This window comes from Panulirus ornatus, chromosome 20, assembly GCF_036320965.1.
Source record: "Panulirus ornatus isolate Po-2019 chromosome 20, ASM3632096v1, whole genome shotgun sequence".
In the NCBI taxonomy this organism is placed as follows: Eukaryota; Metazoa; Arthropoda; class Malacostraca; order Decapoda; family Palinuridae; genus Panulirus; species Panulirus ornatus.
In genome coordinates, this window is record NC_092243.1 from 73,193,946 (window position 1) to 73,266,034 (window position 72,089).

General features: G+C 43.4%; 1 protein-coding gene across 4 annotated transcripts; it reads right to left on the minus strand.

The window, feature by feature from the left end:
- Positions 1-17,058: 17,058 nt before the first annotated feature.
- On the minus strand, positions 17,059-57,597 carry LOC139756136 (uncharacterized). 4 transcript variants are annotated; one of them, XM_071675245.1, is made up of 5 exons: positions 57,129-57,597; positions 49,141-49,438; positions 35,651-35,936; positions 27,422-27,541; positions 17,059-17,302 (listed from the first exon to the last, which is right to left on the minus strand). In XM_071675245.1, exons 1-5 carry the CDS (start codon positions 57,493-57,495, stop codon positions 17,285-17,287), a joined length of 1,089 nt encoding a protein of 362 aa, XP_071531346.1. In that variant the 5' UTR covers positions 57,496-57,597; the 3' UTR covers positions 17,059-17,284. The 4 variants fall into 4 exon arrangements, with proteins under 4 accessions (XP_071531346.1, XP_071531347.1, XP_071531344.1 ...); XM_071675246.1 differs by having other exon boundaries at positions 27,422-27,538; positions 57,129-57,596; XM_071675243.1 differs by having other exon boundaries at positions 35,642-35,936; positions 57,129-57,595.
- Between the last annotated feature and the right edge of the window lie 14,492 nt (positions 57,598-72,089).

Here is a 72,089-nt window from a genome sequence, read left to right on the forward strand (position 1 = left end):
AATAACAATTTCTGCGTTACATCACTGCAGTCGTCAACAACAACAACAACAACAACAACAACAACAACACACTGCTGCAATAACCAAAATAACCACAGGAATATCCATCAACACACCACAGCAATAACCACAACCCCACTACCCACTGCATGATGACTGCTATTACTACCTAACCAATAATGCGAGGTTGTAGAAATAATAATAATAATAATAATAATAATAATAATAATAATAATAATAATAATAATAATAATAATAAATATATGAATAATAGAATACATAAATAATAAATAATGATATATATATAAATAAATAATAATAATAATAATTATAATATAATAATAATAATAATTATAATATAATAATAATAATAATAAGAATAATAATAATATTAATAAATAATAACAAATACATGAATGAATAATGATAATGAATATATAAATAAATAATAATAGTAACTATATAATAATAATAATAATAATAATAATAATAATCATAATAATAATAATAATAATAATAATAATAATAACGCTGTCTCAATGCTTAATTGCACCTCATATGTCTTAGCTGGACAGTAACGTGTGGAGTTTCTGGGACCCCTTGGGGCCAAAACTGACCTCAGGGGCCCCCGAGAGGAACGGGCCCTGAAATCGTTTAAGGAAACTCAGATCCCCTCATTCTCAGAGCCCCCTGAACTACCAGATGCTCCAGTTATTCCAAAAGAAAGTTGGATCTATATTCCATTGCCCCCAAGGCTATCCAGTTCTGTGAGATATGGAAATATTTTTCTTATTGTCAGGGTCCCCCTAACTACCAAACTTTGGGGTCATATATATATATATATATATATATATATATATATATATATATATATATATATATATATATATATATATATATATATATATTTTTATACTATTCGCTATTTCCCGCGATAGCGAGGTAGCGTTAAGAACAGAGGACTGGGCCTTTGAGGGAATATCCTCACCTGGACCTCTTCTCTGTTCCTTCAGCCCAATGACACCACGTCGCCCCCCGTATATCACATCGACCTAATTCAATACCATACAACCAGCAGTTGAAAGAATACCATAAAAATATATATACCAGAAAAAGATAGGCGTAATAGAAACAAAAAAAGATCACAATTCCCTCACAACATATCCAAAAGCTATTCACAACCAGTTTACGATCACAAGGACCCAAACCAGGTACGTCACCATCAACACACAACCATTACGATTGTCCACACCCCCCTCCCCACCATGAAACATGGGGGTCCCCCCCCAACTATAAAGGAGGGGGAGGGAAGATACACCCACCTCACCTCCCCTTATCCTCGTCCAGGCCTCATAAAAACCACCACGCTTCTACGCCCTTAAAGTGTTCTTCAAACCCTTTAAGAGACGCCCCACACACTCACAACATGTCCACACTCTTAACAACCAGCCATCCCGAACTACCACGTGTGTACAACGGTCAGGAAATGAACTATATAACACCCCTGCAGCACAACCCACTGGCGAGAGAACAGAGAACAGTGTGAGAGAACAAATGCAAGATGCAGAAGAATGGTTCTATGCAGTCCATGGCTGAACACAGAGCCACTACTGGGACCACTGAAGATTACGACTGCAGTGCGGTCGTACGACCACTTGCGTAGGTCGGCACGACCCCTCCCTACAAGCACGAATGTACGACCCATTCATCACGAAGGTACGACCTCCCTGAGCATGATGGTACGACCCTTAAAGCACCACGACGGTACGACCAATTTGATCACGAAGGTACGATCCCCTTTGAGCATAACGGTACGACCCTTGAAGCACGACGGTACGACCCTTGAGCATGACGGTACGACTCTTGAGTATATAACGACCCCGTGACCTTCCATCCAACCGTTACGGGTCAGGGTCACAAGCCAAAGCCCAAACGTACCTAAGGGTCGTACGTAGGTGTTCAAGAGGTCGTACCGTCGTGCTCAAGGGGTCGTCCCGTCGCGTGGCACGACCACTCCGATCACAGTGCAACATCGGACCACGACCTTCAATCATATTCCCTAGCGAGTGAGCGGGTGAGTGAGTGAGTGAGTGAGTGAGTGCGTGCGAACACATGCGTCTCTGAGTGCGTGTTAGCAGTGCCATACTTTGCGTGCATGCGTGCGTTAGTTTGGTTACATCCACATCCGCGCGTACGCAACCTCCTCGCATACAATCACTCGCGTGCGCGTATATGTTAAGGGGGTGGGGTTGGGGAGGAGGTTTTGCGTGCGTGCGTGCGTGCGTGCAGTTGCCTACATGCGTGCGCCGTCTGTGCGTTCGTACGCAGCCGTGTGACGTCTAGATGCGTGCGCATACGTAATGAAGGAGGGTGGGCCCCTCCCGGGTGGGCCCCTCCCACCCTACCTTACCCCCCTAGTCTAACCATTAACATCAACACGACGAAACTAACATTTCTATGAGAGCTGCTAACCAAGAACACTTCAATCATTTAACATCTGGTCCTCCAAATTAACAAGTGGGCCTCCAATTTAACATCTTCACTCCAAATCCAAAGACTAGAACTTACATTTAACATCAGAACTCCCCCCCCCACCATCTCAATCTAACACCTGAACCTGCAAATTAACATGTTCAAATGAAGCCTTAATTTTGTCAACTGAATATCCAATCTAATATGTGAGCCTCCAATTTAACATTTGACCCTCCAATCTAACATGTGCACCTCCAAACTAACATTTGACTCTCCACTTTAATATCTGAGCCTCCAATGTAACATTTGACCCCTCAACCTAATATCTTAACCTCCAATCTAACATGTGATCCGCCAAAATAACGTCAGGTCCTCCAATCTAACAAAAACGTCCAATGTAACAAGTGGACCTCCAATTCAACATCTGAGCCTCCAATCTTACACTAGATCCTCCAATATAGCTGTGAACCTCCAGTGTAACCACAGAACAACAGAACCACTACAATATTAACATCTGATTCGACAATCTACCCAACCAATGAGCCTCCAAAATAACACCTGTACCTCCATTAAAAAAAATTAACCTCTAATTTAACATATAATCCTCCAAGCTAACAAACCCGAGATGAATATCTTATCTAACGTACCTCCAAACTAACAACTACACCGCTATACTAACATGTTGAACTTCGTTTCACAACAACCAACACCTCCAAATTAACATACGAACATCTAGTCCACGACTCCAACTATTATCTGACCACAACTGCAAAACAGCTACTGAAACACCATTCGTCACCTCACAAACTCCAAATTAACGAGAGAATTTAACATCTCAGAACTAAACCACCAAACTAACATCTGAACCTCCTTCCTAACAACACTAAACCACCAACCAAACAACCAAGTCAACAACTGTAGCAAATATTTTAACCACACCTACAAAATAACTCCATGCTCACTCCTCAAACTCCAAATTAACAGGACATCTTTCTAAAAGGCTCCTAACACCGATATGGGTAAATATATTAATCATTCCACCACCACAAACCCATCATCTTCCAGTCATACCAGTGTCGTGTACGACCATATATACCCTGATACGTTATGTTGTGTCGCGTACGACCATATATACCCTGATACGTTATGTTATGTTGTGTCGCGTACGACCCACATACCCCTGATATGTTATGTTGTGTCGCGTACGACCTACATACCCCTGATACGTTGTGTCGCGTACGACCCACATACCCCTGATACGTTATGTTGTGTCGCGTACGACCCACATACCCCTGATACGTTATGTTGTGTCGTGTAAGAACCACATACCCAGGAACTTCATGTAGTGTCGTGTACGACCACATGCCCCTGAAACGCTGTGTCGTGTACGACCACATGTCCCTGAAAAGCTGTGTCGTGTACGACCAGATACCCTTGAAACGCAGTACTGTGTACGACTATATACCCCTTGAAATGTAATGTTGTATCCTGTACGACCACATACCCCCCCTGATATGCAATGTTTCACGTACGACCACCCACCCTGAAATGTCATGTAGGGTCGTACATGATCATATATTTCTGAAACAATGTAATGTCGTATTCGGCCACATGCTCCAGGAACGTCATGTTGTGTCGTGTACGACCACATTACCCTGGAATTTCATGTAGTGTCGTGTACAACCACACCCCTGGAGCTTCATGTAGTATCGTGTACGACCACACCCCTGGAGCTTCATGTAGTATCGTGTACGACCATATATACCTCAGAAACTTCATGTAGTATCGTGTACGACCATTTATACCTCAGGAACTTCATGTAGTGTCGTGTACGACCACATACCCCTGGAACTTCATGTAGTGTCCTGTACGACCACATACCCTAGAAACCTCATGTACTGTCGCGTACAACCACATGTCCCAGGAACCTCATGTAGTGTCGTGTACGACCACATACCCCTGGAACTTCATTTTGTGTCGTGTACGACCACATGCCCCTGGAACTTCATGTTGTGTCGTGTACGACCACATACCCCTGGAACTTCATGTTGTGTCGTGTACGACCACATGCCCCTGGAACTTCATGTTGTGTCGTGTACGACCACATACCCCTGGAACTTCATGGAGTGTCATATTGTCCAGTACGACCTGATACCCTTGAAGTTTTGGCCTATAAAACCTCGTATCAGCTTCATAAAACTGACCAGTACTTTCTAACTTTTTCATTCCACACATTTCGTACAAGTCTTCAGTGTGGAGTAGTTCACGATCCTTCGTCCATTCTACACAACTAGGAATTTAAACTTGTGTACAGAACCGTCCAAATTTAATGGACACCTCAAAACAGAATATTCCTTGGTTATCTTTACGTTCAAAAGCCATTTCTTACACCACTGTCTTCACTATCAATGTCTTTATACTGAACAGCAATGTATATCAATGTCTTTATACTGAACAGCAATGTATATCAATGTCTTTATACTGAACAGCAATGTATAATCAATGACCTTATACTGAACAGCAATGTATAATCAATGTCCTTATACTGAACAGCAATGTATAATCAATGACCTTCTACTGAACAGCAATGTATAATCAATGACCTTATACTGAACAGCAATGTATAATCAATGACCTTCTACTGAACAGCAATGTATAATCAATGACCTTCTACTGAACAGCAATGTATAATCAATGACCTTCTACTGAACAGCAATGTATAATCAATGACCTTATACTGAACAGCAATGTATAATCAATGTCTTTATACTGAACAGCAATGTATAATCAATGACCTTATACTGAACAGCAATGTATAATCAATGACCTTATACTGAACAGCAATGTATAATCAATGACCTTATACTGAACAGCAATGTATAATCAATGACCTTATACTGAACAGCAATGTATAATTCCCTAACATCACTATGTCCTTATATCCAGAAGACCTTCTCAGGGACCAGTACCTCTCGTGAGGCACCCTAACACGGGCCACCTGGTCTTCTAATCAACACACAACCACAGCTGGCTAACCCCAGCACAGACCTCCTGACGTCCCTCACTATATAGGTAGTTATGGACCCATGCCACGTAACAACGTAAGTTACTGAGAGGTGTTATGACACACACACACGTGTGTGTGTGTGTGTGTGTGTGTGTGTGTGTGTGTGTGTGTGTAAGTGCTGTCCTCGCTGTTCACACCATTATGTATTGTACTCTGTTCCTACAGACGGGACTCTGTGCTTCATAGCCCCCCCCCCCTTGAGCACGACGGTACGATCCCTGGGAACTCGACGGTACGACCCTTGAGCACGACGGTACTTTCGGCCCTTAAGGCTTAGGTCAAAGACCAGGATCATCATATTATCCAAGGGTCGTACAACCGTGCTCAAGAAATCGTACCATCGTACTCAAGAAATCGTACCGTCGCATTCAAGGATCGTAGCGTCGTGCTCAAGGGGGAAGGGGCTGGGGGTGTGTGTGTGTGTTTTAACCACAGGTTCCCATCGCTAGATGGGTCAAAAAAAACAAATTAAATCTCACAAAAGAATGCTTTAAGCCATCCGAAGCAATATGGTTGTAAAAGCCGACGAATACAGAAGCCAATGACGTACCTCACAGCCAGGACAACAGCATGCTACACACACACACACACACACACACACACACACACACTGCTTCACGATGCCTTAAACATTATCTACAGCGTCCAACTGACAGCCAGCCAATACTCAAGCCTGCTACTACATGGCAACCCAGTACCAGTCTTCAAGCCAGCGAGCTACGGCCTGCGCACACTGCGCCCCAGATGCGCAATGAAGCGCACCGTTCGTCGTGCGCAGTATGCGACAAACCCCAAGACTAAAAAAAATAAAAGCAGGCAGACAAGATGTGAGGCGAGCGTTCTATCAAGGTGGCGATAAAAGAAGAGGAGGAAGGGAGGGTGGGTTTTGATGGGGGCACGAGTGTGTGTGTGTGTGTGTGGGGAGGAAGTGTGGGGTGAAGACCGACACACCCACACCCACAAGACACACCCGGCAGGGCGTCATGCAAGGCGGTGAAGGAGGGAAGGAGGAGGAAGGGAAGGAGGGAAGAAGGAAAGGGAAGGGAAGGGAAGAAGGGAAGGGAAGGAGGGAAAGGAGGGAGGGAGGGGCGTCGTCGTCTCCTTACCTTGGGTTTGCACTCGCGTAACTCTAGGGACTTGGGTCGGTCGTCCCCCTCGGAATCGTCGGACGACTCCGCCGCCACCAGCCTGGTGGTGATCTTGGCGTACGCCGACGACGCCCTCGGCCGCCTAGGCAACGTCTGGGCGTTGCGGTCCCGCAGGTTCTCGTTGCGGTCCCGCAGGTTCTCGTTCCTGTGGTCCCGGATGTTGTCCTGACGGTGGAGGTGGTGGTGCTGGAGGAGGTTCTCGTTGTAGTAGTGATGTTGTTGTTGTTGTTGTTGGTGATGGTGGTGATGAGGGGGATGGTGCTGGTGGTGGGGTTGGTGATGGTGGTGGTGGTGGTCCTTCTTGTCTCGGTCTCTGTGGTCTCGCAGGGTCTGGTACCTCTCCTTCAGGTTCTCGTAGCGGTGGATCGTGTTCTCGTAGACGTGCGCGTCCTTGAGCTTGGAGGTGCGCCGGCTTTTGATGGGCTTGAAGGATATGGTACTGTACATCTGGCGGAGGAGGAGGAGGAGGAGGAGCACGGTGACGGTACAGCTCGTGAGAGAGGAGGAAGAGAGATGAGATAGAGAAAGAGCATGAGGAAAAAAAAAGCCTTGGGGGGGGGAGTGGGGCATAAATATATGGGGGGAGGCCCGACCCACACACATCGAGGTGTTCGCATGTGTGGACCAGACTCGACAGGTGTGAGGAGCTTATGTACACTGCCTCTGTACTATGAGGCTGTAATGTCCTCAGCCTCATGCTGTCATCTCAGTAGTGAAGCAATGGAGGGAGGGAGGGAGGGAGGGGGGAAAAATCATGAAGAGCTTAAGCTGGGTCTGAGAAAGCTAATCTATCAAGCCAGATAACTCTACCAGTGTGGGTACTTCCCACTCTGCTGAGGGAGGGTGAGGGAGGAGGAGTTCATGTTATGACATTAGGATCCTTTCCTGTTTCTCTCCTTAATCTTTTTTTTTTTTTGGTCACCAACACCAATGCTCTAAGCTCAGGTAACACAGTCCAACCTCGTTTTATGGAGAGGCACCGCCGCGTCATCCTACACCGACGGTCCGACGGCGCGCGTCGCTGTCGCACCGTCAGTCTTCAAAACCTAAAATTTTTTACTGGCTGGAATCAGACCATTACTCGCTCAGTCCCTCACCAGTACAGCCACATCCCCTCTGGTGCACAAACCACGTCACGTACCTCACCCTGAGTTGCTCATACCACCTCCCACACACGCCCCTCCTACCGCCACTGTACCTCTGGGAAGGCCAAAACTCCTTCGCTACATGTCTGCAAGAATGTATTCGTCCTTACACATATCCATCTCCGCACACATTCACACAGACGAATACACACGAAGCTTAACCTCTCCGATCCTCTCATCATTTCCATCCACACTCCTCTAGTTCCACGGTGTTCTGTCTACCTCCTCAACACATACCTCCATGCAAAGCTCCAAAATCATACGACGCTCCTTCGTTAGTTCTTGGAGACACCGTTGCCCAGCGTCAGCCCCGGTCATTCCAGACGTACTGCAAACTCTCCCTGTGGGATGGTACCGTCCCAAGCACCTTGGGTAACCTGGAGAACATGCAGACCACCGCGAACCAAGCGAGATGGTCCGTCCCGTCGGCCTCACAGACCAGCAGGACCCACCTGACTTGCCTCTGGTCATGGAGGCTTACACAGACAACTGACTCTAGTGTGTGTGTGTGTGAGAGAGAGAGAGGGAGACGTCTATCATTGTCTCTCCCACACAGTGTGGGTTTCCTACCAGTCATGCACATCTCCACTCACCTGCACACTCCACTCTGTATCAGGTGATCAATGAATCAGTCTCCGCTGGTCTTATCTCGAGAGACCTTAGTAGGACGGTGGCATTCACACCCTTCTCATCAAACCTCCTACTTCCCCTTCACTTCTTCTCTGGAAAACCTACAGTATCGGCTGATGGATCGCCACTCGCTATTCTCTCGTCAATTCTGCAGTACCTCTGGGCTCTTCATATCCTCCCTCACCGTTTGTGTCACATACCATCTACCCTGAACCCCCCAACCACTGCATACCACACAAACTCGTCTGGGAATAACTCTCTCTCTCTCTCTCTCTCTCTCTCTCTCTCTCTCTCTCTCTCTCTCTCTCTCTCTCTCATGCCACCCACGCCTCCTTTGTACAAACATCACATCTCTGTCCTGTTCTACTCTCACAGCCCAGTACAAGAGAGATAGCAGCAATCAACCTATAATATTCTGCGTCACGCGGTAAGACGCGAAACCTCAGCTATCTTTGGCCAACAGGAAGTTTATAACCCACCAACATCTTATCTTCCGTGATAGCCGAACTCTTTTATCAACCCCCCCAGGATTACCGACCTTGGAGACCATATGTAATCAACGGCATCACCGGCAATGAACTTATCTCTCAACATCTGTGCTGTACCCCAGGAACCTACTACCCAAGACGAGGCATTCCTCTCTATCTGCAATCCACCCTCTTCAAGCCTCACAGACAGTACCACAATCTCGACACATCCTCATTCACTCCCATCACAACCCCACCCACCCATTCCCTCGTCTCTCACTCGCCTAAACAACTACTGAGCTCTCTCTACAACACGCCATATCAGGCAGTCTGGACAGAGGGGTGCGGTTATATTCTGTGCTGGCGAAGGTGTTGTGTGTGTGTGTGTGTGTGTGAACAGGCTAAACCCCCACGCGCGTGGGCCGACCATATCGGAGACTGGACTTCGTGCAAACCTGTTGTGGACCTAGCGTGCGTTCAACAACACCAAGTTTACACTGGCGGGGGGTGGTCGTCGGTCGTCGTCGGCCAAAACACTCACCCTGTTGGAGTGGGCGAGGGTCGTGCTGTGCAGGGAGGGCCTCGTGGTCGGCTCGTAATCCGAGTCCGAGCTGTCGTGGGCGTGGGTGTAGCTCGAGGATGGGGGTCGTGGGCGGCCGTGATGCTGCTGCTGCTGTTGTTGTTGTTGTTGTTGTTGTTGGCTGTCTACGTTCTCATAGTCAGACTGGAGAGAGAGGAGGTAGGCAGGTCGGGAGGAGGAGGAGAGGAGGAGGGAGGTGTGTGGTTAGTACCTCCAAAATTCGACCTGATCATCATTACCGTGGGAGGGAGGGAAGGGGGGACATACACACCTGCTTGAGGCCACACCGCCAGTGTGTGTGTGTGTGCCGTCGTCAGCGGATGGAAACACAGTCCCGTTAAGAGAACTTCCTGTCCCTGCTACTGAGTGTAGCGCAGCCTTAAGAGCTGCAGAAACCCCTAGATAAGGGGCCCTTGGGGGGTGTTGTCAATAATATACATATACACATGTATATATACATACATATACACATGTATATACATACATATACACATGTATATATCATGTAAAATCACCCTAGGGCCTCATGGTCAGAAAGAGCCCTGGTGTTACCGAGGACCTCCTTGCAAAGGCTGCGCTACCTCAAGTGGCAGGATAGTGTGGACTCCTTTTGGACTGTGTTCTTTGACCAGACTGTACTCTCAAAAAATGCAGCCTCGCTAAAGTGACTATTTCACTTGCGGTGTAACCTCACTTAGGGGTAGACCAGCTGTGTGTGTGTGTGTGTGTGTGTGTGTGTGTGTGTGTGTGTGTGTGTGTGTGTGTGTGTGTGAGGCAGGTGGGCGAGTACAATGCTTTCTGTGGTGTTGTATTCTCTGTACACAGAGTCTGTTGTGTGGTGGTCTCTGTAGTGGCAGAGTACGTATATATCATGTATGGTGTATGTGATGTGTGAGGGGGGGTCTGCTACTGGTGTGAGAAAGCCATGCAGGGTGTGCAGGCCTTGTGGAAAGGTTTTACGAATAATGACATGATAAGAAACACTGGTAATAAGACATATATGACAAAAGATATGCAATGAAAATTGACCCAAGACAGAAAATAATGATCAGATCTGATAATTTAATGAAAAAAGAGATAAAATTTGATATCAACCAATGGCACATATATATATATATATATATATATATATATATATATATATATATATATATATATATATATATATATATATTGTATCTCCCCTGATGATGTGATTATTACACGAAAGTGCACTTGGGAACTTACCGTGTTTCATTTCCCTGTGAACTCATAGGATATATATATATATATATATATATATATATATATATATATATATATATATATATATATATATATGATCGAGCTGCATGAGACACACACAAAACATGAAGATTTTATGTCAGTCTTCCAAACATCAGAGCAACACGTAACAACACTCATGGCACAACCTCGTGCGAGATCTACAGCCACTCAAAAGCTAATTCAAGATCCCTCCAGAGAACGTCATAAAAATGCCATACGTAATATCCCCAAGAGGATAGGAAGAGAAGTAGATAAGGCCAGGAAGTGCAGCAGTAGAGATAACAGGACAGTAGATGATGATGATAAGAAGAGGATGGAGAACACACACACACACACACACACACACACACACACACACACACACACACACACACACACACACATCGACACACACACACACACACACACACACACACACACACACACATGGACACATCATCACACCTTTGACCTACGGTCCCACTCAGTGGACCTCCACGACTTCCTAACTTATGACTTGCCTATATAAAAAAATTTCTTCCGGCATATTAATCCTGCAAGGTATTTTTTTCGACCCGTTTTCCGTCCAGCGTGTTGCCGGAGGGAGTGGAGAATGGGGGGGGAGAGAGAGAGAGAGAGAGAGAGAGAGAGAGAGAGAGAGAGAGAGAGAGAGAGAGAGAGAGAGAGAGACTTTGCTTTGCCAGACTACCTCGCTTGGACCTTGGGGTCTGTGTGGTCTGTCTATCTATGTCTAACAGAACTCAACGTAAACCTAAAAAATAGATTTGAGACTTATACATTCTATGCAACACTTGTCTGAACGTACATCAAGTAATAATGATTTTAAGAATTACATCAAGTAATAATAATAATAATAATAATAATAATATTAATAATAATAATAATAATAATAATAATGGTAATAATAATAATAATAATAATAATAATAATAATAATAATAATAATAATAAAAATAATGATGATAATAATTTCAATAACAATAATAATAATAATAATGATAATAATAATATTAATAATAACAATCATAAAAATAATAATAATAATAATGATAATGATAATAATAATAATAGTGTTAACTACCATCTGACAGTTCCACTGGGCTGATAGTGACGTCTGTCCCATTACACAGACAACCCCCCCCCCCCCCTGGGTTAACTAGCCTCGTTAAGTTATCAATCTGGTGGTTAGGCCTATGACGGCTGTGGTGCTTTACCCCCCAATCGAAATGGGTACCCATTCCTCCACCAACCTAAGGAGAGAGATGAACAGCAGGGCGAGCTGTGAGCCGTTTGGCCCGCGCCGGGGATCGAACCCGGTCCCACTAGATTATTAGTTAGCAACGGTAACTACACCTCCATCAGCACCAAACAGCAGATGGGAGAGCAATGACTGATGACCCGTTACTACGTCATTGAACCAGTGACCCCGGCCACGTCACCCACCCCTGTAATCCCACACTGTGCAAAACATGAACGTGTTCACAATCTGACAGTAACAAGTATCATGAATGGGAAGAGTATAAAGCAATTCTAAAATGAGGCTAAGATACGAGCCCAGTTATATATATATTCCTTTCATACCATAGGGAAATGAAACACGATAAGTTCCCAAGTGCACTTTCGTGTAATGGTCACATCATCAGGGGGTGATACAAGAAATAGAACAGTCCGTTGATATACAACGAAGAGACGTAGCTAGGACGCCATTTGATAAGGAAGTGACTACCCGAATGGAGGTCGGGTGCGTTCTAGTCTTGGCAACATGCGTACCATAAAATCTATCATGTGGACAGGAAAGGGAACTGTTTACAAATTTTATCAACAAGAATGTTAACCAATTTGTACAGATCTTACAATTCTTTGTGTATTTAATAAGATTCAATGATATTTTTGTGGTACAAGAGGTGAAGTTAATAACTGAGATGGCATTACTCAAGGCAATACAATTATCATAATTTTCAACATGATTAAACAAGGAATTTGATTCCTGTCCTGTTCTTATACTATATATATATATATATATATATATATATATATATATATATATATATATATACATATATATATATATATATATATATATATATATATATATATATATATGTTGCTAAAGTCTAACAGAAAGATCATTACCAGTCTGCCTTACATAAAAATTATCAAGATTTTTACATGGTACTTTACAAACGCACCCTGCGGAGCTTTCTGGCGAGTTTCTGATTGAGGTACTCTTTCAGATATTGTTGCTGCTGAGGGTAACATTTACATTAATGGATTTAGGCATCATAGGAAGTAAGATAAAATCATTACAAGAAGGGAGAACTAAAAGGTTCTTGGTGTCAAGGGGAGGTTTGAGTATATATAAGATGATTTCTTTGCCAACTTCAGAGATTTTTCAGTGGAAGACCTACGATACTTTAATTTGGATCCAATAGAATATGTATTCTCAAACTCATCATCAATAAACTCTGGACCGCAAATACGTAATGCCCTATGGAACATAGACTGGAATGATGATAATATAACTGTCATGTTGAGATGAGTAATAATGGATATATGAGCATACATTGGTAGTTTTTTTTATATGCTAAACTTTAATTTGTTTCCATCCCTATGGATCATGCAATCTAAAAATGGTAACATACCATTATTTTCAATTTCTAAAGTTGATTGAAGGTATAAGTAAAGGAAGAAATGTTTGTATACTTTCACTTTACATGAGAAAGACAGACAACAGAAGGACTGATTGGCCCAAAACTTGTGTATATTATATATATATATATATATATATATATATATATATATATATATATATATATATATATATATATATATATATATATATAAATTCCAATGACAAGAAAATGCAATTTCGCTCAGCAATTTTTTAAGCTATCACCGACTTCCCCGTTGCTGCACATTAGCCTTCTTGTGTCACCGTTACCGCTGTTGCTTATACTGTATTTCTGGCATTTTCCTCATCGTAAACCTGATTCTATAAAATATCTGTCAACGACTTTTGAAGTTATTCATAGTCTTAGCATTCACTACGTCAGACGGTAACTTATTCCAGTGCTCAACATACCTTTTGGAAAATCAGTTTTTTTTTCCCCCCCATGTCCGTACTACATCTCTTAGCTTCCAGTTTTATTTCATTTGTCCTGGTAACCGTATTTTCTTGTAATTCGAAAAGATGCTTGTGCTTCATCGAAATTGTTCAAAACACTTGGATTAAGCCGTCGCGAAGTCTACGTCTTTAAAGAAGAGATCCAATCGTTTTAGCCTATCTTCGTATGCTAGATTTCTAAGGGATGGGAATCAATTTTGTCGCGCGTCTTTGTACTTGCTCTAATTTTTCCCTTCTTTTTCTATAGCTCGGGGACCAAAGCTGGACTGCATATACAAGGTGCGGTCTTCGGGGACCAAAACTGGACTGCATATTCAAGGTGAGAAATGTTTCAGGTGTTTTATAATCTATGTTCCTGACTATGAAATCTAACATTTGGTTGCAATTTTTACTTGTTGCTTAACACTGTTTAGTGTTTTTCAGATTTGTTGATAATGACAACTCCAAGGTCCTTTTCTTCATTTACTTTAGAGTGTTTCCGAAGAGTTTTAGTCGTGTCGCATATTCTTGTCTCCAAGGTGCATAACTTTATACTTGTCTACATTAAACCTCATTTGCCATCTGTCCGACCACTCTGCAAGTTAAGATCTCTTTGAATCATTTCACAGTCCCGCCTGTTTACAGCTCTACCTCCTAGTTAAATATCGTCAGTAAACTTGGAGATCTTAGATATGAGACCGAGTTTTATGTCATTAATGTATATTATGAACAGAATTGGGTCTAGGACTGACCCCTGTAGCACACCACTCATCACGTCGAGCTAATGTGAGGCTTCGCCGGTCAATACTACACGCAGCTTTCTTACGGTAAGCCAGTAAGAAAGTTCTTCACAGAGTTCTTCTCCGATTCCGTGTGCTTTATGCAAGTCTCTTGTGAGGTACTTTATCGAAAGCCTTTTGGAAATCTAAAAATGCTACATCAGACGGGAATTTTTCGTCCCAATTCTGATAGCATTAAAGATTCCAGCAAATTCGACAGGCAGGATCTTCTATTGCGGAAACCATGTTCGTTGTCCGATATAATTTTGTTCTAGAAACGCGACAATTTTATCTCGTATTATTTTTTCCATCGTTTTACCTAACACTGACGTAAGGCTAATAATTGGGCACACTTTTTGTCTTTTTTCATATATATATATATATATATATATATATAGAGAGAGAGAGAGAGAGAGAGAGAGAGAGAGAGAGAGAGAGAGAGAGAGAGAGAGAGAGAGGAGTAACATTTGCTAGTTTCCAGTCAGTTGGCACCTGACCATCCGATAGAGATTTGTTGAATATTTTTTGTTATGCGTTATACCAGCTGTTCCCTAACCTTTAAAAATCTTGGAGCTAAGTTATCTGGGCCGTTGGATTTGTTAGGGTTTATTTGGTCAAGGTATCTAAGTAGTTCAAAGCTCTTTATTTCTCTCTAACCTCCAACTCTTCTTCATTAGATCCTTGAAACACTTTCATTGGTTGTGGTATTCGAGATGTTTCTTTAATTGTGAATAAGGAGTTAAAAGAATCATTTAGTAGTTAGTGTGTCATGTTCGTTTTGCAATGGTCCAATTCCTTCTTTTACTGTTCTCCTTTGTCTTATACATTTGAAGAATTGGTTTGGATTATTCTTAACTTTGAAGGAAATTCTTTTTCTTCCTCGAGTTAACTCTGTCTTATGACCTTCTTGCACTCTCTTTGGATTTTGATTAATTCCAGGTGATTTTCATCGGTTCCCATTAATTTGAATTTCTTGTGTTTTCTTTTTTTGGCAAATTAGTCCTTCTATTCTCCTATTCATCCATGATGGTTTTGAAATATTGCTAGTTCTCTTCGTAATTCGTGGAATTTGTATATTTTCAATATTGCGGGTGTTTTTTTAAAATCATTCTACATTTCCTCTACTGTGTAAACTTCAATAAGTTTTGTCCAACTGGTACTACGAATTTCGTGCCTGATGTCTTCAAAATTAGTGGGCAGTGGGTAAGATATCAAATTCTAATATAAAGAACAAGCTTAATGATATCAATGTTGATTTTGATTTCAAAATGGTTAGCTTTGACGTCTCATCCCTCTTCTCAAAAGTTCCAGTTGATGACCTCCTAGAATTCTTAATTGAAGTCTTGGACGATATTCATTCATCTGTTTCAAAAGTCTGTTTTTATTGGATTGATGAAATTGTGTAGAAAAGACAGTGTATTTCAATCTAATGCTCAGAAATTTGATAAGGTAATGGGTAACCCTCTTTCACCTGTATTAATTAAGTAATATTAACACAAAACTTTTTGAAACAAAGTTACTAAAGGATATCTTACCCTCAAATGCAATTTGGTTTAGGTATGGAGATGATGTTCTTTGAGTTTGGCCAACAAATGAAAATTGACATTTCTCCCTTTACTTAACAATTTAGTACTTTTCATCAACTTTATTGTAGAAACTGAAAATAATGGTGTGTTATCACTTTTAGATTGCATGATCCATAGGGATGGAAACATGTCTAAGTTTAGCATATACAGAAAACCTACCAATGTATGCTCATATATCCATTATTAATCAACTCAACATGACAAGAGTTGAATTATCATCATTCCAGTCTATGTTCCTAAGGGCATTACGTATGTGCAGTCCAGAGTTTACTGATGATGAGTCTGAGAAGATATATTCAACTGGATTCAAGTTAAAGTATGCTAGATTTTCCATTGACAATTCCTTTATGATGGCAAATAAATCATTTTATAGAGTTAAACCCAAACCTCCCCTTGACAACATGAACCATTTAGTTCTTCCTTTTAGTAATAATTTTACTTTACTTCTCAAGTTACTTTAATCTTTTAATGTAACTTCAGCAACAACAATACTATAAAGAATATCCTAATCAGGAACTCACCAGAAAGTTCCGTAGGGTGTGTTTATAAAGTACCATGTAAAAATTTTAATAAGTTTTATGTTGAGCAGACTGGTATGGGTCTTTCTGTTAGACTTAAGCAACATAAATATAGTATACCATCAGGAGAAAAATCAAATGCCTTGTTTAATCATGTTAAAAACTATGATCATTGTACTGACTGGAGTAATGCCATCTCAGTTATTAACTCTTAACTCTTGTACCACGAGTTTATCACTGAATCGTTCATCATTAAATACACAAAGAATTGTAACATTAATATTAGTGAAGGTCTATACAAATTGGATAGCTTTATTGTTGATAAAATTTGTAAACAGTTCCCCTGCTTGACCACATGATAGAATTTATGGTACGCATGTTGCCAGACTTGAACGCACCCGACCTCCATTCGGGTAGTCGCTTGTTTACCAAATGGCGTCTCTTCGTTGTATTTCAACTGACTGTTATATTTCTTGTATCTCCCACTGATGATGTGATCATTACACGAAAGTGCACTTAGGAACTTATCGTGTTTCATATCCCTGTGGCAAGAAAATAATTTAGTTGATCACGCGATCAATTGTGATCTCTTCCATATATATATATATATATATATATATATATATATATATATATATATATATATATATATATATATATATATATGAGAGAGAGAGAGAGAGAGAGAGAGAGAGAGAGAGAGAGAGGGGAGAAAAGACAAGTTAGTATTTTGAATGATCGTTAAATCTGTTCCAAGATGCTGTGGCAGATACTGGGCGTCTTGGAAGATCAGTTATGCGAAGTGAAAGAGTAATGGAGAGTTATTTGATGAAAAGAGAAGAGAAGGTGAAAGCCTGGCATAAGATGAAATGCGGCAAAGCGACGGGAGTGGATGGGATTGCAGTTGAAATTCTTAAGAAAGAGGGTGATTTATGTTGCTGACTGTTCATGTATCTGAAGACAGCTTAAGATAGAGTTAACACAGATTCTCTGTAGAAGGTGCGACGAATATATGGTGCGGATGGATAGCTTCTAAAAGTAGTGATGAGTGTTTATCACGAGAGTAAGATGTGTGTGCGAGTGAGAAGAGGGGAGGGTAAGTGGTTCAACTCTTCCAGCCATACCATGCGGATTACCACACCTCTCTAGTACCCAATGATACGTTACTCGATCAACCCTCCTTATACCTCACACCACATTTTCTCCTAAAAATTTTCAGTTCCAACACATTCACCATCCTCAGTACTTTCTCATCTGGAGCCCACGCCTCGCATCCAATCAACACCTTTCCACAATCCTCAATGCCCACTGGAACTTAGCCCGCCCCTCCCTCACCCACCCTGACTCACTTCAGCTTCCACGAATTTGGAGAAAGCATTTAATACAGTTGATAGAGATGCCCTGTGGAAGGTGTTACGAATATATGGTGTGAGACGAGTTTCTAGAAGCAGTGAAGAGTTTTTTTTTTTTTCATGAGAATACTGCGAGTTGTGTTGCGACTACGAAGAGAGGAGGTTGAGTGATTCCAAGTGAAGGTAGGTCTACGACAAGGGTGATTAATGTCACCATGGCTGTTTAATCTCTTTATGGACCGAGTGGTGAGGGAGGTGAATGCAAGGGGCTTGGAGAGATGAGCTAGTATGCAGTATGTTGGGGTGGTGAGGGCTGGGAGGTGAGTCAGAAATAGTTTGTTGATGACGAGGTGCTAGTGGCAGGGTCGAGAGAGAAACTGATGAAGTTGGTGTCCGAGTTTGAGTGAGTGTGTGAATAGAAAGCGTTGAGAGTAAATGTGAATAAAAGCAAGAGGTTGTTAGGCTTACTAAGCAGCGGTAAGAGACAAATCAGTTGGATATGAGTTTGACTAGAGAGAACATGGAGGAAGTGAGTGTTTTACATAGATGCGAATGGACATGGATAAAAAATAGAACCATATATATATATATATATATATATATATATATATATATATATATATATATATATATATATATAAACAGAATTTGTACAGAATTATTCTCAAAAAGGACCATCACAGTACATGACATCGTGTTTCAACAAGCAAAACAAACATGCTCAGCTTAATACTGCACAAAGCATAATGAGGAAACAAGAAAAATATATACATATAACAATTCATATCAGCTACAACACATGCACTGTCAACACATGTAGATAATATAACAACAAGATATATGAAGAACAGTTTTGGGAACAGGGAAAATATAACAAGAGAAATGATACGATTACAAAATGACAACACTGACAGGAGAATGATAAAAGAGGATACTGGAGATTAAATCAGATCTGTTATCATCATGAGATAAGAGAAGATAAGGTGATGCTGCTAACTTTACGAGAGGAGGACGAGTAAAACAGTACACTGAACATCTACGACCAGAAGGGCACTACGAGACGCTACGTCACGATGCTACGATGATGTCTGTTAACTGCAAGTGGAAAGAACAAATTTCAAAGGGATACATACGGTGTCCAAATTCTCATAATCGGACTGCATGCAAAGGAAGAGAGAGAGAGCCTGGGGTCATCCAGAGGTCAAATTAGGTCAAGTCGCGTAGCCAGACTCACGCACACACGCGCGCGCGGCTCCTCACGCATGTCATTCGTTCACTATCCAGCAATACATTTGGAGCCTCGCTTCTTAGTGACACTACAGACATATATAATTTCCTCTGCAATCTCTCAGCCAGTGACCTCAAATTAATCCTGTGACCTAACTCGATCTAAACAGGCAGGCACTCATTCCTGAGACTAGTGTATAACCTTATGTGACCTTGGCTAATGAGCCTTGAGGTCACTGGCAAGGATCCTGGAGGAGGTACGTCATAACCTCGACCCAACTACACGACGGAAGGTACACCTCCGCCTCCAGACTTCGACCAGTCAGTCACAGACCTTCTACAGAGTCTTCCAGGTACCCACCGCAAAGCCTCGCCTCCCACGCCTACGCCTTCAGTATCCACTGGTGTGAGGGATCGGCAGATAGAAAAAGCGTGTTGTAGCCCCCCGCATGAGCGAGGCAGTGAAGCAAATTATGAGCTCGCAGATCCTGGGGGCGCACCCTGCGTCTGCTGGTCACGTCCAGCCGTGCGAAACCTGGTCCATCAAGCTCTGGCGGGGAAGAACTCTGTACAAGATGCTTTTCTCCTCCCAAAGGCCTCCTTCGGCGACAGCCTCAAGTTACCCTGGCGACCGATTCCTCCAGCGAAGAAGAACTGCTACAGTGCGGCGCCTCGCCGTAGCCCACACCCTGGCCTGCGTCTCTTCCACGAACCTTACAAACGCCACGCGCCTGCCTTCCAAACTGTGGAACTTCCTCAACAAGTTCTCTCTCTCTCTCTCTCTCTCTCTCTCTCTCTCTCTCTCTCTCTCTCTCTCTCTCTCTCTCTCTCTCTCCCTCCCTCATGCCCCACCAACAGCAGCAAAGCCACGAACCTTCGGCAGCTCCTATTCCCTCCTGCTGGTGCGCAACCTCCGGGGACACACCCCCTTAACAAACCACCTCTGTAGATGCACCACGAGAGACCACCTCCCCCCCAGGAAAAGATCCACCACTCCTCTTCCTTCCTCACCAAACGCCATGGAACACCTACCTCTCCGGAGCCACATTCATCAGCACATCATCCCACCTCACCTTCGCAAGTGCCGCGCCCCTTGCCGTAGCTCGCCCTGAGGTACACGTTACCCTCCACTTATCAATAAAGCACTGCGCATTTCACCAGTGTTTCCTGACTCCTCCTCCTCCTCCTCTGTCTTAGTCCACGTCCGCCGCTACAGAGAACACGGGCACTGATACCTATGCTCACCCGCTCTACCGATTCTATCATTATCCTTTCTAAGGACAAACACTTCTCATGGTCACACCTTCGATGCCAATCAGTCACGAGTACCCTATACTCTAATCGACCTAACTCATCATAACCCAACCTGGAGTGGGCAAGATAGTCACCTTAACCCAACCTATTAAACTATCACAGACCTAAACTTGCCACGAGCAATCTTAGCATACCTAAGATCTAGGTCCAACCAAGACTTAACACACAATGACCATAAGTGATCTAAGTCACAATAGATGAACCGGTTCTAACCCTACCTACCAGCGCTAAACTTCACCTTGAAATGCACACGGGTCAAACTTGTAATAAAATCTACAAGACTCAAACTGTCCCAACAAACTATGATTAATAAGTGGTTAGCAAACTAGCAAACATACAAAACTATCATATCTCATCATATATATATATATATATATATATATATATATATATATATATATATATATATATATATATATATATATATATCCCCCCTCTAATCCTTCGCCAGCAGCAAGTAACTCTAAGGGACAAATGACAGATTAGCTTCAAACACATAAGCCAGCCGAAGCAAAGGTCGAAAAGCCAATACCTTACCGTTACTGCATAGACAAAAACAAAAGCAATGTATGCAAATATATGCAAAGCTGAGCCAACAAGCCTTCATACTTCATCGCCTTCGCTGAAACAAGCTCTTAAATCATGCAATGATGTCTCCTTCATCACATCAAGATATATATATATATATATATCAAGGTTATTAACCAATTCTTGCGTCTTTACCATCAAACTCTACTAAAATTCCACGGGAATATATCTCACTACGGACCGATACCAACACAATAACACCACGGACGCCCGTGGTGTGTGTTGTAGCGCTGGTTAGCGTTGCTGACCGTGACGCATTCACGGGCCCGGGGGCGGGGAGCGCCCAGGGTCGAGCGCATGGGGTTCGAATCCTGGTTGGCAGCAGTCGGTCCACAGTCAACCCAGCTGTTCATCTACCCCCTAGGGGTTGGTCGATGAAATGGGTACCTGGCTCAGCTACAGAAGAAAAAAAAGAGGAGGAAGCTAGGTTTTGATGATGACTGGGGTAAACTACTGGAGCGTCTGCGTCTGTGATGAGTGCGTATTGCACACGCCTGCACTCCACGGTGTGAACTGGAACGCCACACTCCTCAGTGGGGGATGCCACTGGTATAAATACCAGTCGACCTCTGGAACCCAGTTCCTTACATGGCCTCTACCCTGTACATCACCAACGCCACCTGACGACGCTGCAAAAACTAGTTCAAGCCGGAACTGAAGGACATCTGGGAGCCTGGTACACAGCACCGTGGTCGCCACAGGATTCCCTTCTGTTTGTGCTAACTGTACGGCCGACCAACGTGAAGTTCTTTCCTGGATTTTACAAAGTACTAGAGGAGTCGGGGCCTCCCGGCTACCAAGTGTTCTCTCCTGTGTAGAGCTGGGAGATCGGCGGAATGGCATTGTTCAATGGTATAACAACTCGCACCTGTCATTATTCCTCTTTTTATAGCCTGTTTTGCAGGCACGGTCTTCCCGCTGAACAAAAACATATATATTCCAGAAAATACATCGTCTCAAAAGCCAGCAATTCTTATTCTCCACCGGGAATGGGTGAATTACTGGCGACTGTGTGTGGGAGATCGTCACTGCGTGTCTGCCAAATTCCTCGGTGTGTCTGTTGGCAGGAGACAAAGACGATGTGGCTCTTAAGGCAATATGGCACGTCTGGGGAGCTTAGGTTCTTCAAGCACGACACGGTGCGATCCTCGAGCACGACGGTACGACCCTTGAGCTCAAGGATCGTACCGTCGTGCCCGAGGATCGCACCGTCGTGCTCAAGGGTTGTACCGTCGTGCTCAAGGGTCGTACCTTCGTGTTCCAAGGATCGTACCGTCGTGCTCAGGGACCGTACCGTCGTGCTCAAGGGTCGTACCGTCGTGCTCAAGGACCGCACCGTCGTGCGCAAAGGGTCAGTGACCCCGTTAATAGAGGCGCACTTCATCTCACGACTGCGCACATGAACAGATGATAAAAAACAAAAAATCTCACGAAACTTTGGTACTAACTGTGTACAGTGATAGGAACATGACTGTACACAGACGGACCCCACCACACTCATGGTTCATCCACTGGATGTGAGGGTCACATGACGGTGTACACACACACACCCACACACACACACTGCCATTACCAGATCACTTATCTTCACATGCGTTAACATGGATAATGAGAATATGACATAAGATACCCGTAAAATATAAGTGAATTTATAAACCTCAAGTCTGATTATGTGGTCGATCAGGATAATATAAAGAAGAGAGATGTGGCCAGACTCCATTGAAAAGATACCTAACTGAGGGAACTACACATCACAATCTCAATGGTAACTTAAATTGGTAAATATATGGACTTAAGGGACCAGGGACCACGACGCTGGGAAGGAGGCTTTCGTGAACTCTACAATGGAAAGGGGTAGGACCCTGGCTACCTCAAGCCCCAACCACAGAGGGAAGGTGGGTTACGAAGGAGGGAAGGGAACTGGTTCAGTGGAAGATGTTCATACGAACGAAGGAACTCCCGTGAAATGCTGATGATGATATAAAGTGGAATTCCAGCCGGCCATCATCCACAAGGTATAAGAGAAACACGGAACCACTACGGTAGGAAAAGACAAAGGGGATCAGACAGACTTTAAAAATACGAATGTGATGGAAAAGACAAGGAGGAGGGGAAGGAGGTGGGGTTAATCTCAGAGTTTTCCATGTATTCATCACGAGCAGATTTTCAATTCAATGACAGCCAATCAGACTCGAGGGAGACAGAGGGAAGCGTCATACAGGATGACGTAAAGGATAACCCAGGAAATGGACAACTTTTGAAACTGTCTCCACAGAGTAATAACCAAGACCCATCACCAAAGACAGGGAATGGGAAGGACGTCTTTGAAAACAATTAAAAAGGCGATGAATAAAAAAATCATACATATATAAATATATATATATATATATATATATATATATATATATATATATATATATATATATATATATATAGATAGATAGATAGATAGATAGATAGATAGATAGATAGATATATAGATAGATAGATAGATAGAGAGAGAGAGAGAGAGAGAGAGAGAGAGAGAGAGAGAGAGAGAGAGAGACTGGGAGGATAGTTTGCATGAGGAGTGCCACAGTTGTGAGACAGTGAATGTGGACACCTTGCAGAAGTGCAAAGAATTGTGAGACTGCACAGACAGATGAAGGGATGGGGGGGGGGGGGGGCCCACTACGAGTGTACGACTCCCCCCCCCCCCCCCATACGGTAGATGGTGTCTCATACGACAATCGGCGTATTCCACCAACTGCACAAACCACACGACCCTCGCCCGTCATACCACAACGCTGCCAGCTGTACCAATCACATTAACGTTAGTGTGACAACTGAGAGATACGACAAAATACAAAATACAAAAAAACAAAAGCTAAATCCTTCTACATCCTGTCCTTTCCATCTTAACGCTAGATACAATCACACACTGACGCTCGAATTGTTATGGTGGAAGACGACAGACGAATGACACCGACGCATCGCACAAGCGAAGAAAACAACACATACCCACCCACCTACCCACCTACCCACCTACCCCACTGCCACAACCTCCCCCACCTTCACCCCCACTACTCCTCATTTCCGAGTAAGGTTGGGGGTGGGGTGGGGGGGGTGTAGAGAGGTATATAAACAACCCCGATGGGGTCGCCACTGGGTGATGTGTAAACTGTAAACAAACCCACAGGACGCCACACCTGGTAAACTCCCCCAAATCACCACACCTGGTAAACTCCCCAAGCATCACTGATACACCTGGTAAACTCTCCAAAATAACTCCCTCTAGTAAACTTATGACAAAGTCTCCACCTGGTATCCCTGTATACACAACCCATAACCTGACCTCGTCTCACCAAACCTAGGGCAGCAGAACCACTCACCCCCCCCCCCCCCATCACCATGGCAGTACACACACACACACACACACACACACACACACCAACCCACAGGTTAAACAAGGACTAAGGTAAGGGTAAGGTATTCAGGTGTACAACAGTCAAGGAAGTTGTAAACCCTTACCTACAACCCCACTCGTAAACAGATCATCATCTCCCAATACAACACGGCTCAGGAGTTATTCCTAACAACCATAACAACTCTTCGACAATAACAAGAGACACCAGAGTTGGCAACGCTGAGTCGACACATCTACGTTTTCTATTCCCCTTCATCCCAGTTTTCTTTCCCCCATACCATACTGCGTAGATTATCCTAATACACGAAACGAATGATGACCGGTAATGATGTAGGGTTGTTAATACGTATGAAAGAGGCTATTATAGTCTGGAGATAACGAGTAAAGATCAATTTCTTAATACCTCACAACAGTGTGGAGTCTCCAGCTACGAACTGGTAAATGTAAATAATAATAATAATAATAATAATAATAATAATAATAATAATAATAACAATATTAATAATAAGACACCTCACCCAGTTCTGTGGGCGGTGGAAGGGGAGGAGGGAGGGGTAGGGGAAAGGGAAAGGGGGGTCTCGTTTTCTATTCAAAAGGGGGGTCTCGTTTTCTATTCGAGGATAAACATCTGAAAACGTTAATACTTTTATAACCCGGTGTAGATCGAGTCGCTCGCTAAGCCACCTCTCCCGTAATTCTCCACCATATAAACTTTTTTTCTACTAATGTGTATACATCAGCCATGATGGGGCGACCGCTTCCTTTCGACTTGAATCCACAACCCTCCCTCCCTTCCCCATTTTCTCTAGCCACCGTGCCGGGGATGTGGTAACATGTTAACTCTAAGTTAAAAACAAGAACAACAAAAAGTATCACATAGGTTTAGTGACCTTGGAAGCGGGTGGATCACTGCTGCAAAAAAACAAAAAAAAAATAGCGTACCACCACAACGGGTCTCTCTCTCTCTCTCTCTCTCTCTCTCTCTCTCTCTCTCTCTCTCTCTCTATCAAACGACATGTGTGCGAGTCCTCTCTCTCTCTCTCTCTCTCTCTCTCTCTCTCTCTCTCTCTATCAAACGACATGTGTGCGAGTCCTCTCTCTCTCTCTCTCTCTCTCTCTCTCTCTCTCTCTCTCTCTCTCTCTATCAAACTACATGTGTGCGAGTCCTCTCTCTCTCTCTCTCTCTCTCTCTCTCTCTCTCTCTCTCTCTCTCTCTCTATCTATCTATCTATCTATCAAACGACATATGTGTGCGAGTCCTCTCTCTCTCTCTCTCTCTCTCTCTCTCTCTCTCTCTCTCTCTATCTATCTATCTATCAAACGACATATGTGTGCGAGTCCTCTCTCTCTCTCTCTCTCTCTCTCTCTCTCTCTCTCTCTCTCTCTCTATCTATCTATCTATCTATCTATCTATCTATATCTATCTATCTCAAAAGGCATATATGTGTACGAGCCGCCCCCCCTCTCTCTCTCAAACGACATATACGCATGTGTACGAGTCCTCCTTTCTCTTCTACGATTTGGACACCCTCTTAACACCCCCCCCCCCAACACTACGAACAATGATCCTTACAGCACCACAAGACCCGTACACACACACACACACACACACACACACACACACACACACACACACACACACACACACACACATACACACACACACACACACACACATATATATATATATATATATATATATATATATATATATATATATATATATATATATATATACAAAAAAAAAAACAAGGGCACATTTCTACAAGAGAACCCTGGCGTTACCCAGGATCATTTCTAAAGGTTGCGCTACTTCCAGTAGCAGGGAAATTTTGACTCCTTTGGAGCGAGAAGTTCTTTAACGCGATAAAGCCTTGCTGAAGGTGACTTTACACTTTACCTGGAGGAAGTGGAATCCGTTAACACACACACAAACACACACACACACACACACACACACACACACACACAGACACACACACACACACACACAGAGTGTGGGCGCGTGTGTGTAGAGGCGCCCGTAAAGCTACGGTTAGCACTAATAAGGTTATTACGGTCAAGCTGATGTAGGTAAGTAGGTAGGTAAGCAGGTAGGTAGGTAGGTAGGTAGGTAAATAAGATGATAAGCAGGTAAGCAGAAAATAGGTAAGTAGGTAGGTTGGTAGGTAGGTAGGTAGGTAGGTAGGTAGGTAGGTAGGTAGGTAAGGTAGGTATGGTAGGTAGGTAGGTAGGTAGGTAGGTAGGTAGGTAAGGTAGGTAAGGTAGGTATGGTAGGTAGGTAGGTAGGTAGGTAGGTAGGTAGGTAAGGTAGGTATGGTAGGTAGGTAGGTAGGTAGGTAGGTAGGTAGGTAGGTAGGTAGGTAAGGTAAGGTAGGTATGGTAGGTAGGTAAGTAGGTAGGCAGATAAATAGGTAGGTATGTAGATAAGCAGGTAGGTAGGTAGGTAAGTAGGTAGGTAGGTAGGTATGCAGGTAGTTAGGTAGGTGGGTATGAAGGTAGGTTGGTAAGTAAGGAAGTAGGTAAGCAGGTAAGTAGGGAGTTAGGTAGGTGTGAGGGTATGGAGGTAGGCAAGTAGGCAGGTGGGTAGATAAGTAGGTAGGTAGGTAGGTGGGTATGGAGGTAGGTAGGTAAGTAGGTATGGTGGTAGGTAGGTAGGTAGGTATGGTGGTAGGTAGGTAGGTGGGTATGGAGGTAAGTAAGTAGGTAGGTAGGTAAGTAGGTATGTAGGCAGGCAGGTAGTTAGGTAATTAGGTAAGTAAGTAGTTCCTCACCTGGTCCTGACCCTTGAAGTAGATGGTTTCGTAGGCTGGGGCCTCCTGCTCCCCAGGGTCCGGCGTGGGCGACGGCGGGCACATGGACCGGCGGGGCGGCTTGGGCGGCGGCAGTGGCTGCTGGGCGGTGGGCGGCAGGCACCGGGGGACGGCGACCACCGCACGCCAGGCCAGCGGGCAGCGGCACGGGGAGCAGGTGGGCGGGAGGGGTGGGTTCGTGTGAGTGAGTGGGTGAGGGAGGGAGGGAGGGAGAGAGTGTTCGTGTAAGATATTGGGAGAGAGAGAGAGAGAGAGAGAGAGAGAGAGAGAGAGAGAGAGAGAGAGAGAGAGAGAGAGAGAGGAGGGTTGAATCGTTAGTATAATATATATATATATATAAACAGGAGGACATGAACGCCATTAAACCAAGTAACATATATACACTATCGTCAATCAATCATAAAGATATATCATCAAAAATCATCATCATTAACAACAAAAACAGGAAGAGAACTTAATTAGCAACAAGAGAATTATATACACACATTATTGACGAAGTTTAAAAACATCAACAACATCATTACAGTATCAGTGTACTTACAACATTACATGTAATACAGCAAAACTTGTGCAGAACATAAAATACACATTTGTGCCACACTAAAAATGATAAATGTTTATACAAAGCAACACAGTAGGGTAGGGAGGTGTGTGTGGGGGGGAGGGGAGGGGCTCAGTACCTGCCATGACTGACCTACTCCTCCTCCTACTTCTACTCCTACTCCTCCTTCTTCTACTACTCCTTCAGGAGGCTTCAGCTAGAACCATACCTAACTACTGACCACTTCAGCAACGAGACGAACCTTCCTCGCTCAGCCCTAATGCCTGCATCAGAAACATGGCGTCTGTGATCTCTACGACACACACACACACACACACACACACACACACACACACACATACACACACACACACACACACACACACACACACACACATACACACACACACACACACACACACAAACCAACACAGGAAAACGAATCGCGTGCCAGCCTCCAGCAGTGGATGAAGGACCTGAGTTTCCTCAGATACACGTACACTTAGATAAGTGTCCAAACGTCCCATAAGTGCCTGTTTTTTTTTAAAGTAGATTACTACATATAAGTAAGGCACTGTGTACAAGTAGACTACAGTGTACACGCTTCAGCTTATAACTTGAAGTACACTGAAAGCAGAGGCGACAACATCAAACATACATATCATAGTCTTTGAGAAACCACAACTGAACCAAAAAATCTGTTGAGCAACGTTGTTAACACTACCCATAACAACGTACATCTGTACTCTACAAGACATCGACTGTACAGACGTACACCCTCTGTTGTACAAGGTTGTTAAGACTACCTACATCAACGTACATCTGTACTCTACAAGACACCGACTGTACAGACGAACACCCTCTGTTGTACAACGTTGTTAACGCTATCCATAACAACGTACATCTGTACTCTTCAAGACATCAACTGTACAGACGAACACCCTCTGTTGTACAACGTTGTTAACGCTATCCATAACAACGTACATCTGTACTCTACAAGTCATCGAGTGTACAGACGAACACCCCGCACATCACATCCGGCCCTACAAGGGATGGTGTTGGACCCCACCTGGCAGAGGCTGTGGGTCGAACCGCGTTTCCGTCCTGACGCAAATATGGTCAATGACAGACATAAAAAGTCAAGCGCGTTAGGGAAAAAAAAAAAAGAAGAAAACAGAAAAATCTACCAGCAATATTCCAGGAGGAACTGACCTAAGTCTTGAAAACTCTCGCTTGAATTAAGTTCGTGTGTGTATGACGCCATATATGCGAGGCAGATGAGTGGAATGTGAGGAAAGGAAGGTACAAATATGGTCCACAGTCTACCTTCTGAGGGTCTTACCTGTGTGTGTGTGTGTGTGTGTGTGTGTGAAAGCATCTATATACATATCCTTGAAACATAGACTCAACCACCTACACCATGTAGAGTAATGGCGAACGAAGCTAACTAGGAATGCGGCAAAAAGAAAAAGATAAGTTCACTGGGTCATACAAAATGATGACATCTAGAACTTGGGAAGATATACAGAACTTGAGGAGATATAAGAGTAGTAATTTAAAAAACAAAATCGTTTAAATGGAATAATGCCTTCAAGACTAACCTAGCAGGTTCCAAGACGAAAGGTAAGGAAGACTTTTTAAAGTGGCACCAGGAACACAAAGAGAAGTGGGGGTGGTGACTTATGACAGCAAGGAAATGCTGATGTGGGTGGAGTACAGGTGTACAAACAGGTGTCAAGTCTAACCAAAGGGTTGCTGGGGGCTAGAGCGAAGACGGTGCTTTTTTTTCTTTCTTTTTTTTAAACACCCGAAGCAAGGCGACCAGAGCGAACGTCAGTGGAAACTTGTTTTTTGGAAGAGGAAGAAAAACGGAGGTGAAGCTGAAGGATTAGCGTCCGAATCATAGGATTGGTATAGCCGATTGAAAACTCCAATCATGAGATTGTCAAATTTGCAGGAATATTATACACACACACACACACACACACACACACACACACACACACACACACACACACACACACACGAACACGAGAAAAAGACAAACGAGTGAGCCAATACACAATGTGTCAAAATCGTATTCAAATTGAGTTGCCAGATGGGTATGACAGTCGCCAGAAGTAAATATAAACAATCCACAGTTCCATGATCATCTCCCCTGACGACCAACTAACTCTTCTTCTTCTTCTACACTGCCTCTATATACTCTGATCAACACACATTACAATACCAGTCAAATATAAGGAAAATAATAAAATACTCTGTGAATAAAATGAAACGAGAAAAAAAAATAATAGAGTACTCTGTGAATAAAATGAAACGAGAGAAAAAAAAAGCCGAACTAAATAGGTTACATATTTCGGAATACTTTCATGAGAAGCTAAATATTACATATACACACAGGGGACGGAGGTTCCATATAGTTTCCATGCAAACATATAAGGGAGAGAAAAAAAAAAATATGTATACATAACAACAACAACTCCAACTTTCCAACTGTCAGAATATTACAAAAAAAAAAAAAAAATATGTGAAAGCATATTATATAAACTATATGACCAACGACGAGCGGTGATTCTACCAGCGTACTGAAGCTGTAACAAAACACGACCCCAACAGCATGCGTGGGGGGAAAAAAAAGCACAGAGGAAATATTTGTTTTAGTTACCCCTTCCGTAAATAAAAATTTTAGCTGCCCCTTACAAAAAAAAAAATGTTCACCCAATGGCGTCCGAGCTACGTCTCTTCGATGTATATCGTCAACTGACTGTTATATTTCTCTCTTGTGTCTCCCCTGATGATGTGATTATTACACGAAAGTGCACCTGGGAACTTATCTTGTTTCATTTTCCCCGTGGACTCATAGGGTGGGGGAGGGGGCGAAAGTTCTGGGAGCGTTGAAAAATGTGTGGAAGACGAGAACATAATCTCGGAGAGCAAAACTGGGTATGTTTGAAGGAATAGTGATTCCAACAATGGTATATGGTTGCGAGGTGTGGGCTATGGATATGGTTGTGCGGAGGAGGTTGGATGTGTTGGAAATATGATGTTTGAGGAAAATATGTGGTGTGAGGTGGTTTGATCGAGTAAGTAATGAAAGGGGAAGAGAGATGTGTGGTAATAAAAAGAGTGTGGTTGAGAGAGCAGAAGGTGTATTGAAATGGTTTGGTTACATGGAGAGAATGAGTGAGGAAAGGTTGACAAAGAGGATATATGTGTTAGAGGTGGAGGGAACGAGGAGAATTGGGAGACCAAATAAGGAGGTGGAAGGATGGAGTGGAAAAGATTTTTAGCGATTGAACCAGGTCATGTGAAGCGTCTGGGGTAAACCACGGAAAGTTTTGTAGGGCCTGGATGTGGAAAAGGAGCTGTGGTTTCGGTGCATTATACATGACAGCTATATATATATATATATATATATATATATATATATATATATATATATATATATATATATATATATATATTCTTCAGTTACCCCCCTAGTAATTTTCCAAAAGAAGGAACAGAGAAGGGGGCCAAGTGAAGATATTCCCTCTAAGGCTCAGCCTTCTGTTCTTAACGCTACCTCGCTAACGTGGGCAATGGCGAATATGTATGAAAGGAAAAGATATACTTGTTTACACCCGTGTCAGTAAGCGGGACCCTAAAACACACACAACTTGTTTTCCCAAGACAGCAATAAACATCGTCACATCAGCTGCTGCTGCTGTTGCTCCAAACATCACATCAGCTGCTGCTGCTGCTCTAAACATCATCACATCAGCTGCTGTTGCTGCTGCTCCAAACATCCGCTCAATACCGGATGATGAACAGGAGGGGGGGGGGGGGGGGTATTCAGCCCACAACACCACCACAGGTATTCACTACACACACACACACACACACTACATCCACTTAACATGGCCTGACGCTGGCCAAACGGAGGTACCAAATGACATGGGAGGAATGAACATGGGGGAAGGTAGGTTTACTGCTCACAAAACCACTTTGCTCACGATGCTAACAAATTTTATAAAGCTCATAAATCATAAGTAGCAGAATGCACTCCGCTGGTCAGAGCCGCATAACCTCCGCTTCGAAAGAAAACGGTGCCTGTGTGTCCCACTCTCGCTATACAGCTAAAACCTATTTCATATATAACCCTTTCCCATTTTCTTCATCTGGTTTCGAAGCCTACAACAGTCAAGTCTATCCAAAACCATGTGTCTGATGAGCTAAGATATGGTATAATAGATTCCAACCAAGAGATGCGATCCAACCGTGTAAATGTACAAAGAATAAGAGAAAATATTAGGGTTAACTACACCATCCCCCAAGTCTTTCCCATCGCGAAACACATCCCCGTCAAAGGCTTTCATCACAGCTCAGATCATCAGTCCAACAGTAAAATGATGAAAGAAAAAAAAAACAAGAGAGACATCGGGGAACATCGTGAACAAAACGATCATTAACAACTAAATAATCGAGGTCCTTAATAACGTAATATTAATGGTCATTATCAACCCAGACTGTATAATTGTAGCCACAAGTCTTTATCACTAACATTCAACTCCATCCTCACATACATCCCACGAACCATAAATGCAATAAGGGCGAGTATAGACTTATAATGATCCAGGCCAAGTCATGCTGTACACACAATTACTCGACCTGGTAATTACAACTGCAACCCTGGCAGCCGTAATGACCCCTGGCGATCCATAACGACGCAAGTCCAAACAACCTTAAGTAATTAACCTCCGAACGCCTTATCACCAGGTAGGGGGGGGGGGTTTCTGTGTATAATAACCTTATAGCGGGGGGAGTTCGTGTATAATAACCCCCCCTACGCACTAATGACCCCATCCTCTGTGATGATCCTCTGCGTGTAAAACGAGTCGTGCATATATATATATATATATATATATATATATATATATATATATATATATATATATATATATATATATATATCCTGGCTTTAATGACCTTCAGTTGTTGACGGCCTTCATCAACAAACAACAACAAAAACAAAAACAATAACAACAACAAGTCTGTATAATCAACCTTTCATAATCGCAACACAATTTTCTTTGTTAATCGGCCCACGCAGAACCCAACAACGGGTTGTGCATGAAAAGCGCAAGCACACACACACACACACACACACACACACACACACTGCTAGATGCAAGAACCAGACAGAGACGTCTACATTACCATACGTGTCTATGGCAGACGACCAACATAAAAAAACACACGCAATCCACCACTATGGCACCAGTGGATACAACGCTAAACACACTGTACCCCACTGTGAACACGTGCACACGAAGAACCACTGCACAACACTAAAATACCAGAACACTATCGTCAAACACACTGAACAACTGTGCTTAACACATGATACGCAACACTACACACGAAACACAACTCTACCACACCTTACACTTGGGGGGAAAACTCAGTGTGTACAATAGCAAATGCTCACGTCACCACTACAGAACCAGGATCCCCCACTGCAATATCAAAAGCCACACTGCAGGCGTCATACGCACACGAGAGGAACAGTGCACCGCGGAACCGCCCGTAAACACCATCCACAAACATGGTGTTACCACTCCTCCCAACACACGTGGGGAGCAACACAACACACAGCAACACGCGTGGGGGGGCGGGGGGGACGCCATGAATATGACAGCAACACACAACGGGGGTGGAGAGAGGGACGCCAACACTGACGACAATACACGTGAATGAGTTACAGGGACGAGCGACGGACGGGGAGGCTGGGAAATACTACTGCATGACAGAACCTGGACTCTCAGATGCGGTCGTGGTCGGACGAAATGGCTCACATGGAAATCGAATCTGAGGGAGGTATACAGTCATGAAGATGTGGCGGAGTACACACACACACACACACACACACACACACACACACACACACACACGGAGGCCAGAAGGAGGGTGGCGTCTCGTAGGATATATATATATATATATATATATATATATATATATATATATATATATATATATATATATATATATATATATATATATATATTGGGAGACTCGGACCCTGATAGGGACGTGGGTGGTGTTGACCACGCACCACGCCCAACGCAGCCACCAGTCCAGTAATGTGCGAAGGGTCGTGGATGGAGGTGACGTGTATTGTGATCAGCGTCCACATCGCCTTCGTCAAGTTATATGTGATGTTCAGGAAGACGTGTACACACACACACACACACACACACACACGACGTGCGTTTGTCCCAGAGCAACTGAGAACCGCTGCAGGCGGTCCAGTGGAATGTAACGAGAATGACATCAAAATGGAATGAACTGTGAAGAAAGGTAGGGGAATCCTTCAGTCTCTCTCCACTGTGGAAGACGCAAGATGGAACATGATAGAGTCAGCGTGTATTCCTCAGTGGACATGACGACGTCAACACAACACCAGTCTCCCGTACTTAAGGAGAGTACGATATAATATAACGTGGAGCACCACCATAGACACCTACAGACACAGGGGCACCAGCACAGACACCTACAGACACGGGGGCACCAGCACAGAAACCTACAGACACGGGGGCACCAGCACAGACACCTACAGACACGGGGGCACCAGCACAGAAACCTACAGACACGGGGGCACCAGCACAGACACCTACAGACAAGGGGGCACCACCACAGCAACATGTATGAGGGCACCGCCACCACAGACAGCTACACACAAGGGGTGTACCACAGGTTGCCATACAAGCCAACTCTTAACACCAGGCGACGGAGGGCGCGGCTGGGGTGACCATGGCCAGGCGGTGTGATCCCAGCACCCAGGTGTGTGTGTGTGTGTGTGTGTGTGTGTGTGTGTGTGGAGGACACAGCTGGCGAAGGTGAGCGGGGGGGCACACACACACACACGGGGGAAGTGATGACGCACCACAACAAGCGTTGTCACGACGGGGGGGGGGGGGGCGGCCAGCAGCACGGCGAGACAGACGGGTCATGATAAGGCTATCAAGGTCACTTCGAGTGAAGCAACGGACGCCCTACCTTAACTGTCTCAGGAGCAGGGTGGTGAGGGAGGGAGGGTGGGAGACACACACACACACACACACAGACACACACGTCTCCATCACCACCATCAAGGCGTCCACACAGGATTGACTGGATGCCGCTGCAGCTGGCTTAAACCATCTTGGTCTGGACAGCCACACAAACCCAACAAAATATGAATAAATCTTTGGACAATCACCCGTGTGTGTGTGTGTGTGTGTGTGTGTGTGTGTGTGTGTGTGGCTGGGTGGGTGGGGGTGTGTATGTGTTCTTAAACGCAAACGTGTGACGTATGGGACATCACTGAAGCCCTACAGTACAGGAAGCAGGGACTACTTGGCACTACCCGGGTCCTACACAAGTGACAAGGCTCTATAAGGGTGTCGCTGTGCTTGCTTAGGGGAGGGAGGGAAGGGGAGTGCGTCGCCTGGGGGAGCTTGAAGGGTGGGAGGGTAAGGGGGAAGTGTCTGCGCTGCCTGGTGGAGGAGACTGGGGACTTTAAAACTGGTGCCTGGTGAACTGCTGGCCACAACTACTGCTGGGGTCGGTGTAGGTGAAGGGGTTGTGGTGCGGTGGCGTCATGCACTGCTACTCACTTCTACTACCTTACTGCCGGAGGCGTCCGAGCCGGGAGGAGGAGGGGCGCCGCCCCCGCCGACGACTACACCACCGCCGCCGCCGCCGCGCCTGGCGACGGTGGCACTGCTGGACGACGTGCTGCCGGGGCTCGTGGCTACTGGGGCTGGTGGTGGGGGTGGCTGCTGCTGCAGGAGTTCGTCCGATGAAGGCCGGAGGTGCCGCGAGTCCCTGGACGTCCTGAGGGAGGCGGTGGAGCTGCGGCAGGAGCGGGGCGGAGGGGGGATGTCGTACACTCCATCGTCGTCGCCACACCTGGAACGACCGGAGAGGTCTGGTCAAGAGACAACGTTACACGCTACGTTACGTGGAGCATAGCCCGAGGGACGAGCACTGTCCTCGCACCACTCATCGCACACATCCTCGTCGACACGCCTGAAATGCCATGTAAAACCACTCGACTTCCCTCCTCCTCCTCCTCCTCTCCTACTACAAGAAGATGGGTGTCCCTTCATGTAATGACAACCTCATCGCTCTACCAGACATGAGAAAAAAAAAACTTCCTACTGTAAAAAAATGTAAAAATATGTCTCAAGTAAAAAATATCTACAATGAAATCTTTCCTGATCAATACAATACCATACGTATATCACACACACAAAAAAAAAACACTGAAAAACGTGATAACTGTGAAGCGATACCCAATCAAAATGGATCCATGATCAATAATACACACATTTGAAAGAAAGAAATGGCCCAATATGAAAAAGTTGATTTCAAATCCTTGGTCTACTCACGCTCAGCCTACAGTGAACATATTCCACTGCACATGAGAACCCCAGGTGCGAAAAAAGGCGCTGTAAATGCTCCTCCACTAAGAAAAAAAAAAGCCCCACTGGAAAAAAAAGCACTCACGAAACTCCCACTCTGAAAGCAACGCGACCACTGCGATTAATGTCTCACGAAAAAGTGCCCCACCACCCCACCCCGCACCCTCCTTCCCCACTGCCCGCTAAACCAAGATAAATAATAATAATAATGATAATAAAATAGCTTCATTATTTCCATTATTTCCATAATGGCCATCAGCACCACGACACAATACGAGACAATCCCGTTGCTAAGCAGCGGGGGTCTCAAGTGGCGGCGTACTGCCACCCACTTTATTTATAACCACCACAGCCGCACCACCACACATCCTCCTCCTACCACCACCCCAGCAGTAGGGGAACATGATCATGGGTCTCTCATTACACTCACGACGCTACACAAATAGAAGTAGCCGCCAGCGACACATGAAGGGAGAGGGAGGAGGAGGAGGAGGGAGACGCGACAGACGCCGCCGAAGCCGCCCAAGCATGTCCTCACCCACGAGCGATACTGGTAAACAAGGAGTTAACATCCACATTTTCTTTTTGCCACTGAATCTGTGGATTCATCGACTTCCCCAACTGAAGGATAGTAGCTGTAATCATCATGATACGAATAAATCTGTGTGGAGACTTGTTAAACTTTCGCTGGGAGTGTGAGGTTAGGCGGCGACGGTCTGCGAAATACGTTCGTTTTAATTTGTTGTTGTTGTTTGGTTCCAATAATATTCCGAGGCTGAAAATCAGAGTCAGACAGATGCAGTCTTTTACAATGCAAACTGGATAGTATTATTTTTTCTTAACCACGTTGTTTTTCTGTGTATATTTTCTGATTACTGCACTGGTAAACATCGGTATTCACTCTGGCACTGGTGTCTGACATTTTCTTGCGGGCAAAATAAGCGGAAAATGAGGCTTACGTAGGAATTCTGTTGGGTTAGCTCACGTCAAGGTAGGGTGTTATTTGCAGCGTATTCGTTTGCGAGGCCTCGTTCCTACCGACTGTGGAAAAAGCAGTGAGTGTTCCTTGTATGTTCTTCATATTTTATCGCCCATGTTCGTCTCGGAGGATCGCTACAGTGCGTTTATATAGGGAAACTGTAAATTTCGTTATCAAGCGTATGTCACGACACAAACGTGTGTATGTGTGTGTGTGTGTGTGTGTGAGATATGATACCACGTGACATTAATGTGATCACCAGTGGAAAAATAGGAGCTACATCGTATTCCATCGCCTATGTCGGGTTAGTAAAACAAAAAATCTTTAAACATGACGGCACGCGTCGCTCTCCACCTGTACGACAACTGTGTAAATTCTTGTCAAAAGCTCTGGCATGCACGAGTCCCAGCTTTCAGTCTACGTACATTATAAAGAGTTAAGGGAATGTACGTTCAGATAAGCACATACTCAAACCAGTCCTAGCTTCGGTTAGGCAGACTGGACAACGCTAGGTTTAAGGAGTTGGACTAGCCTAGCCTAGTACGCCACACTGGGTTATAGCCTAGCTGAGGTAGGGTGGATTACGTTACTTCGTCTACCATGGTTAGGGGATTATCAAACTACTTATTATCTCCGATTTTATAAAAACATGACATTTTTTCCTCGACTTAGAAAAAGCTGTGCTCACTTTATGTAGTTCATATTAAACTGTAGGATGATGGAAGGGGTTAGATAATGTAACTTATGGACTTTGAAAGCCATTGTTCCCCTTTAAATTATATCTCTAACACATCAGAATTTCCCTGTGAAATCATTATAATAAAAAAAAAAGAAAAAGGCGGCACATGGAAGGGAAATACTTATTACCAAAACACAAACATTATGATTAAGTTTACAATCGTGGCAGCCCTAAAGAGAATGAAACCTAACCTTAACCTATTTATTTATACCGTTGAAGACTGCTCCCACAAAGGCGAGACCACGGGGGGGGGGGGGGGGGGTGTCTCCATAACTAGTGAACTTCTATGCTGTTTCTCACCCCTTTTCTGCCTCACCCTTAACAGGCCACTGGCAGAAGACAATTCGAGAGCAGTGTTTTCGGTGGCTCCTATACCTCCTAATATGGTTCTTACTGACTACTTCTATTAACTGTTCCAGCCTCTTACTTCTACCTAAGCTGATGTTCCTACCTAAAACTTCTACCAAGAGTTCCTACTTCTATCTACTGCATCTACCATTTTGCTATAAGGAAGGGATAGAGCATAGCGCTCACCACAAGGTAGAAGAAATACAGTGAAGAAGAATGAGGTTGTGTGAGTTGTGTTGTCAAGTGCTATACCAAGTTACTCCCCAGTCCCCCATCCACCCACCTGGCCTCCAAGTCACAAAGCCTTAGACTTTTTTTTTTTATACTTGATCGCCGTTTCCCGCGTTATTAAAGTCGCGCCAAGAACAGACGAAGAAAGGCCGCATCCGCTCACGGTTAATCTCTAGCTGTCATGTGTAATGCACCATAACCACGATTTCCTATGCAGGAAGGTTAACGGCGTGCACAGGATAGATTGAACTGGAACGACGCGGTATACAGGGGTCGACGTGCTGCCAATGGATTGAACCAGGGCATTTGCAGCGTCCGAGGTAAACCACGGAAAAGTCTGTGGCGTCTGGATGTGGAGAGAGAGCTTTGGTTTCGGTGCATAATACATGACAGCTACAGAATCGATGCGAACGGGTGTGACCTATTTTCGTGTTCCTAACGCTACCTCGCAAACGTGGGAAATGGCCATCAAGTATTGGGGGGGGGGGGGGGATATGTGTGTTTGTGAGTGTTACCAATTCCACTTGCCCGAGGTTACTGGAAGTACCGTCTCATTAAAGAACGTCTCACTCTTAAGGAGTTGAGATCACCCTGCTACTGGAAGCAGCGCAGTCTTGGGCTGCAGAAGGAGAATCTGGATAGAGACTCCTTGGGGTAGTTATACACAAAACGCGAGACGAAACCACAACAATATTCAAGAAACTAGACAACCAAACAATCATGGGACATACATACAGTTCCCACAGAGGCCCTAGTCCAACCTCTGACACAAACACTTGCTCATCACACACACACACACACACACACACACACACACACACACACACACACCATACACACACACACACACACACACACACACACATACACACACCTAGCTGACTGAGGGTGTTAGATAACACACCAGACACACACATTGTCAAGTGCCTCCTCTAAGACCCACTCGATCAAAAGCTAAACCTGTCTTCTCAGTTAACCCACTGTTAACATCGTCCCCCAAACCAACTCCCACCAGCGTAACCTCATCTCCACCCTCCCACACCACCCCCCACCTTTACCTCAATCACCCACCTATGCCGTACTTCACGTGTCAAAAACATACTTAAAAGTACGCGAGAAAAACCGTACAAAAAAGCATTGCCCAAACTGCATCTAATTCCATCAAGCTAAGATTAATGGTAGTCGACTGGTAGAAGGCTAGCTCTGCCCAAGCTGCACACTGATAGATACAAAAAGTCGTTTGTACCTAAAAGCATTCTGCTTTTCAATCATCTATCATCACTATAACTTCTAGCTTTAAGTTTCATGATAACTATAGGTGATGGTTCATGATAGGGATGGTGACAAGCTGATATCGCATGTACACAATAGCAAAGTAACATTTTATATGAAATAACCTATGCAATATTTCTTGTTAATATTTTATTTTTTTTTTTTTTTTTTTTTACAACTACTAAGGAGCTCTAAAGCCAAAACGAATTTCATTTTGTATTACATTTTGTATAACAATTTGACGAATAAAGTATCTTATCTTATCTTATCTTATATAAACAAAATAATCGCAAAAAAAGAATTATTAAAAGAAAAAAAATATTGGCCAACCCCCCCCCCCTCCTCCCAATCCGTTCGAAAAGCGTGTGGCCACTGTATGCAACGACCCTTGACCTACAAGGTCTCAGCCAATCACGTCATCCCCCCAACAATACCTATAACCGGAGCTGAACCACCTAGTGCTGCCTGCCTGCCCCCCCCCCTAACCTCTGTGTGTGTGTGTGTGTGCGCTCTCTCTCTGTTGACACAGGTGCGTTTTCAGACATCCGCATTTGTGGCCAGATCTGCCCCCGTCTGCCTGCGCACCCGGCCATCCCCCTCAATCCGGATTCCCTCCGACTAGATCCGCGAACATTCTGATTTACCGCGCGAAATCACCTGTAAAATACAATAAAAATAAATATTATAAAAAAAAAAGAGAATATACTCCGCACTGCTGGTTATTTCATCACCAGCTCCAGCTCCAGCTGCTGCTGCTGCTGCAACACAATGCATGCAATGTTTCGAAATACAAAATATATGGTTAAGTCCGGGAGAGAGAGAGACCGGCGGTGGGAGGGAGGGAAGGGGCGATCAGCTGATCCGTGTTTACGCTGGATCAGCTGATGCGGGCTTCACGTGGGATAAGCCGGCCGCTCCCCCCCCCCCTCCCCACCCCTGCCCCACCGACCCACCAACATCCCCTCAAACCTCCCCCATCCTCACCTTCCCCTTAACCCTCGCTAACACCCAGTTTTTTTTTTTTTTTTTAACCACGTCAACTGCCCCCACACCACCACCACCACCACGCCAAACTACCTTTTCATTGCCTAATGATTGTCATTCAACTCATCGCAATGTGTGGATGGAGAGATGGTCCCCTCCAGGGGTAGACTTCCCCACGCTAATCTTCTCTCTCTCTCTCTCTCTCTCTCTCTCTCTCTCTCTCTCTCTCTCTCTCTCTCTCTCTCTCTCTCTCTCTCTTGACAATAAAACTTTGAACTGAACTGAGTCAGTGGCGCAGACTTAAATCCAGAGCACTGGACTGGGAAGTGAGTCAGTTGTTGTTCGCTGATGATACAGCGCTGGTGGCTGATTCATGTGAGAAACTGCAGAAGCTGGTGACTGAGTTTGGTAAAGTGTGTGGAAGAAGAAAGTTAAGAGTAAATGTGAATAAGAGCAAGGTTATTAGGTACAGTAGGGTTGAGGGTCAAGTCAATTGGGAGGTGAGTTTGAATGGAGAAAAACTGGAGGAAGTGAAGTGTTTTAGATATCTGGGAGTGGATCTGGCAGCGGATGGAACCATGGAAGCGGAAGTGGATCATAGGGTGGGGGAGGGGGCGAAAATTTTGGGAGCCTTGAAAAATGTGTGGAAGTCGAGAACATTATCTCGGAAAGCAAAAATGGGTATGTTTGAGGGAATGGTGGTTCCAACAATGTTGTATGGTTGCGAGGCGTGGGCTATGGATAGAGTTGTGCGCAGGAGGATGGATGTGCTGGAAATGAGATGTTTGAGGACAATGTGTGGTGTGAGGTGGTTTGATCGAGTAAGTAACGTAAGGGTAAGAGAGATGTGTGGAAATAAAAAGAGCGTGGTTGAGAGAGCAGAAGAGGGTGTTTTGAAATGGTTTGGGCACATGGAGAGAATGAGTGAGGAAAGATTGACCAAGAGGATATATGTGTCGGAGGTGGAGGGAACGAGGAGAAGAGGGAGACCAAATTGGAGGTGGAAAGATGGAGTGAAAAAGATTTTGTGTGATCGGGGCCTGAACATGCAGGAGGGTGAAAGGAGGGCAAGGAATAGAGTGAATTGGAGCGATGTGGTATACAGGGGTTGACGTGCTGTCAGTGGATTGAATCAAGGCATGTGAAGCGTCTGGGGTAAACCATGGAAAGCTGTGTAGGTATGTATATTTGCGTGTGTGGACGTGTGTATGTACATGTGTATGGGGGGGGGGGGTTGGGCCATTTCTTTCGTCTGTTTCCTTGCGCTACCTCGCAAACGCGGGAGACAGCGACAAAGTATAAAAAAAAAAAAAAAAAAAAAAAATATATATATATATATATATATATATATATATACTGTACACACAGCATTAGACACAATATATATACCCTGTACACACAGCATTGGACACAATATATATGCCGTACATAAATCCCTGTCCACTCCACATATATATAGGAGTGTACATACTGAACATCTAATATTCCATCTATTCACTCCTGTTTTTTTCCAACCATTCCCTAAAGTCATCGCCAGCCTCGAGAGAGTTCAATACTGGGACTGGCCACTGGGGCAAAGTACATGTCTATCTACCTATCTCAAAACGAACATGCGAGAAAAAAATGTAAATCAGGCACGCGCCCATAACTTCCTCCGCTGTTTCACGACTCATAACTATTTGTCTGCGTGCGTGGCCACACATAGACCACACTGTCTGTCTGCGTGCATGGCCACACAGACCACACTATCTGTCTGCGTGCATGGCCACACATAGACCACACTGTCTCCGTGCATGGCCACACATAGACCACACTATCCGTCTGCGTGCATGGCCACACAGACCATACTATCTGTCTGCGTGCGTGGCCACACATGTACCACACTATGTCTACGTGTGTGGCCACACATGGACCACACTAACTATCTGTCTGCGTGCATGGCCACACTATCTGTCCGCGTGCATGGCCCGTGTGTGGCCACACATGGACCACACTATGTCTGCGTGCATGGCCACATATGGACCACACTAACTGTCTGCGTGCGCGGCCACACATGGACCACACTGTCTGTCTGCGTGCGTGGCCACACATGGACCACACATCTTTACACACAGGTGGCTAAAGGGTTTATCTACCTGTGGATGCACCATCTCTCGATTGAGTTCTCGATGGTCCACAACTCTTCAAACAAAAAAAAAAAACAAAAAATGAAAATTTCATGTTAAAAAGGTCAGATACGTGACTCTCCAACTCGAAATGGAAGATTTTTTTTTTTTTTTTATACTTTGTCGCTGTCTCCCGCGTTTGCGAGGTAGCGCAAGGAAACAGACGAAAGAAATGGCACAACCCACCCCCATACACATGTATATACATACGTCCACACACGCAAATATACATACCTACACAGCTTTCCATGGTTTACCCCAGACGCTTCACATGCCTTGATTCAATCCACTGACAGCACGTCAGCCCCGGTATACCACATCGCTCCAATTCACTCTGTTCCTTGCCCTCCTTTCACCCTCCTGCATGTTCAGGCCCCGATCACACAAAATCTTTTTCACTCCATCTTTCCACCTCCAATTTGGTCTCCCTCTTCTCCTTGTTCCCTCCACCTCCGACACATATATCCTCTTGGTCAATCTTTCCTCACTCATCCTCTCCATGTGCCCAAACCACTTCAAAACACCCTCTTCTGCTCTCTTAACCACGCTCTTTTTATTTCCACACATCTCTCTTACCCTTACGTTACTCACTCGATCAAACCACCTCACACCACACCTTGTCCTCAAACATCTCATTTCCAGCACATCCATCCTCCTGCGCACAACTCTATCCATAGCCCACGCCTCGCAACCATACAACATTGTTGGAACCACTATTCCTTCAAACATACCCATTTTTGCTTTCCGAGATAATGTTCTCGACTTCCACACATTCTTCAAGGCCCCCAGAATTTTCGCCCCCTCCCCCACCCTATGATCCACTTCCGCTTCCATAGTTCCATCCGCTGCCAGATCCACTCCCAGATATCTAAAACACTTCACTTCCTCCAGTTTTTCTCCATTCAAACTCACCTCCCAATTGACTTGACCCTCAACCCTACTGTACCTAATAACCTTGCTCTTATTCACATTTACTCTTAACTTTCTTCTTCCACACACTTTACCAAACTCAGTCACCAGCTTCTGCAGTTTCTCACATGAATCAGCCACCAGCGCTGTGTCATCAGCGAACAACAACTGACTCACTTCCCAAGCTCTCTCATCCCCAACAGACTTCATACTTGCCCCTCTTTCCAAAACTCTTGCATTTACCTCCCTAACAACCCCATCCATAAACAAATTAAACAACCATGGAGACATCACACACCCCTGCCGCAAACCTACATTCACTGAGAACCAATCACTTTCCTCTCTTCCTACACGTACACATGCCTTACATCCTCGATAAAAACTTTTCACTGCTTCTAACAACTTGCCTCCCACACCATATATTCTTAATACCTTCCACAGAGCATCTCTATCAACTCTATCATATGCCTTCTCCAGATCCATAAATGCTACATACAAATCCATTTGCTTTTCTAAGTATTTCTCACATACATTCTTCAAAGCAAACACCTGATCCACACATCCTCTACCACTTCTGAAACCACACTGCTCTTCCCCAATCTGATGCTCTGTACATGCCTTCACCCTCTCAATCAATACCCTCCCATATAATCTACCAGGAATACTCAACAAACTTATACCTCTGTAATTTGAGCACTCACTCTTATCCCCTTTGCCTTTGTACAATGGCACTATGCACGCATTCCGCCAATCCTCAGGCACCTCACCATGAGTCATACATACATTAAATAACCTTACCAACCACTCAACAATACAGTCACCCCCTTTTTTAATAAATTCCACTGCAATACCATCCAAACCTGCTGCCTTGCCGGCTTTCATCTTCCGCAAAGCTTTGACTACCTCTTCTCTGTTTACCAAATCATTTTCCCTAACCCTCTCACTTTGCACACCACCTCGACCAAAACACCTTATATCTGCCACTCTATCATCAAACACATTCAACAAACCTTCAAAATACTCACTCCATCTCCTTCTCACATCACCACTACTTGTTATCACCTCCCCATTTGCGCCCTTCACTGAAGTTCCCATTTGCTCCCTTGTCTTACGCACTTTATTTACCTCCTTCCAGAACATCTTTTTATTCTCCCTAAAATTTAATGATACTCTCTCACCCCAACTCTCATTTGCCCTTTTTTTCACCTCTTGCACCTTTCTCTTGACCTCCTGTCTCTTTCTTTTATACATCTCCCACTCAATTGCATTTTTTCCCTGCAAAAATCGTCCAAATGCCTCTCTCTTCTCTTTCACTAATACTCTTACTTCTTCATCCCACCACTCACTACCCTTTCTAATCAACCCACCTCCCACTCTTCTCATGCCACAAGCATCTTTTGCGCAATCCATCACTGATTCCCTAAATACATCCCATTCCTCCCCCACTCCCCTTACTTCCATTGTTCTCACCTTAAAAAAGAAAAGGTGAAATATTCTGCATAATTATTAGGTTTGTGGTGTGAGCAGTTTAGTATGTATGGCAAACCCAGATGGGTGTCGTATTGGGTATGGCAAACCCAGCTGGGTGTCGTATTGGGTATGGCAAACCCAGCTGGGTGTCGTATTGATCATTCTCTCTCTCTCTCTCTCTCTCTCTCTCTCTCTCTCTCTCTCTCTCTCTCTCTCTCTCTCTCTCTCTCTCTCTCTCTCTGTGCACTACAAAATTTCACGTTTGTTATGCTTCGGTCGTCTGAGGCGTTCCCCTTGCCAGCTGGTAATACTGCAGGTGGGGGATAACAGCTCTCTTTACAGTGGCCTATCATCCTAAACCCCCATCTATACAGAACAGAAATGTATGTTACGTCTTATTATTTGGTCATTAGCAACCTCGTTAGAAGACAGTGGTCTGGCCATTACCTGTTCCCCATACGTTAACGCCCTCGCGTGTAAACAAACACCCCCCCTTCCCCTCTACTTCGTACCAGCCCCTCAGTGAACACTCGCTCGAAATTCCCCTCCCCCTCCCCCACGTCAACACAAGGCAGACCTGGGGTCAACCCCACAACCACACAGACAGACCAGTTCGGGTTGGCTCCTGTCGTAGCCTCGGGTCGTGCCGTGCCACAACACTGGTGGGACTCCACTGTGCCTTGTCTACTACAACCTCGAGAACAACCTGGCCTGGCCTCAAGGAAGCGTTAGGATCATGGAGTGAACACGACTCTGGTGGCGACGAACTGGTAGGATACGTCACGTCACACAGTCACGTCTCCCTAGACATACAGCCATGTCTCCCCAGACATACAGTCACATCTCTCCAGACATATAGTCACGTCTCCCCAGACATACAGTCACGTCTCCCCAGACATAGTCACGTCTCCTCAGACATACAGCCACGTCTCCCCAGACATACAGTCACATCTCCCTAGACATATAGTCACGTCTCCCCAGGACAAATAACCTCTTCTCCCCAGACAAATAACCACGTCTCCCCACACAAATAACCACGTCTCCCCACACAAATAACAACGTCTCCCCAGACATATCATGCTCCAGTAACTCAGCTAAACCTCATAAGCATCCAAGGTACTAAGACCTGGCTGATATGGACGTGTTGGACCCAGACGTACAGCTTACGATGAACCAATCTACATATATATTCTCAGTCCAGTTCACACCACTACACATGACTCACTGACATGGAGGAGGGATAATTTTAATAGTTGACCTCTCCTAACACCTTCCTCTGAGCCACCTTCAACCCCAAATAACATCTGATTTGCATATATATATATATATATATATATATATATATATATATATATATATATATATATATATATATATATATATATATATATATTTCCACAGAATATAAAAACACTTTGCTGTGTGTGGTAATGTATTACTAAAATATCAACAATAATACCCTGGTATTTCTCATTTCACTCTTTTTTTTAAAACAAAAACTTATAAATATTTTGAAAATTCCATTAATTTTCCTTAATTTTTTGTGAAGACTAAAAAAAATGTCAAAATCCTGATTTTTCTTTTCTCTCCCTGTTCCCCCCCCCCCCCTCGGGAACCCTGAAATAATTAGAAAGATGTTCAGTATGGACTTCAGCAGGCAGGTGTGGGGGGGTTGTGGCTAACCTGTGTGTTATACTTGTGACTCATGGTAATAACAGTATTAACCTGGGACATACTATATGGACGGGCCAGGGAGACACACAACTTAACCCCCCCACCCCACCTCACCCCCCCCACTTAATCATAACCTCCGTGTAACCCCCCCTCTTCCCTTCCCCCTCCTCCATCTCATACCATCCCTCCCCACCGAAACAAAATCAAACACAAAAACAAACAAACAAAAAAATTCTAATATTTTCTTCCTCTCTACGATATTTGAATCGACTGTCCTTGTTGTGAATATGTTAACTACCAGTTGTAGTTTCAGCTAACTGCCGCTATGCTGGCGAGGGCAGCTTGTAACAACATGGCCAAAAGAGGTAAACATGCGAAGGCATACATGGCAAAAGCACATTACGGCAAATAACAACACTTTAACAAGATAGTCAAGGAACTGTTGAAGGTTTTCAAATAAGGCCACTCATAAAAAAAATTAGTTATTCGTATTATTCCCATAATAATCGTGGGAAAAAAATTATTTTTGTATTATTTACCATCGAAGTTAATCAACCCCTAAATCTGAAATATGTCAAATGAAAAAAAAAGTTTGATATATATATATATATAAATACGTATACATTTTTTTTTTCTTTTTTTGGTCATCACGCATGATTTTTGAATCAGGGAGAACCAATCAACCAGAAGGAAAATCAAATAAAACTGACCCACAGAAAACAAGGTGCTATTATTATCCACAGCAACAACATCCCTTCCAAACAGGAAATTTGCACATTACATATTCAAATGGATTCCCCACATATTTACAGAATCCCATTTGATATAAAAAAAAAAAAGTGTATCCCACAGTGTTCTTGTGTATCAGCCATCTAATTATGGTGTCAGTTCTATTTTGGGAAAGCTAATTAATAATAAATAGACCTTATTTCATATGGATCTATCATAATTAATTTGATGCAATGCGATTTAGTTGTTAGATGTATTTCAGGTTTCTTTGTGGTACTGTGTGCTGATACACTTCAGGATCCTCCATTATCTAATTTTTTTCCTCTGATCTGACTGAAATTGAGGGATCTGTTGACATACCATGTGTGTGGGATATGTCTGTTGTTCGAACTCTGGGGGCGGGGGGTGGCGCGCCCCCCCAAAAAAAGGGCAAGGCTCCCCTTGGGCCCAGATTCAGGGGTGCTTTGGCACCTGATGTGCCCCCTCACCCTTATAACCCCCACCCCCTTTATCTCAAGCCCAGTCTCCCCCCCCCCTCCATGCTTATGTGACAACCATGGACAATATGTAAGTGGCAGGTGTGAGAACGGTGTGCATACATCGAGCAGTATATCTGACAAAGTCATGTGTACAGTTGGCGTGACGACCACATATACGGAGCAGGTGTGTGACGACCGCATGTATATCATCAGCATATGTGATCAGTTAAGAAATTAAGAAGATGTGTATATATGTGACACAGATCAACACCTTAACCCACCCCTTCAGGTGTGGGTGACACACATCAACACCATGACCCACCCCTTCAGGTATGGGTGACACAGATTAACAACGTGACCCACCCCTTCAGGTATGCGTGACACAGATCAACACCTTAACCCACCCCTTCAGGTGTCGGTGACATAGATCACCACTTTGACCCACCCCTTCAGGAGTAGGTGACACAGATCAACACTATGACCCAACCCTTCAGGTGTGGGTGACACAGACCAACACTGTGACCCACCCCTTCAGGTGTATGTAACACAGATCAACACTATGACCCAACCCTTCAGGTGTGGGTGACATAGATCACCACTTTAACCCACCCCTTCAGGTGTGGGTGACATAGATCCGACTGCTTCACGTGTACGTGACAAAGAGGAAGGAGAAGAAGAAGAAGAAAGGGGTAAGAGGGGTGGTTACTTACTCTGATGTTTGGCTACGGTACGAGAGGGAGCCCCTGTCGCTGCCCCCTACCGTCTTGGGAGGGGGCGGCACGTCGTATATGGACCAGTCGGACGTGGCCTCCGACACCCGACTCGCCACCGACGTCCGCCCGTCGCGGTCCGAAATCCGGCTCTCCCGATCCGAAGTTCGGCTCTCCCTGTCCGAAGTTCGGCTCTCCCTGTCCGAAGCTCGGCTCTCTCTGTCCGAAGTCCGGCTCTCTCGGTCCGAGGCTCGGCTGCTGGCCCTGTTCTCGGTTATTCTGCCGACGCCCTCACCATCTGCCGGGGGGGACGGGGAGAAAAAGGGGACACGGTGAAGAAATTAGGGCATCACCGGCCTACAACAACACCATCCATCTTCTTCGTCAAGGATGAAAGAAAACGGGCGGAATGGAAGGAAAAAAAAAAAAGTATATAAATAAAGCGCATCATCTGCATATACCACCAATCACTTCAGTCGGCATCAGCATTCTGAGCGCAGGCAACCCCTCCCCCCTGTGTAATTAACACTGTAAACATGCTCTCCCACAACACTTTTTAACACAAGCACCGTCGTGGTTAATAATGTTAAAACGTGCTCTCTCTCTCTCTCTCTCTCTCTCTCTCTCTCTCTCTCTCTCTCTCTCTCTCTCTCTCTCTCTCTGACACTATATAAACACAAGGGTCACCACACATTAACATAGATCAACATCTTCAAATCAACATTCTCGACCTTAGCCACCTCGATCACTACCATCCTGCACACAGGTACCGTCGTATATATATATATATATATATATATATATATATATATATATATATATATATATATATATATATATATATTACATATATATACATATATATACATATATATATATATATATATATATATATATATATATATATATATATATATATATATATATACTCACACACACACATTCACCATTTTCAAGCGCCATCTACTATCAAAACATCACAGTCGTAATTAACTTAACATTCTAAGCATCAAGACTAAATCTTCGACCACAAGCACAACAAATAAATAATAATAATAATAATGTCAACTACAAATATTTATGCTCATATCTTACTGCATATCAAACAACAGCAACACAGCGCACTACTCAGTAACCAAAACATTTTACTAACAACATTCTAAAGAAACTAAATAGTCAAAAAAAAATAAAAAGAGAAAAGGACAAATCAACATGGAGAACATACCTTCTACAGAACACCAGGGACTTGCAATATCAATGACAACTACGTGATCAGTTGACATCCACACAACAACATAATGGCCATCGAACCTTGGCACAATCACACAGCCTAAACCAAAAACCAAGGAAGGAGAATGTACGGTCTTCCACACTGAGGACGGACCTGGCCTGCTGTTCACTGGTGCTGGGGTCGTCTACCGGTACGATTCGCTGGGATAATTACGTGGAGCTGACCCTTGGTTACCAGGGTACGGGTCATGAGAGCACGACGGTACGACTCCTTGAAGTACGACGGTACGAAACCTTAGGAACACGACGGTACGGACCCTGGGAACACGACGGTACGAAACCTTGGGAACACGACGGTACGGACCCTGGGAACACGACGGTACGGACCCTGGGAACACGACGGTACGGACCATGGGAACACGACGGTACGAACCCTGGGAACACGACGGTACGGACCCTGGGAACACGACGGTACGGACCCTGGGAACACGACGGTACAGACCTTGGGAACACGACGGTACGGACCCTGGGAACACGACGGTACGGACCATGGGAACACGACGGTACGGACCCTGGGAACACGACGGTACGGACCCTGGGAACACGACGGTACGGACCCTTACAGCACGACGGTACGGACCCTTCCATTCGATAGGACTGACCTTGGTCAATGAAGGTCTGCCCTGCGACCTGACCTTAAAGTGGTCGGGGGTCAGAGGCCAGGTCACCACACCCATGGGTCGTACCGTCGAGCTCCATGGGTCGTACCGTCGTGCTCCAAGGGTCGTACCGTCGTGGTGCTCAAAGGGTCGTACCGTCATGCAATGGTCTTGTAGACCCACCTACAACTGGATCAGCTGCGTCTTCCCCAGGCTGTAGCAGCTGTTATATGCTGATGCAGCTGGATCCACCCTCCTGTTCCTACGCCCCCGACGGACCAGCTATTCTATAGTGCAGCTGGATCCACCCTCCTGTTCCTACGCCCCCCGATGGACCAGCTGTCCTAAGGTGCAGCTGGATCCACCCTTCTGTTCCTACACCCCCGACGGACCAGCTTCGTTTCATCGAGATTCTGGGTCAGCTGTTTTGCGCCTGTGGCAAATCATCTATACACACCACTTCCATCTATCTACCTACCTACCTACCGATCTATCCACACATGGCGTGGGAGACGGTCAGTCAGAACATCCACTGTGTGTGACCATCTGCACAAGGTCGCGCACGACCCCGGACACCATAACGACCACCCCATGGTGACTCGTCGTAGGTCGTACACTCCGCCAGCTTACCATTAGGTCAAGCTTACGTACAAGCTGACGCTGAGGTGTGAGGACTCATGTCTCTCTCTCTCTCTCTCTCTCTGGAACCAAACATCTCCGTCTGTCAACACGTCAAGACGCTTCAGGCGTATTGTAAAATACAGCGAAACTCCGGGTGTGAGTGAGTGACGCCAGCGTGTGTGGGCAGTGAACAGGTTCCCCAGCAGTGGCACTTCTTCAGTTCGTAGCCTTCGCTGCTCAGACTTCAAACAGCCATCTGTATCACCTACACAGACACGAACAGTTCTTCATTTAAGTCCTCTGTTTGTTGAAGACTGGAGAGTGTGTGTGTGTGTGTGTGTGTGTGTGTGTGTTGCCTCCAACAACAGCAACACAAACTATGGCTTGTGTTCCGTCCATCAACAATCCTTTATCCCACTGGTGATTACACAAAACTGGGCCGACTGCATCATTCAACAAGACAAACACATCTTTAGTTTGCCCTATGTTGATACGGAGCCATGTTACGCGTTTCTCTCGGTGCATCGGTAAATAATGTTTTGTTTACTCTGTCAGCTGTTCCTACCACGTCGCCGTCAGTTGATGTTTGTCTCTGTCAGGAGGTCCTAGCACGTCAGCTGATCTTTGTCTGTCAGCTGTTCCTAGAACGTCAGCTGATATTTGATTCTGTCAGCTGTTCCTAGCACGTCAGCTGATCTTTGTCTGTCAGCTGTTCCTAGAACGTCAGCTGATATTTGATTCTGTCAGTTGTTCCCAGCACGTCATCTGATATTTGATTCTATCAGCTGTTCCTAGCACGTCAGCTGATATTTGATTCTGTCAGCTGTTCCCAGCACGTCAGCTGATATTTGCCTAGCACTGAACGCCTGGTTCTCTCACTAACGCGTCGCTGTGGGAAAGACACACGCAGTGTGGTCAATCCCGTCTACCGTCTGTCTGTCTGTCTCTGTCAGAGAAGTTCAACTTGACCCTGACGTTCTCTCGGGACGGAGAGGTTTGCAAAGTCAAAGGTCAGGACCGCCCGACCTTGGTATGGGTGGCTTGATGAAGTCCAGTCTAAAATGTTGTCAAGAGGCTGTGTCTACACCATTACCAACGCTGACAACCTCCCTGGGTGTTGGCAGGTGCCGTAGGTGCATCCGAAAGTGTACGTAGGTATAGCCAGGAAATGTGTAGCAAGAAAGTAAACCGTCTTGAAAACGTCAAATCTTACCGTATATCACAAGCGCAACGTCATACAGTCATCATACACTTCCATCTTATCGCGGCCTCCCAGTCATGGCACTGTCATTTTACACACACACACACACACACACACACACACACACACATTAAAGAGGTACGGAGACGCAAAGTGATGAGCGAGGCGACAACTGAACCCATCGAATACTTCCTCCACTCCCAAGGCGTAGCGGGTGTACCTTGGGGTGTTGATACAACCTGTGCGACGCATTCCAAGTGTACCACAACCATACAGGTGTAATGCAGGTGTAGGACCGAGCACACTTGGCACACATAACACTACACCAAGTTTGTAGCTATACATGGCATTCTAGGGGGGTCGACGGGGAGAGAGAGAGAAAAAAAAAGGAAACATCGTACGCGTGAAGCGACGATGTGCGATAAGCGTACATACGCTAAGGCGTACAGTAAAGGCAAGTTGCACAACCCTCTCATAACGCCAAACTCTGGCACCTCCCGAGAGGGATTAGCAGTCTTCGTTGTACAGCTCTGACGACATCGACTTTCTCTCGGACCTGTACCGCACAGCCAGCCAGGGATGACTCCAGCTGTGGCTGCCAGTCTAGCGGATGTTATCCTGGCTGGGATGGAGATCAGTGCCTCTACTTCGACTACATCTTTCCACCTTCAGTGGAGGTTCGACCACTCTCGCTCTGCTCTACTCTTACGTCTCTAACCTGTTTCTGACCTCCTATGCTATCAGTTACAAAAAAGCCTCGAAAGGACCCTTGTGGTCTAAGACAATTTGCATTCCGTTGTTTTCCTTTGGCGTTTCGGACCGCAAACCTCTTCTCCCGATGCCCATTCCGCCTTCAGTTCTGCTGTGTACAAAGTCCAGCACTTTACGTAAAGCTGGGAGGATGATCCGTATATAACAGCCTGAGCCGTCTGCAGTGCAGCATACTCACTGGGACTGCAATAACGAAGACTGGGAACCCTCGAGAGGAACCAATGGTCTGTCGAAGCTGCAATTCCATTGTTATTGTCTGAAAAATATCAAAAACATCTATATTTACTTCCATGGCCTAACACGGCTGAGCCCCAGGTTTAGCCTTCGTACAAGTGACACAACACAAGCCAAATCCAGACCATAGCATTACGTCATTCGATTATCCAGACTCCCGTGGATCAACTGGATGATGTCTGACGAGTATCTGGTTTAAGGTGTTGAGGTTAGGAATACTACAGAAGCACCTTCTTTACAAGCCACTCGCTTTCATGTCGTGTTATGGACTCTGGTCTGGTCTACATTTGAAGCATTTACAAAAGGATTCTCTCTGTTATGTTTCAGGTTAAAGTGGGACTCCTGAGGGACGGTGGGATCCCCCAAGTCCTTTGAGTCACCGTTGCGCCAGGGAGACGGGACGGTGGAGGTGTGTGTGTGTCGAGTTCACGGGCACTCCACCAAAAGCATCCCCGACGGCTCCAGGTGATGTAGCCCGACCTCATCAACCCATGGAATGTAATTCCGTAACAAGTGTGACCACACTTACCAGGTCTTTGTTTCCCATAGTCACCCCTGTGTGGTACCACGTCTCATATCCTTCCCTCCTACAGGGCCTAAGCTCTCCCCTACATTTTCCATCACTCTACTCTCATTGGTTCTCTCTCCTCTACATGTGGACGAGGGACGTATAGCCCTCCCCATGCCCCAGCTCCTCCCGTCATAAAAGGGGTGGGTGCCACCGAGTCTGGTCTGGTCTGGTCTTGCCACGCCTATTTCTCTAGACCCAAACCTTTCCTTAATGGATACGTGCCTTGGTCTAGCCCCGTCCCTAAGAGCGGAGACCGTTCTAACCTTTCTATCACTCCCCATCGCTCACACCTCTGTATCCACAGTCTATAAAACTCTCCTCGATTCGCACTTTCTTAAACAACCAGAACCTCGCTCCCTTCTTTCACACCACAAGCTCTAAACATTTGTGGTGCAAGGTCTACTGTTGGTCTTTTGTGGTGCAAGGCCTACTATTGGTCTTTTGTGGTGAAAGGTCAACTGTTGATCTTTTGTGGTGTAAGGTCTATTCTTGATCTTTTGTGGTGCAAGGTCTACCGTTGATATGTCCCCCCCTAAATGATCTTCATCTCTTGGCAGATTTAGGTAAATCCTCTATCGGGGTCTTCGACATCTTCTGTCGTGGTCTTCGACATCATCTGTCGTGGTCTTCGACATCTCTTACGGCGTATACGCCTGACGCAAGGCTTGGCTGACTTAATCATGCCCTTCGACTGGCCTTAACGCTTCCCTCTGGTCTGTGATGCACACTTTCCTCCCCAGCTGTACCATTGTGGTAGTCTGCGGTGGAATGATCTCTCCCTCCCATCCCGTCATGGGTGGTGTGGTGTTCTCCCTCCGAACTCCCCTCTCAGGGGTCTGTTCCACCGCCACATTTATCTCTTCAACTAGTAAAGATCTGCTGTCTTCAACCTTCCACTCTCCATTCTTCTAATTACTTTCCTTCCTTTCCCAACTCCCAATACTCCTTCCAATTCTGGCAATGAACGCATTTCCTCTCTCAGTTCACACCTGCGCATCATATGCTAATATGGAACCAGTAACAGCATAAATTCAACAATGCGTAAACGCAATATCTACATAAATCTTTATCTAAATCTCACAAGCTTCCTACCATCAACATTTCAAAGCACGGTAATTCAACCCGGAGATACCATAAACGCTCGAGGTTATATAACCTTTATCTTCCAATCTCTCTCCCCTGGAAACCCCATATTAGCCTACCCAGAAGCTGGGGATGTTGTGTGGGTTCAGCAATTACATTTTCTTCTATAGAACATCGAATCCATGATAAGAAAGGTCTCATTCGCTCCACTGGGGAGTACCGCCTGCAAATCTAGGGCGCCTCTTTTTTCCTCCACCTATCTTTTGACCAGAGTGGCACCAAAACGCTTCCTTTCACATCTGCGCCAGCCATCAGCTCACTCCAGCCGTCGCCCCTCACCATCTGTGTCACGATGTTGCCTCCCTCCTCCTCCCCCTCTCGGTTCTGCTGGTGTCATTTCCATATGTGGTCGTGAGAGCTTTCTTGTAGTGCGTGTCCCGGACCCTCAAACACACGGCACGTGGCTGGCCGGCCCTCCGCGAAGTCTTCTGCCTGCCTGGAGACCAGCCAGCCACAAGAGGCACAAGTGACTAACATGATGACGAAGACTCCTTCTCCTTTACTAGCACTTCGGGGCTGTTGAGTTCTATTCTTTTTCCCCTCGTTTCCCGCCCTTTTCTTTTCTAAAATGTCTCCACCTTAAGTTGCCGGGGTTTAGAAACACCCGGTGAACTCAATTCCGGTTTGTAATGTGGTTTCCCTTTTTCGCTTAAATCAGTATCCCATCTTTACAGCCAACCATGGAACAGATGGGGTCAAGTTCTGTCAATGCCATGTCGGCTACCATGAAGAGAATATATATATATATATATATATATATATATATATATATATATATATATATATATATATATATATATATAAACGATGAGTATGCAGTCCTGAAGTGCACAGTACATGTACGGCAAAATGTACAACACTGATGATCTGATGATGTAGTACCACAGGTTCATGTAGGGAGGGAGGGAGGGAGGGAGGTGTTTGGTTGGCAGGGGGTGATGTGGTTTGGTTGGTAGAGGAGCCTTGCTTGTTGTGGTGAGTAACACAGGTTCATATGGGGGGGAGGGGGGGGAAGGGGGTGTTTTGGTTGGTTGGTTGGTTGATGGCGGGGTGTTTTGGCTGGTTGGTTGGTTGGATGGGGGGGTGTTTTGGTTGGTTGGTTGGTTGGATGGGGGGGTGTTTTAGTTGGTTGGTTGGTTGATGGCGGGGTGTTTTGGTTGGTTGGTTGGTTGATGGCGGGGTGTTTTGGTTGGTTGGTTGGATGGGGGGGTGTGTTGGTTGGTTGGATGATGGCGGGACGGGGTGTTTTGGTTGGTTGGTTGGATGGGGGGGTGTTTTGGTTGGTTGGTTGGTTGATGGCGGGGTGTTTTGGTTGGTTGGTTGGATGGGGGGGTGTGTTGGTTGGTTGGATGATGGCGGGGCGGGGTGTTTTGGTTGGTTGGTTGGATGGGGGGGTGTTTTGGTTGGTTGGTTGGATGGGGGGTGAGGGTGGGGTGTTTGCCTGGGTGGTAGAGGAGCCTCGCTTGCTTGTGGTGGTGGTGGTATGTGCTTTCTCAGGGGTGGTGGGTGGGGTGGAAGAGGTGGGTTTGGTTGTTTGTATGGGTCAGGACTACTGTACCTGTGTGTGGCTCGGGGTGCAGGATGGTTGGGATGAGGACATTCTCGTAGGGCGAGCCCAGCTCCGAGGGCGTGGGGATGGGCGGCAGGGAGGGCGGCGGCGGGGGGGGCGGCCAGATGGGCGGTGGCCACGAGGGCGGCTCCCCAGCATCCTCCACCTCCTCCCCCTCCTCATCATCATCGTCATCATCCAGGCTAATCAGCTGCCCGTGGACTGCGGCAGCCGGCGCCGCCACCACACGGGGGGATAGAAACCCCACCATAGTCGAACCGTGTGTGTGTGTGTGTGTGTGTTGTGCAAATACGGGTACTTTTGTGTGTGTGTGTGTGTGTGTGTGTGTGTTTGATATGCGTGTTTGTTTGCGCATGTGTTTGTTTGTTTGTTTGTTTGTTTTTAGTTGTGTGGTAATACGGCTCGTGGGTGTGTGTGTGTGTGTGTGTGTGTGTGTGTGTGTGTGTGTGTGTGTGTGTGTGTGTGTGTGTGTGTGTGTGTGTGTGTGTGTGCATTGGTTGTGTGTGTGTTTGTTTGTGCGTCCGTTCGTTTGTTTGTGTGCATGTCCACGCCAGATGGCGCGGGGGGTGTCATTCAGGTGGTATAGAACCATGAGATGTGATGTACAGATGGTTGAGGATATTGTGTACGTTGTGAAGATAATGTGGTGAATGTGGAATGTACACAGTGTAGGTGGAATGACGAATGTGGAATGGACATAGTGTAGGTGGAATGACAAAGATGGCATTGACTTAGTTCACAGGTGGTGTGGTGTTCACGGTGCGTTCGTGAACAGAAGGTGTGAATGGTGTTCGGTCGGTGTACAGATGGTGTTAGGTGATGTACAGGTGGAAATGAGAGGTGGTATGTGGTGTAAACATGGTGGATGACGGAACAGGCAATGTGCAGATGGTGTGGGCGGTGTCAGGTGATGTGCAGATGGTGTGAACGGTGTTTGGTGATGTACAGATGGTGTGAGCGGTGTTAGATGGTGTTCAGATGGTGTACGTGGTTCAAGTCATGTAAAGGTGGCGTGGCCGATGTGAGGAGGTGTTGTGAATGATGTCAGGTGATGTACAGATGGTGTGGATGGTTGTCAGGTGGTGTACACAGGTGGTATACATATGGTGTGGGCGGTGTTAGGTGGTGTACAAATGATGCGTGGAGTGTTGTGTGAAGATGGCGAGGGTCGTGTTGGTTGGGATACAGATGGTGCGGAACGTACAAGTGATGTGCAGGTGGTGATCGACACGGGGGGAGGGAAGTACAGGTGGTGTGAGAAGTGTCGATAAGTCACAGATGGTGTGTGAGGTCCAGTCAGTGTACAGATGGTGCTGGTGTTGCAGGAAATGTACAATTTGTGTGGGCGGTGTGGGTAGGGTACAGATGGTGCGGGTGGCGTAATGTACAGATGGTTGTGTGGTTGAACAGGTGGTGTACGGATGGAGGGTGGCGGTACAGATGGTGGTACATATGACGCGTGGTTCAACAGTTAATGTACAGACGGGTGGTGTAGGTGGTGTACACATGTAGGCGGTGGCACAAGGGAGTGTACAGATGGTAAGAAGTGGTACAGGGAGTGTACAGATGGTGGGTGGTTGTATAGATGGTGAGTGGTAAGTACGGGGAGTGTACAGACGGTGGGTGGTTGTGCAGGGTGTGTACAGATGGCAGTAGGTTGTACAGGGAGTGTACATGTGGTTGTTCAGGGAGTGTACAAGTGGTTGTACAGGGAGTGTACATTGGTGGGTGGCAGAGTAGATGGAGTTTACACACGGTGGGTCGTTGGGCAGGGTGTACAGATGGTAGGGTAGGTAGTACAGGGAGTGTACAGATGGCAAGGGTTGGTTGTACAGGGAGTGTACAGATGGCAAGGGTTGCTTGTACAGGGAGTGTACAGATGGCAAGGGTTGGTTGTACAGGGAGTGTACAGATGGCAAGGGTTGCTTGTACAGGGAGTGTACAGATGGCAAGGGTTGCTTGTACAGGGAGTGTACAGATGGCAAGGGTTGTACAGTTAAGGGAGGTTTGCAGTGGCAACATCAGGTGTATTCTTTACCGGGTATGTATATTTTTGTGATGTACGCATCTTACGGGGTATGTTCGGCCGTGACGTGTGCATCAAGTGTACATATATGTGAGGTATTATGTATTTACGTATGTAAGCATGTATGTACATATGTATGTATTTGTGAATGTATGTTTTATGTTATGTGTGTATGCATGTATGTATGTATGTATGTATGTATGTATGTATGTATGTATGTATGTATGAATGTATGTATGTATGTATGTTATGTATGTATGTATGTATGTATGTATGTATGTATGTATGTATGTATGTATGTATGTATGTATGTATGTATGTATGTATGTATGTATGTATGTATGTATGTATGTATGTATGTATGTATGTATGTATGTATGTATGTATGTATGTATGTATGTATGTATGTATGTATGTATGTATGTATGTATGTATGTATGTATGTATGTATGTATGTATGTATGTATGTATGTATGTATGTATGTATGTATGTATGTATGTATGTATGTATGTATGTATGTATGTATGTATGTATGTATGTATGTATGTATGTATGTATGTATGTATGTATGTATGTATGTATGTATGTATGTATGTATGTATGTATGTATGTATGTATGTATGTATGTATGTATGTATGTATGTATGTATGTATGTATGTATGTATGTATGTATGTATGTATGTATGTATGTATGTATGTATGTATGTATGTATGTATGTATGTATGTATGTATGTATGTATGTATGTATGTATGTATGTATGTATGTATGTATGTATGTATGTATGTATGTATGTATGTATGTATGTATGTATGTATGTATGTATGTATGTATGTATGTATGTATGTATGTATGTATGTATGTATGTATGTATGTATGTATGTATGTATGTATGTATGTATGTATGTATGTATGTATGTATGTATGTATGTATGTATGTATGTATGTATGTATGTATGTATGTATGTATGTATGTATGTATGTATGTATGTATGTATGTATGTATGTATGTATGTATGTATGTATGTATGTATGTATGTATGTATGTATGTATGTATGTATGTATGTATGTATGTATGTATGTATGTATGTATGTATGTATGTATGTATGTATGTATGTATGTATGTATGTATGTATGTATGTATGTATGTATGTATGTATGTATGTATGTATGTATGTATGTATGTATGTATGTATGTATGTATGTATGTATGTATGTATGTATGTATGTATGTATGTATGTATGTATGTATGTATGTATGTATGTATGTATGTATGTATGTATGTATGTATGTATGTATGTATGTATGTATGTATGTATGTATGTATGTATGTATGTATGTATGTATGTATGTATGTATGTATGTATGTATGTATGTATGTATGTATGTATGTATGTATGTATGTATGTATGTATGTATGTATGTATGTATGTATGTATGTATGTATGTATGTATGTATGTATGTATGTATGTATGTATGTATGTATGTATGTATGTATGTATGTATGTATGTATGTATGTATGTATGTATGTATGTATGTATGTATGTATGTATGTATGTATGTATGTATGTATGTATGTATGTATGTATGTATGTATGTATGTATGTATGTATGTATGTATGTATGTATGTATGTATGTATGTATGTATGTATGTATGTATGTATGTATGTATGTATGTATGTATGTATGTATGTATGTATGTATGTATGTATGTATGTATGTATGTATGTATGTATGTATGTATGTATGTATGTATGTATGTATGTATGTATGTATGTATGTATGTATGTATGTATGTATGTATGTATGTATGTATGTATGTATGTATGTATGTATGTATGTATGTATGTATGTATGTATGTATGTATGTATGTATGTATGTATGTATGTATGTATGTATGTATGTATGTATGTATGTATGTATGTATGTATGTATGTATGTATGTATGTATGTATGTATGTATGTATGTATGTATGTATGTATGTATGTATGTATGTATGTATGTATGTATGTATGTATGTATGTATGTATGTATGTATGTATGTATGTATGTATGTATGTATGTATGTATGTATGTATGTATGTATGTATGTATGTATGTATGTATGTATGTATGTATGTATGTATGTATGTATGTATGTATGTATGTATGTATGTATGTATGTATGTATGTATGTATGTATGTATGTATGTATGTATGTATGTATGTATGTATGTATGTATGTATGTATGTATGTATGTATGTATGTATGTATGTATGTATGTATGTATGTATGTATGTATGTATGTATGTATGTATGTATGTATGTATGTATGTATGTATGTATGTATGTATGTATGTATGTATGTATGTATGTATGTATGTATGTATGTATGTATGTATGTATGTATGTATGTATGTATGTATGTATGTATGTATGTATGTATGTATGTATGTATGTATGTATGTATGTATGTATGTATGTATGTATGTATGTATGTATGTATGTATGTATGTATGTATGTATGTATGTATGTATGTATGTATGTATGTATGTATGTATGTATGTATGTATGTATGTATGTATGTATGTATGTATGTATGTATGTATGTATGTATGTATGTATGTATGTATGTATGTATGTATGTATGTATGTATGTATGTATGTATGTATGTATGTATGTATGTATGTATGTATGTATGTATGTATGTATGTATGTATGTATGTATGTATGTATGTATGTATGTATGTATGTATGTATGTATGTATGTATGTATGTATGTATGTATGTATGTATGTATGTATGTATGTATGTATGTATGTATGTATGTATGTATGTATGTATGTATGTATGTATGTATGTATGTATGTATGTATGTATGTATGTATGTATGTATGTATGTATGTATGTATGTATGTATGTATGTATGTATGTATGTATGTATGTATGTATGTATGTATGTATGTATGTATGTATGTATGTATGTATGTATGTATGTATGTATGTATGTATGTATGTATGTATGTATGTATGTATGTATGTATGTATGTATGTATGTATGTATGTATGTATGTATGTATGTATGTATGTATGTATGTATGTATGTATGTATGTATGTATGTATGTATGTATGTATGTATGTATGTATGTATGTATGTATGTATGTATGTATGTATGTATGTATGTATGTATGTATGTATGTATGTATGTATGTATGTATGTATGTATGTATGTATGTATGTATGTATGTATGTATGTATGTATGTATGTATGTATGTATGTATGTATGTATGTATGTATGTATGTATGTATGTATGTATGTATGTATGTATGTATGTATGTATGTATGTATGTATGTATGTATGTATGTATGTATGTATGTATGTATGTATGTATGTATGTATGTATGTATGTATGTATGTATGTATGTATGTATGTATGTATGTATGTATGTATGTATGTATGTATGTATGTATGTATGTATGTATGTATGTATGTATGTATGTATGTATGTATGTATGTATGTATGTATGTATGTATGTATGTATGTATGTATGTATGTATGTATGTATGTATGTATGTATGTATGTATGTATGTATGTATGTATGTATGTATGTATGTATGTATGTATGTATGTATGTATGTATGTATGTATGTATGTATGTATGTATGTATGTATGTATGTATGTATGTATGTATGTATGTATGTATGTATGTATGTATGTATGTATGTATGTATGTATGTATGTATGTATGTATGTATGTATGTATGTATGTATGTATGTATGTATGTATGTATGTATGTATGTATGTATGTATGTATGTATGTATGTATGTATGTATGTATGTATGTATGTATGTATGTATGTATGTATGTATGTATGTATGTATGTATGTATGTATGTATGTATGTATGTATGTATGTATGTATGTATGTATGTATGTATGTATGTATGTATGTATGTATGTATGTATGTATGTATGTATGTATGTATGTATGTATGTATGTATGTATGTATGTATGTATGTATGTATGTATGTATGTATGTATGTATGTATGTATGTATGTATGTATGTATGTATGTATGTATGTATGTATGTATGTATGTATGTATGTATGTATGTATGTATGTATGTATGTATGTATGTATGTATGTATGTATGTATGTATGTATGTATGTATGTATGTATGTATGTATGTATGTATGTATGTATGTATGTATGTATGTATGTATGTATGTATGTATGTATGTATGTATGTATGTATGTATGTATGTATGTATGTATGTATGTATGTATGTATGTATGTATGTATGTATGTATGTATGTATGTATGTATGTATGTATGTATGTATGTATGTATGTATGTATGTATGTATGTATGTATGTATGTATGTATGTATGTATGTATGTATGTATGTATGTATGTATGTATGTATGTATGTATGTATGTATGTATGTATGTATGTATGTATGTATGTATGTATGTATGTATGTATGTATGTATGTATGTATGTATGTATGTATGTATGTATGTATGTATGTATGTATGTATGTATGTATGTATGTATGTATGTATGTATGTATGTATGTATGTATGTATGTATGTATGTATGTATGTATGTATGTATGTATGTATGTATGTATGTATGTATGTATGTATGTATGTATGTATGTATGTATGTATGTATGTATGTATGTATGTATGTATGTATGTATGTATGTATGTATGTATGTATGTATGTATGTATGTATGTATGTATGTATGTATGTATGTATGTATGTATGTATGTATGTATGTATGTATGTATGTATGTATGTATGTATGTATGTATGTATGTATGTATGTATGTATGTATGTATGTATGTATGTATGTATGTATGTATGTATGTATGTATGTATGTATGTATGTATGTATGTATGTATGTATGTATGTATGTATGTATGTATGTATGTATGTATGTATGTATGTATGTATGTATGTATGTATGTATGTATGTATGTATGTATGTATGTATGTATGTATGTATGTATGTATGTATGTATGTATGTATGTATGTATGTATGTATGTATGTATGTATGTATGTATGTATGTATGTATGTATGTATGTATGTATGTATGTATGTATGTATGTATGTATGTATGTATGTATGTATGTATGTATGTATGTATGTATGTATGTATGTATGTATGTATGTATGTATGTATGTATGTATGTATGTATGTATGTATGTATGTATGTATGTATGTATGTATGTATGTATGTATGTATGTATGTATGTATGTATGTATGTATGTATGTATGTATGTATGTATGTATGTATGTATGTATGTATGTATGTATGTATGTATGTATGTATGTATGTATGTATGTATGTATGTATGTATGTATGTATGTATGTATGTATGTATGTATGTATGTATGTATGTATGTATGTATGTATGTATGTATGTATGTATGTATGTATGTATGTATGTATGTATGTATGTATGTATGTATGTATGTATGTATGTATGTATGTATGTATGTATGTATGTATGTATGTATGTATGTATGTATGTATGTATGTATGTATGTATGTATGTATGTATGTATGTATGTATGTATGTATGTATGTATGTATGTATGTATGTATGTATGTATGTATGTATGTATGTATGTATGTATGTATGTATGTATGTATGTATGTATGTATGTATGTATGTATGTATGTATGTATGTATGTATGTATGTATGTATGTATGTATGTATGTATGTATGTATGTATGTATGTATGTATGTATGTATGTATGTATGTATGTATGTATGTATGTATGTATGTATGTATGTATGTATGTATGTATGTATGTATGTATGTATGTATGTATGTATGTATGTATGTATGTATGTATGTATGTATGTATGTATGTATGTATGTATGTATGTATGTATGTATGTATGTATGTATGTATGTATGTATGTATGTATGTATGTATGTATGTATGTATGTATGTATGTATGTATGTATGTATGTATGTATGTATGTATGTATGTATGTATGTATGTATGTATGTATGTATGTATGTATGTATGTATGTATGTATGTATGTATGTATGTATGTATGTATGTATGTATGTATGTATGTATGTATGTATGTATGTATGTATGTATGTATGTATGTATGTATGTATGTATGTATGTATGTATGTATGTATGTATGTATGTATGTATGTATGTATGTATGTATGTATGTATGTATGTATGTATGTATGTATGTATGTATGTATGTATGTATGTATGTATGTATGTATGTATGTATGTATGTATGTATGTATGTATGTATGTATGTATGTATGTATGTATGTATGTATGTATGTATGTATGTATGTATGTATGTATGTATGTATGTATGTATGTATGTATGTATGTATGTATGTATGTATGTATGTATGTATGTATGTATGTATGTATGTATGTATGTATGTATGTATGTATGTATGTATGTATGTATGTATGTATGTATGTATGTATGTATGTATGTATGTATGTATGTATGTATGTATGTATGTATGTATGTATGTATGTATGTATGTATGTATGTATGTATGTATGTATGTATGTATGTATGTATGTATGTATGTATGTATGTATGTATGTATGTATGTATGTATGTATGTATGTATGTATGTATGTATGTATGTATGTATGTATGTATGTATGTATGTATGTATGTATGTATGTATGTATGTATGTATGTATGTATGTATGTATGTATGTATGTATGTATGTATGTATGTATGTATGTATGTATGTATGTATGTATGTATGTATGTATGTATGTATGTATGTATGTATGTATGTATGTATGTATGTATGTATGTATGTATGTATGTATGTATGTATGTATGTATGTATGTATGTATGTATGTATGTATGTATGTATGTATGTATGTATGTATGTATGTATGTATGTATGTATGTATGTATGTATGTATGTATGTATGTATGTATGTATGTATGTATGTATGTATGTATGTATGTATGTATGTATGTATGTATGTATGTATGTATGTATGTATGTATGTATGTATGTATGTATGTATGTATGTATGTATGTATGTATGTATGTATGTATGTATGTATGTATGTATGTATGTATGTATGTATGTATGTATGTATGTATGTATGTATGTATGTATGTATGTATGTATGTATGTATGTATGTATGTATGTATGTATGTATGTATGTATGTATGTATGTATGTATGTATGTATGTATGTATGTATGTATGTATGTATGTATGTATGTATGTATGTATGTATGTATGTATGTATGTATGTATGTATGTATGTATGTATGTATGTATGTATGTATGTATGTATGTATGTATGTATGTATGTATGTATGTATGTATGTATGTATGTATGTATGTATGTATGTATGTATGTATGTATGTATGTATGTATGTATGTATGTATGTATGTATGTATGTATGTATGTATGTATGTATGTATGTATGTATGTATGTATGTATGTATGTATGTATGTATGTATGTATGTATGTATGTATGTATGTATGTATGTATGTATGTATGTATGTATGTATGTATGTATGTATGTATGTATGTATGTATGTATGTATGTATGTATGTATGTATGTATGTATGTATGTATGTATGTATGTATGTATGTATGTATGTATGTATGTATGTATGTATGTATGTATGTATGTATGTATGTATGTATGTATGTATGTATGTATGTATGTATGTATGTATGTATGTATGTATGTATGTATGTATGTATGTATGTATGTATGTATGTATGTATGTATGTATGTATGTATGTATGTATGTATGTATGTATGTATGTATGTATGTATGTATGTATGTATGTATGTATGTATGTATGTATGTATGTATGTATGTATGTACATCCTACTGGCTCCCTTGGCAGCTTCGTTGACACACACACACACACACACTAAGGCGGTGTGGTGGGTGGGGTGTCCATGTGGCCGGCGCGTTGGTTCATCCTGGCAATGTTGGTTAAGGTTTGCTCCTTGCGACCGGGCGACTCCTCGACTTTAAACCCCATTCGCCTGCCATTATCCTATTTCAGTACATGAGAGAGAGAGAGGAAGAGGGGAAAAGAGAAAATGGAGAGGAAGAAGGGGAGAGGAGAAAAGAGATGAGAGGGGGGGAAAAAGGGGAGGAATCAGTAAAAAATATTAATAGTAAAACACAAACGTAGGCTACATGGTATGGCCAACAGCGCGCCGCCCTCCCTACCCTCTCCCTGATTGGCTTTGACCTTTGACCAATAACCACATCGTGTCACATACGTGACCCACACACAACACATAACCATGACCTGTTGTATAAAACCCCCCCTCTCCCACCCCGCAGTTACGAGGCCCGACACTCGTACGAAGCCAAGATAAAAGATCGTCGCAAGGGCCTGCGTTCAACAAACCGACGTAATGAAATGGGCAAATAATTATGGATGCTCTTTACGTACGATGGGGGAGGCGCGGGCGCGTGGTGGCCAAAGTGCTTTTGCGTATTAAGCAAATGACTTAAATGAGAGGCAGCCATTACCATAGCCCCCATAGCCGCCCTCCCCCACGACCACCTCTCTCTCTCTCTCTCTCTCTCTCTCTCTCTCTCTCTCTCTCTCTCTCTCTCTCTCTGGGACGACGCGACCCCCCCCCCCCATCCATCACGGCCCAGCTCACGCCTGACGAACATCGGCGCAAACCCATCACAACACACACACACACACACACACACACACACACACACACACACACACACACACACACACACACAAAATTCTCCTCCCCCACCCTCCCCCTCCCCTCAGGAGGATAAGACAGTGAAGATGATGATGATGATGATGCAGGGGGAGGGGGAGGAGGGGGAGGGGGGGAGGGGGAGGAGGGGGGTGTTGCGAGATGGTTACTAGCGCGGACCAGGAATGAATGGCGTGCAATCCAAGCATGACGGAGAGCCATTCATTGTTCTACAGTGTCCCCCAGGAGAGGGGGTCTCTCTCTCTCTCTCTCTCTCTCTCTCTCTCTCTCTCTCTCTCTCTCTCTCTCTCTCTCTCTCCACCCAGCTTCCTTCACCATGACGAACCTACCGTGTCTATCTACCACCGCCGTGTCTATCTACTACCGCCTCTACTTCGATCTACCTCTTTCTCTACACTCTCTTCTCCAGTGGCCTTCCCTACCCCCTTATTATCATCGTCTCCCCCCGCCATGCACTGATGGGGTACATGGCTACGCCTGCTTACGAGAACCTGTGTGTGTGTGTGTGTGTGTGTGTGTCTCACCGGATGCCTTATCCATAACAATCTGTAACGCTGGTGTGGTCGGCATCCGTCACCACGGAAACTTTACGTCGGCACCCGTTGCGACACACACACAACACACACACACACACACACACACAGACACACACACACACACGCACACACAGACACACACACACACACACACACACACAGACACACACACACACACACACACACACACAGCTGAGACCAGAGTTGGGAAGAACGCCCCAGACAACGTCCACAGCCTTCAAGAGCATCATTACCAACACCCAGTACTGGACCACAGCCAACCACGCCAAGACCACCGTGGTCATGCACGTCAGCCTTGCTTCTCCAGCCCTGTCCCACCCCCTGCTGTCTCACTAGGTCCCAGTCCCCTCCAGGTTGTCCAGTCCACCAAGCTTCCAGCCCTGTCCCACTCCCCTGCTGTCTCACTAGGTCCCAGTCCCCTCCAGGTTGTCCAGTCCACCAAGCTTCCAGCCCTGTCCCACCCCCTGCTGTCTCACTAGGTCCCAGTCCCCTCCAGGTTGTCCAGTCCTCCCAGCTTCCAGCCCTGTCCCACTCCCTGCTGTCTCACTAGGTCCCAGTCCCCTCCAGGTTGTCCAGTCCTCCCAGCTTCCAGCCCTGTCCCACTCCCCTGCTGTCTCACTAGGTCCCAGTCCCCTCCAGGTTGTCCAGTCCTCCCAGCTTCCAGCCCTGTCCCACTCCCTGCTGTCTCACTAGGTCCCAGTCCCCTCCAGGTTGTCCAGTCCTCCCAGCTTCCAGCCCTGTCCCACCCCCTACTGGCCCACTAGGCCCCAGTCCCCTCCAAGTTGTCACCCTAGAGTATAAACCAAGCTGGAAGGACCATGTCAGCCCCACCATCATCAAATCCTGCAGCTGTCGTCTGTACACTGTACGTACACTCCCTCCACGTGGACTCCCTCCACCTGGACCCCCTCCACCTGGACTCCCTCCACCTGAACTCAACACCATCTACGCTCTTTCTATTCCTGTCTAATTCATCTATGCCTCCTAACTATCCACCACATAACAGGGGCCAATAAAAATGGTGCCGGAAAAAGGGCCATGCAAGAAGACCATCCGGTAACGCTTGTTTACCACTGGCATCTTAGCTACGTCTCTTCCTTGTATATCAACTGACTGTTCTACGTTTTCTATCTCATTCTTGTATCTCCCCTGACGATGTGATCATGACACGAAACTGCACTTGGGAACTTGTCGTGTTTCATCTTCCTGTGGTTTTGTGCATATAACATCTCAATCATACGGGTCTTCCAACTCACCTTGTGACCATGGTCTGTGACGAACCCTCCACCCACCACCTGGGCTGATTAACCCCCCCCCCCCCAAACCTCACACCCACCTCAAACCTGCCCCATCTGCTAACGCCAGCGCCGGTACCCAATCCGCTCTCCCTGCTGACAATGGCTTTGCTGTTCGAACCCATTACAGACCACCACCACAAACCACAATCACACATACTTTCCACAATATAACTCCGGCACGGCGAAGTTACCGTGAGGGGCGACGCCATGGCCAACACAAAGGCACACGAGTCGCAAGGCAACGAGTCTGTGTGTGTGTGTGTGTGTGTGTGAAGGCACCACCAGTGGTGTATGGCTAGCAGCGACCTCCGCCACTACCACCAGCCAGCGACCTTTCGTACTGGCGTCAGTATATATATATATATATATATATATATATATATATATATATATATATATATATATATATATATATTTATATATATATATATATATATATATATATATATATATTTTTTTTTTTTTATACTTTGTCGCTGTCTCCCGCGTTTGCGAGGTAGCGCAAGGAAACAGACGAAAGAAATGGCCCAACCCCCCCCCCCATACACATGTATATACATACGTCCACACACGCAAATATACATACCTACACAGCTTTCCATGGTTTACCCCAGACGCTTCACATGCCTTGATTCAATCCACTGACAGCACGTCAACCCCGGTATACCACATCGCTCCAATTCACTCTATTCTTGCCCTCCTTTCACCCTCCTGCATGTTCAGGCCCCGATCACACAAAATCTTTTTCACTCCATCTTTCCACCTCCAATTTGGTCTCTCTCTTCTCCTCGGTCCCTCCACCTCCGACACATATATCCTCTTGGTCAATCTTTCCTCACTCATCCTCTCCATGTGACCAAACCACTTCAAAACACCCTCTTCTGCTCTCTCAACCACGCTCTTTTTATTTCCACACATCTCTCTTACCCTTACGTTACTTACTCGATCAAACCACCTCACACCACACATTGTCCTCAAACATCTCATTTCCAGCACATCCATCCTCCTGCGCACAACTCTATCCATAGCCCACGCCTCGCAACCATACAACATTGTTGGAACCACTATTCCTTCAAACATACCCATTTTTGCTTTCCGAGATAATGTTCTCGACTTCCACACATTCTTCAAGGCCCCCAGAATTTTCGCCCCCTCCCCCACCCTATGATCCACTTCCGCTTCCATGGTTCCATCCGCTGCCAGATCCACTCCCAGATATCTAAAACACTTCACTTCCTCCAGTTTTTCTCCATTCAAACTCACCTCCCAATTGACTTGACCCTCAACCCTACTGTACCTAATAACCTTGCTCTTATTCACATTTACTCTTAACTTTCTTCTTTCACACACTTTACCAAACTCAGTCACCAGCTTCTGCAGTTTCTCACATGAATCAGCCACCAGCGCTGTATCATCAGCGAACAACAACTGACTCACTTCCCAAGCTCTCTCATCCCCAACAGACTTCATACTTGCCCCTCTTTCCAAAACTCTTGCATTCACCTCCCTAACAACCCCATCCATAAACAAATTAAACAACCATGGAGACATCACACACCCCTGCCGCAAACCTACATTCACTGAGAACCAATCACTTTCCTCTCTTCCTACACGTACACATGCCTTACATCCTCGATAAAAACTTTTCACTGCTTCTAACAACTTGCCTCCCACACCATATATTCTTAATACCTTCCACAGAGCATCTCTATCAACTCTATCATATGCCTTCTCCAGATCCATAAATGCTACATACAAATCCATTTGCTTTTCTAAGTATTTCTCACATACATTCTTCAAAGCAAACACCTGATCCACACATCCTCTACCACTTCTGAAACCACACTGCTCTTCCCCAATATATATATATATATCCCCTAGTGTGACCCCACTATGACCCCCAACCCCTAGTATGACCCCCCCCAACTCCTAGAATGACCCCATTATGGCCCGCTGTATGACAATATGACACCCCCGAGTATGACACCTTTCATGACACTCCGCCCCTCCCCCAGTATGACACCTTTCATGACACACACCCCCCATCATGACAACTTCTCTGACCCACTCAGTCATAACTCCTAAAACATCCCATGTCACGCCCCACCCTCCAACCCCGACAACATACATAACTCTACATATAAAAAACAGTATAAACCCCAGTATGACCCTTAGTCTAACCCCCAGATGACCTCCTAGTATGAGGTTGTGATATAAAAGTATGACCTCCACCATAACCCCCCACTATAACCTCACCATATATACCCCTCCCCCTC

What these genes read in the sequence shown, in the direction of transcription:
- LOC139756136 (XM_071675243.1), bottom strand. Translation starts at nt 57,495, where the DNA reads ATGCGCAAACAAACACGCATATCAAACACACACACACACACACACACA. An exon ending in GCACCCCGAGCCACACACAG is followed by an intron (nt 49,439 to 57,128) that starts GTACAGTAGTCC and finishes CCCCCCCGGCAG; the next exon opens with ATGGTGAGGGCGTCGGCAGA. An exon ending in CCGGCAGTAAGGTAGTAGAA is followed by an intron (nt 27,542 to 35,641) that starts GTGAGTAGCAGT and finishes CCCACCGCCCAG; the next exon opens with CAGCCACTGCCGCCGCCCAA.